At 39.9% G+C, this 72,089-nt stretch overlaps 2 protein-coding genes and 1 long non-coding RNA gene across 3 annotated transcripts; 2 read left to right on the forward strand and 1 right to left on the reverse strand.

Annotated features, from left to right (window-relative positions):
* On the reverse strand, window positions 33,251–34,345 carry LOC109224298 (uncharacterized mitochondrial protein AtMg00810-like). Its single transcript, XM_019388886.1, has 2 exons — window positions 33,592–34,345; window positions 33,251–33,510 (listed from the first exon to the last, which is right to left on the reverse strand). Exons 1-2 carry the CDS (start codon window positions 34,343–34,345, stop codon window positions 33,251–33,253), a joined length of 1,014 nt encoding a protein of 337 aa, XP_019244431.1.
* Window positions 38,745–42,554, forward strand: LOC109223590 (purple acid phosphatase 2-like). The gene is made up of 8 exons (XM_019387963.1): window positions 38,745–39,193; window positions 39,505–39,705; window positions 39,852–39,963; window positions 40,381–40,610; window positions 41,127–41,265; window positions 41,628–41,848; window positions 41,931–42,052; window positions 42,258–42,554. Exons 1-8 carry the CDS (start codon window positions 38,957–38,959, stop codon window positions 42,454–42,456), a joined length of 1,461 nt encoding a protein of 486 aa, XP_019243508.1. The 5' UTR covers window positions 38,745–38,956; the 3' UTR covers window positions 42,457–42,554.
* LOC109223591 lies at window positions 54,798–56,853 on the forward strand. Its single transcript, XR_002067602.1, has 3 exons — window positions 54,798–55,040; window positions 55,863–55,921; window positions 56,449–56,853. It is a non-coding gene; the product is annotated as an uncharacterized LOC109223591 (long non-coding RNA).

A 72,089-nucleotide genomic window follows, 5' to 3' on the forward strand; every position in this document is an offset into this window, starting at 1 on the left:
GCTTCTTGTTGATCTTCTTGGTGTATGCTCCTGTTGGTGTGGGAGCTTATTTCGACCTGTTGAGCGTTGCGCGAGACCACGTCCACGGGAGTTGATTCTGGTGCATTCTCAGGGTTTTGTGGTGGCACACCAACACTTGGGACACCAATACCATTTTCTCTATGGTCTCCAAGATTGACTTTTTCACGTGCATTTACTGAGTTAGACATTTTGACCTGAAATCAAAGATCGTAGACAAGAAACAGTGCGAAAGATAACTTGCGTTACGTAGTTAAACCAGCAAGAAAATAATCACTATTATTTTTAGCCCCATGGTGGGCGCCAAACTGTTTACCTTGAAAATGGTAATTACAATTAAATTTGATTCTGTGGTTCTAAAAATACGTGATCTATTTTTATGCTAGTTGTTAAGAAATGGATGCTAAGTAAAAGATTAGAAATCAAGATTGTAGCTTAGAGACGATATGATAACCGAACCAAAGAGTTGGAGATCGGGGCCTTGATCTGTCGTTTATAAGGCCTCGGGGTCGAGTTGGACGACCGGCTTAGAGCGATCGAAGGAGGGTTAACACTTTACGAGAGCTATGATGATGGCTCTTTATGATAAATGATAAGCAATAAATGAAGAACAACAAATAGAACACAATGAATATAAGCAATGAATGGAAGTAATGACTTCAAGGGAATATGTTAAGTTAGAGAGCAGAGAGAATGTTCTTTGTATTCAATATTGAGTATCAGATGTCTATAAAATGACAAGGATTCCCCTTTATATATGAGGGGGAACATAGTACAAATGTATTAATTACAAACATATGGGGCGGATATAGCCACTTAATGCCCTTATACGGGTCAGAGCTAGCCTTCTAGACTTTGTCTGCTCTAGTCGTACGCCCAGAGAACTTCCCACTTTCCTACCATAACCATCGACTTGCAGTGCTTCGAGGTTGGACACCGATGGCCCCTCGGGGTAAATCTCGACCGTAGTCTCGAGCCTTTGGAAAGCTTGCTTACGAGGCGTTATAGTGGCCGAAAATTAGACCCTCCGATTTTACCGCATATAATTTCCAGGTACCAGATAATACGTATGCAACAAAGTCCACAACAGAAGAGCTTGAGCAAGTCGCATTGTTTGAAAAGTTCTTGGAGAAGAAATTCCACTTGAGGACAGGACTACACCCCAAGCTCGGGTCTGGATTTATTGAATTTCTTAAGTTTAATACCGATTGTTTTGCGTTGTTGCATACGGATACGACAGGTATCCCGACGGAAGTGACCGTATACAAGCTAAGCCTGGATCCCAGCATTCCTCCGGTAAGACAAAAGAAACATCCTATTACTGTGGCCAGAGATAAATTCATCAACGAGGAGGTAACTCGTTTACTTGATATCGGTTTGATCCGAGAGGTAAAGTATCCAGACTGTCGGGCTAACGTAGTAGTAGTTCCCACTACCTTACATCGATCAAATGATTGATGCAACGGTCAGGCACGAGTTAATGAGTTTCCTTAATGCTTACTCTGGGTACAACCAAATTAAGATGAACCCAGAGGATTAGGAAAAGACTTCGTTCATAACGAATTTTGGCGCATATTCGTATAATGTGATGCCCTTCGGGCTAAAGAACACCGGATCCCTTTATCAGCGACGTGTAAACAAGATGCTTGAGAAACAGATAGCGAAAACCATGGAAGTTTATATAGACGATATGCTTGTTAAGCCTTTGAACGTAGGTGACCATCTTAATCACTTGCAAGAAACTTTTGACATCCTAAGAAAGCATAATATGAAGCTTAATCCCGACAAGTGCGTCTGGGGTCGGCTCCGGCAAATTCCTAGGATTTTTGGTCTCACAAAGGGGGATTGAGGTAAACCCTGATAAATTCAAAGCCATCGAAGACATCCCGAATCAGGTGTCAAGCGTAAAAGAGGTTCAACAGCTCAGAGGGATATTGGTCGCTTTGAGCAGGTTCATTTCTCGGTCATCAAATAAAGACCACCGTTTCTTCGCACTACTCAAAAAGAAGAACAACTTTGAATGGACTCTAGAATGCTAGCAGGCTTTAAGGGATTTGAAAAGATACTTGTCAAGCCCTCCGTTACTATCAAAGCCGGAGGAGGGTGAAAAATTATTAATCTACATAGCAGTCTCGGAGATAGCGGTGAGTGCCGTTTTAGTCCGCGAGGACGAAGGCACGCAATCTCCCATTTATTATGTTAGTAGAATTTTAACAGGAGCAGAAACTTGCTACCAACATTTGGAGAAGCTGGCCTTAGCTCTCGCAGTCGCCGCTCGAAAGCTGAGGCCTTACTTCCAATGTCACCTGATAGTTGTGGTGACCACCTTTTCCTTGCGGAATATCCTTCATAAACCCGAACTCTCGGGTAGGTTGGCCAAATAGGCCGTCGAAATGAGTGAATTTGACATAGAATACAAACCTGGGACTGCGATCAAGTCACGAGTTTTTGCCGACTTTGTGGCCGATTTCAGTCCGGGATTACTGCCTCTGGCAACCAAAGTAGCAGTGATGGTGGCAGAATCGACATCAGGAGTGTGGATCCTATTTACGGATGGAGCTTCAAACGTAAAGGGGTCCAGGCTCGGCATAGGATTGATCACGCCTTCGGGAGAAACCCTAAGGTAGGCCATAAGGACGATCCCTTTAACTAACATTGAAGCACAGTATGAAGCTTTGATTGCAGGACTCGAACTCGCCCAGGGAATAGATTCCAAGGTCATTGAAATCATATGTGACACCCAGCTGGTGGTAAATCAGGTCTACGGGATCTTCGAAACCAAAGAGGAGCGCATGCAACAATACGTAGTGAAGGTTCAAGATGTGCTTGCTCAGTTCCGGGAGTGATCAATTATGCAAATACTGAGGGAATAAAATGCATAAGTGGATGCATTAGCTAACCTCGGTTCATCACTGGAAATCAAGGGATCGAATTCCGGGACGGTAGTACAACTCATGCACTCGGTCCTGGACATAAATAGCTACTATGAGGTGAATACGACTAATTTGGTCTGGGACTAGAGGAATGAGATCATTGATTATCTCGAACACGGAAATTTTTCTGAAGACTCCAAGGCATCCCGGGCACTGCGCGCCAAAGCAGCACAATATAGCTTTAAAGGAGGCCAATTGTACAGGAAATCTTTCCGAGGCCCGATGCTTGGGAGCTTCCGAAGCTAACTATGATATGCGATAAGTCCACGAAGGGCAATGTGGGAATCATTCGGGCGCCGACTCCTTGGTAATAAAATTGGTAAGGGCATGATACTATTATTGCTAAAGAACATCACTTGTAGTGAAAGTATGTGCTGCACTCTTTTTCCCTTCATGCAGTTTTTGTCCCAATCGAGTTTTTCTGGCAAGGTTTTTAACGAGGCAGCAGTGGAAAGCATACTACAAAGAAGGTTTCAATAGCAGCAATAAGACCTTTCAATAGCAAGGCACACAAATGAAGAACCGCTCTGGAGCGGTTAGATAATCTTTGGCTCGGTAGTGAAATTCCCACCGAGAAGTTAATGTTTGCTATCTAGCAAAGGTTACCCGACCGTTCACCAGTGCAAACCATTAAAGGATTGTTAGATTGTATTTGGCTAGATAGCATAAATTCCTACGGGGAAGTGAAGTTTGTTACCGAACTGAAGATTATCTAGAAATTCATTAGTGGAGTCCTCGAAGGTGCAAAACTTCCAGTATTCAAATTCACATTCTTCGCATTCGAATACTAGGGGGAATGATATGAGGATATGGCAAAAATGACTGCCATATCGACCGGAATACGAAAACTAGAAATATAGTTGTATTATCGAGACCGGGGACTGCGCAGCCAGCCCCATAGAAACAAGTTGTACAAGTTAGCCACAAGAAATGATAATTTCTTTTTAGCATAACGAATGCTTATGTACTTTTTGAAAATTGAAGGAATAAAGTAAAGTCCTTTTATTTCTATCTTGTTTCTTGTCTGAATGATGGATCGATTTTGTCATTTGAAAGTTAAACAAGTACTTCGAATGCTAGTGTCGTAATGAATAAGAGACGTCTTCTTCAAGAGCACCGTAAACATAAGAGGGTCCTCTCTTATTGATAGATTATATGGATCCACCAACTTCTATAGAGAACCAAGTTCTCTATCAAGTTCGACAGTACACACATACAAAGCAGAAATTAAATGACAGGAGGAATTTTACGTGAAAAATTCCCAGCTCAACGGGATAAAAAACCACGACAAATCCTTGTAAGATTTCAACTTCACTACTGAGCAACTTTCAGATTATAACCTATGCAACTTAGGAATTAAACTCTTAATCCCTCACTAACTTGTAACGCACCTATTACAAGCCACTTTGCAATAACTCTATTACAAAGACTTTAAAACTTGACTAACTATAGCCAAGACTTAAACACGCAGGTTTAAGGTTTACAAGGGTTTCCTAAAGAATGCTTCTTAATTACAAAGTCACGACTCAACTAAGGACACACAATGATGTGGGAACCGGTCCGTAGTTGCTTTGTTCTTTGTTCTTGAAACTGGCTAGCTAAATAGTCACGTGAGCGAGCTTGAGAGAGATCTCTAAATGTTCAAGTGATTTTGTTTTACCTCTCTTGAATGCATATATACATGTGTGACATCACTTACAATGATGCAAGCAAGGTAGGTAAAAAGTCTTCCCTGGAAAGTTGACTGCAGCATTGTTCCTGCATTGTAGCGGTGCAGGCAGCATTGTTCCTGACCTGGTCCCTCAGCTGTTCCTTCCACTTCTGAAGAGTTGAATCGTATTCCATGCTGAATCCCAATCTGGGACCTTGTGATCTTGAGGTCTTGTAAATGTGTAACATGTTCCTTACTGGTTATGGATAGTAAGTTTGTTAGATCATCAAAATATGAAGTAAAGTACTTATGACCAGAGTACTTGTAACCTATCGATTTCCCGCTTTTTGATGATGACAAACTTATAATTGAAAATCCTAGAAGGACCCTCAAAGGAACCAGATTGTGAACCAGAAAGACCTTAAGTTCCCTCTGAAGCTCTGCATTCCCTCTTAGTCAGTACCTGAACTTTTGTGAGTTCCCCCTGAGTGAGTTACCCCTGAATCTGTATTTTGTTTTCAGATTATTATTCATTCATACATTCGTACTCTGTATTATTCAATTAAATCTTCCCCCTTTTGGCATAATAAAAAGCACAGAACAGGTTAGCAGCATAAAGAAGTCTAGCATAGCTAACTCATGTCACTTATGTGTTCACAACATGATAAAAGACAGAACCAAAAGAGCAGCAGCATAGATAGCAAAAAGGAAATCACTTCCATTAACCAGAATTGGGCTTTTACAGGCGGGGAGCAGAATCATTGTTTTCATCCACAGTCTAGAACAAACAAGAAACAAGTACCAGAAATAACAAAACATCACCAAAAACAACTTAAGAAGATAGACACTAGAAACTGGACACTAAGGAGACATTCTTTAAGGGACACTGGAGGAAGGGGTCTTGGAAGAGGAAGCAAGAGTTTGGAGGACAATATCCATACGAGCATTCGCGGACATTTGCTCATTGTGCAGTCTTTCTTTTAGGTCATCCACCTGTTTCCTTAGTTCAGCATTTTCCTTTGCTAGCGTGCAACCTCTGCACTGTGAGAACCACTAGAACCAGGTACCTCTTGCAAGTGACTTAGCTGACTCTCAAGAATCGCGTTCCTAGCCTTCAACTTTTGGATCTCCTCTGTGGCACTATTCTGAGCAATTATCAGTTGAGAGATTGTGGAAGTGCTTCCAACTCCTCCGACTTTGTCAATACACTCATACCCCTCCAGAGTAGTTTTTGAAAATGATTGATTTTTGGTGCCCACTTTGGCCTGTCCCAGAGGTACTTTGAAAAACTCAAAGACCTTTGTGAGAAGGAACCCAAAAGGCAGTCCAGGATTCCCATCTTTAAGGTTCTCTACCTTTTGCATATGCTCAATCATTATGGCAGGCAAATTGATGGAGGAGAAATTATCCAAGGTTTCCATAAGGAATATGTCAGCTTTGGATGCAACAGATCTTCTTTCAGCGCGGGGAAGCAATACTTTGTTAACCATATCAAAGAGCAGCTAATAAACTGGAAGGAGTGCCTTCTTATGCACCTGTTACCCATGTTGTACTGCCTTGTCCTTCACAAAGGCATTTCTAAAGTTTGATGTGCAGGCACCCTGAATAGATGACACTCCTTCGGTAGGAACACCAAGAATTAACCTCAATAAGGTAGAGTCCATCACTATGCCCACCCCATTTACCAACACACAGATTTGATCATCATTTACTGTGAAGAGGCTGGTGTAGAAACTCTGCACCTCGTCCTCATACACTATAGGAGCCTCACTTGTAAATAAATATGTCCACTATTGAGAATCACATATATCCACTAATTGTCTCATCCTAGCACTCTCTAGAATGTCAGAGGCAAATGTGCGGCCCCACAGCACTTTCTGATTCCCCAACTTCCTTTTCTCAGACATCAGAGTTCCACTCACTTTTCCTTTCTTGACGGAACCAGGTTCCTCATCATCATCATCCATTTTTCTTTTCACTGACTTGCCAATAAACTTTTCCTTCTCCACTGACTTGTTCTCTCTATGTTCACCAGATTTCTCCACTTCTTCCTCATCAGACTTGTCACCATGCTCCTTCACTGTCTTCACACTAGAATTTTTTACCAACTTTTTACTGGAACCAAGAACAACACTCTTGGAAGAATTCTTAGCACCCTTAGAGGTGTGCCTTTCGGATTGAGAGAGAGAGTGCTTCTTCCTTGAAGACTTGAGGGTGAGGGAACTAGGTTCCTCTTTTGTTTCCTCATTCACATCCACTACAGGAACATCCTTTGCTTGAAAAACTTTTCCATCTTTGACCAACCTTCTCCTTCTCCGACTCCTTTTACTCTTTTTGAGGGCAAACTCTAGAGCCTCCTTTTGCTGCAACCATGTAGTAGGTCGCTTAGGAGGTGGCTGTGAAGTTACCACTGGCTTAATCCTAGCCCTAATAAAACTAGCATAAACCAAATCATCTGCGTCTTCTTCACTGTCAAGATTCATCTCAGGCACCACCATATTCAAAGGCTTAGCATCAAAGTGGGGAGAGAGAGCAAGATCAATGCTGACCTGGGGAGATGACTCCTGACCTGGATCCTCCATGGAGGGATCAACTTCATCATTTGGGACCCCAGTAGCATCATCTTGTGCCGGTTGTTCAAATGGCATAATTGCTCCCTCTTCTTTTGTCTCTTTCCTCTGAGGCTTAGACCCTCCTACACATTCCTCTATGATGACCCTTCTGACGCAATGGAAAATGTATTCTCTATTCCCTGCTTTTCTTGTGGTTCCATGGCGATTTCAACAGACGAAGGAGTGATACCTACAGAGTCATAACTTGTCATGATGGTCTCAGTCTCTTCATGACTAATCACCAGATCTTCACTCAAGTGCTCAGCCATGGATAGAGTTGAAGGTTCCTGAACGAGGTTCCCTTGTTTACCCTGTTGACTCTGTTTGACTGGTGAGACTGGAGGAGGACAGACATTCTCAGACTTGCTCAGATGAAGAGTGGACTTGGAGTGGGTAGGAGAGGGAGTGGAGTGTGGAGGAGACTCTTCTTTAGGGTTTGGACTAGTGACTGTGTTGGGAGAGAGGTTCACCACTGAACTACTGACTGGTGAGGACTCAATCACAGTGTTGTTAGGCACACTGAAGGTTGCTTGATTTTCAGACATGATGAGATTATTCTCTAAGGACTGTGGATTTGAGAAGAGAGAAGACAAATAGGGAATTTTGAGTTTGGAAGAGAAAGGGTTGTGATCTTGATTTAATTATGATGAGGGACCCATTCTGAAACGGCGACACCCTTTTGCTTGGGAGATGTATCGTTTAGAAAAGGAGTGACGTTGGTGCTGTGACGTCTTGGCTAAAGAGACACGACTTTAAAGAGACTCTTACGCTGATGATGATGTGGCATTGTCTTTTGTCCATTTTAAATTGTGTATGAAAGAACAAAGAAGATACTAACCTGCGTTAGAAATCTAGGTTCCTGATAAGTCTGGCAAGTGAGTTTTATACCCTTATTCATCATGCACTACAGCATGTACTTCTGTAGTCATTATTCATGTCTACCTGTAACAGTATAGAGGTGAGTTATTCTTAGCCAGAAAACACTTTAGCTAGATTTTACCTGACTATGACTTTCATAATCAATAATAAGGAACCAGGTTCTCAGTTGGGTTTTATCATACCCCAGTGCAAGGCGATCTTTCTCAAAATGCTTTCTTCGCAGGGCTTTTGGTGAAGATGTTTGCAAATTGACCTTCAGCAGTTACTGTATTTTGCCCTATTGAGTTGGACTCAAGTTCTTCCAATTTGTTGCTTGGTACACAAAACTTTGTTGCTTGGTCCACAATAGAATGCTGATTATGCATATTCTGGTTCAGCTGTTGAGAGTGCCACTGAATTCTGCTTCCTTGAGCCTCATGAGACAAGACAGGAACTCAGAGACTGTCCCAATTCAGGCGAGCTTTTCCTATCCATTACGTGGAGGACAGTAGAGAACCAGGCTATGTGTTCTTCTAGGATATCTCAAAATTGTTACACCACACTTCAGATGAGAATCCTTTGGATTTGACTGAGTTTGCACAGAACCCAACTCTGACCACGATGTCTATTTTACTTGTAGTGAGATACATGAGTGATTTAGTGATGTCTCTATGCAAAAACCCTCTTTCTAACAGCTTGTTTTTCAGCTTCTGTTGTTGTAGACGCGGGACCCGGTTCCTTGCTGGAATCAATAGGCGTTCTCTACCTTGATCAGTATTTCTGTTCTCTTTTGAGACGATTATGTCAGGAGGATTCCTCCATCTCTTCTCCCATCAGTTTTCAAGGCAGACCCTTCCCATGTTGAGAACATAAACGTTATACCCAGATATCCTCAGTTGAGTAGCAGCTTTGGTCAAGATTTTTGCAAACCCTTCATCAATTAATATTGACCGTGCCCAATTTTCAAGAGTCCTTTTCTTCTTTCCAACAACTCCTTCTGAGGTGGTGTTCTTTGAGCTAAGTGGTTGAGTAGTTCTTCTTTGAATATAGCATTTATCCACTTATGGCATTATCCAAACCTGTTCCATGATTTAATCTGATGCAAGCCACGTTTGTTTCTATCGGTACTTGGATCTTCTTGACAAAAGCCACAGTTTCTTGAAAGATCTCATCCTTGGTTCTGAAGTGTTGTCTGCCCCTTTTGGGCTTGAATGACGATCTGACATGCTTTTCTTTTACACAGGCATTGCATACTTCATGTTACTTGTTACTTAACTTGATCAGACCACGAAACAGGTTCTTCAGATCTAGTTTGTTTAGAGATAGACAACGTGCAATGCTCCAATCTTTTGTCCCATGGTTCAGCATTGTCTTCAACAGCTTCCAACCAACTTATATCTCCACTCTGAAGAAGCTCAATCACCGTATCATAAGTACTCTTGTGTCTTTAGGCTGCAACATCACCTCACCAGTCACAGGATTTGATATTGTGCATATCCTGGACAAGCATTCCACCTTATTTCCTTTGACACAAATCTTCCAACTCCTAGAGCGTAACCCTTTTTAGCCATTTTCAAAAGGGTACACTCTCTCCTTGTAGGATTTTTTTAGTGAAGGAAAGTTGGTTATATTTCCAGTCATGTCCTTTGAGTAGCCGTTGTTCATATGTCATTATTGGCTGCTTCCCTTCACTCCTCCCTGCACACAAAAATCAAGGGTTAGATTTAGGAACCCAAATAAGTTTCGGTCCCTTGTTAAGAGAAAACGGATGAATGAGTGCTCTCTTAGTCCAAACAGGCAAAATGCGTTTCCTATTTGACAGACCGGGTCCTCTTGCAGTAGTTGCTCTCTTAGCAAAGACTTTATTTCTTTTATGAAACTGAACCCTGCCATGCAATTTTCCTTGAGGTGCCCATTATTGGCACAATGGGTACATAACTAATTGTCAGGTACAGTAACATACTTGCTATGAGGGTTATAAGGAATCTTTTCCCTTTAAAACCCAATCCCCTGCCTGTTTCCCCCAGAGTTGGTGTACATGGCAGTGATAGTATCCTAGGAACAGGTCCACTTAAGCGATTTCTCAAGATCACTCTTTACTTTCCCTAGTTCTTCCTGAAGCTGTTTATTTTTCTCAAGTTTAGCACACGGACTAGTCTTTACCAAGTTTAACTCATTTTCAAGCTTAGTGTGTGCTTCACTTGAAACTTCCTTTCCCTTTTCAGAGTTTCCGAGCCTATTTACTGTTTCAAATTCCTCAATTGTTTCTTTCAAGTCCACTACCACCACTACTAGGTCATCTCTTTCTTGCTCAATGATAGCAACACTCTCAGTCAAGGTTTCCTTTTTTTTACTTGCACACTCAATGGATTCCTTTTAGTCCACCACAACCACCATTAAATCATCTCGTTCATGTTCTATACTAGAAATATTCTCTTCTAAGTCATTCTTTTCTCTTTTCAGGTTCTCTATTGTTTCTTTCAAATCAACTACAACGACTACTAAGTCATCTCTGGTTCGTTCAGCTTCCCTTAGTTCCATTGTTAATGAATCTTTATGATTGATAAGACTGTGGTAAGCATCAATTAGCACATTTTCTAATGACATGAGCTTTTTAGGAGAGTAAGATTTCATATTTCTCTGAACATCCAGAAAGTTTACCTCATCGCCGTCGTCACCTTCATCGTCATCAGATTGTGCCACTAGAGCAAAGATTGAATCATACTCAGTTGTTTCATTTTCCACTGCCATCATTGAAATACCACCATAGTCGTCTTCTTCTTCAGATTCGCTGGAGGAGTCTCCCCATGCAGCAAAAGCTTGCTTTACAACGTTGGTGGCATTATTCTTCCTCTTGAAGCGTTTGTCAGGAACCTGGTTCCTCTTAGCTGCTTTGTCAAAGTTGTTATTATACTGATCTTGCTTTAGGAGGGGGCGATCCTGGATGAAGTATACTGGCTTGCCACATTTATGGCAGAGGTCATAATTTCTGGGCTTGCTAGAGCTTCCCCTTTTTGAAATGCCTCAATTCCTGCGAACCATCTTCTGGAACCTTTTTGTCAAGTAAGCCATGTCCCCGTTTTCACCACTTGAGTCATTGTTGTCCGTCTTGAGGACCAGGTTCTTCTCCCTCTTGGGCTCTCTTCTTTCATTGTCCTTCTTCTTCTTCTTCATTTCATAGGTTTTCAAGTTCCCAACAAGTTCATCCATGGTCAGTGTTTGCAAGTCCTTAGCCTTTGTAATACCGTTAACTTTGCCTTCCCAAGAACTGGGCAGTACACTAAGGATTTTTCTGAGAAGCTTGTTTCTTGGAATACTTTCACCAAGAGAGTGAAGCTCATTGATGATGGAGGTAAATCGAGTATGCATATCTTGGATGGATTCATCATCTTTCATTCTGAAGAGCTCATATTCTGTTGTGAGCATATCAATCTTGGATTGCTTCACCTGAGTTGTTCCCTCGTGAGCTGGCTGAAGAGCCTTCCAGATCTCTTTTGTTGATTAACAAGTTGATATCATGTTATATTCATCAGGGCCAATACCACACACAAGAGTCTTTGCTCGAGAATTCTTTTCTATGGCCTTTCTATCAGCGTCATTAAATTCTTTACTCGTCTTGGGAATGGCTACAGCTGGATCGCTAAGGTTCTTTGTAGGGACAAAGGGTCTGTCACATATTACATCCCATAACTCAGAGTCTTCATCCATGATGAAGTCATGCATCCTAGTTTTCCACCACCCATAGTATTGACCGTTGAACCTTGGAGGTCTGTACGTAGACTGGCCTTCTTTGATGTTTGGAGGAGCAGTCATGAGGATCCTTTCTAGGTGTTAACCTGATAGAAAGAACCCGCTTCGATACCAATTGATAGAATATATGGGTCCACCAACTTCTATAGAGAACCAGGTTCTCTATCAGGTTCGACAGTTCACACACACAAAGTGGAAATTAAATGACAGGAGGAATTTTACGTGGAAAAGTCCCAGCTTAACGGGATTAAAAACCACGACCTAGCCTTGTAGGATTTCAACTTCACTACTGAGCAACTTTTAGATTACAACCTATGCAACCTAGGAATTAAACTCTTAATTCCTCACTAACTTGTAACACACCTATTACAAGCCACATTGCAATAACTCTATTACAAAGACTTTGAATCTTGACTAACTCTAGCCAAGACTTAAATACGCAGGTTTAAGGTTTACAAGGGTTTCCTAAAGAATGCTTCTTAACAAGCTAGATAGGAATTACAATTTGAAGAACTATTACAAAGTCACAACTCAACTAAGGACACACAATAACTCGATGTGGGAACTGGTTTGTAGTTCCTTTGTTCTTTGTTCTTGAGGCACTTGAAACTCGCTAGCTGAATAGTCTCGTGAGTGAGCTTGAGAGAGATCTCTAAATGTTTAAGTGATTTTGTTTTACCTCCCTTGAATGCAAAAATACATGTGTGACATCACTTACAATGATGCAAGCAAGGTAGGTAAAAAGTCTTCCCTGGAAAGTTGACTGCGACACTGTTCTTGCACTGTAGCATGTGCAGGAAGCAACTTTCCAGCTGGAAAGTTTACTTCGTACAGTTCCTCGGGAACTGGTCCCTAAGCTGTTCCTTCCACTTCTGAAGAGTTGAATCGTATTCCACGTGCTGAATCCCAACCTGGGACCTTATGATCTTGAGGTCTTGTAAATGTGTAACAGGTTCCTTATCTGGTTCTGGATAGTAAGTTTGTTAGATCATCAAAACATAAAGTAAAGTACTTATGACCAGAGTACTTGTAACCTATCAGAGTGCCCCTCGTCGACCCCAACGGAGTTCCAGTTGCGGACCCGATCAATGCTAGCTCGCACGTGGCCATCAACGCAAACTTGCCTACCAATCTTGAGAACAGTATCCGCAGGAAAGTCCGGTCGGTTGCACAAATATGCACGGCGGCGAAGATGATAGGATCAACTTGTGGGTAATCTTCAAAATGTTACAGACTCAATAGATAGCGATAGCCCAACTCCACAACCAGAGCTGCGCACCGAGCACGATTGAGCCCGAGCCATCCCGGGAAGTCGTCCATAGAAATGAACCGATTCCAGAGAGGTCGAATGAAAATGAGTCGCGGACCAACCCCGAGATCATGAGATGCTCGAAGAACTAACAAAACGGATAGAATCGGGAGAGAAGAAAATCAAAGCCAATGACAAGAAGGTGGAAACCTACAATTCCAAGGTCGATCAAATCCCAGGAGCACCACTGGTATTAAAGGGCCTGGACTCCAAGAAGTTTGTACAAAAACCTTTTCCTCCAAGTGCCTCTCCAAAGATGATTCCTAAGAAGTTCCGCATGCTCGAGATTCCTAAGTACAACGGAATGACCGATCCAAATGAGTATGTGACCTCCTACACATTTTCCATCAAAGGGAATGATTTGGAGGACGATGAGATCGAGTCTGTCCTGGTGAAAAAGTTCGGGGAAACTCTGTCCAAGGGGGCCATGATATGGTACCACAACCTACCTCCTAATTCTATTGACTCGTTTGCTATGCTTGCAGATTCCTTCGTCAAAGCACACGCCGGGGCTATCAAGGTCAAGACCAAAAAGTCAGACCTTTTCAAAGTGAAACAGAGGGAAAATGAGATGCTCAGGGAATTCGTGTCCCGGTTTCAAATGGAGCGAATGGACTTGCCTCCGATCGCGGACGATTGGGCCAAGCCTTTACCCAAGGACTCAATGTTCGAAGCTCGTTGGCTTCACAACAGTTGAAACAAAATATGGTAGAATATCCGGCTGTCACTTGGACCGACGTGCATAACTGTTATCAATCAAAAATCATGGTCGAGGACGATCAACTTGGGGCTCCTTCTGGGTGCGTTTATCCCGTCAGAGACGCCGATAGAGCAAGAGACATCAATCGTGAACCAAGATAAAGCAGGGATTGTTATCAACCATACAATGGGGACCTAAGAGGTAACGGGTCCGGGGGAAACCCCATAAGAAGTGAAAAAAGAGGTGATCAAGGTTAGAACAACCAGGAACTCGTGAGCAAAAACTGTTTTGACAGGCCCATCGAACCCAAGGAAGCGCCAAGGCTTTCAGAGTACAACTTTAATGTTGATGTTGCCGCCATCGTATCTGCCATCGGGCACATCAAAGACACCAAATGGCCTTGACCTCGACAGTCCGATCCAGCCCAAAGGGATCCTAATCTAATGTGCAAATATCATGGCACTGACGACCACAGAACGGAGGATTGCCGACAGTTGAGAGAGGAAGTAGCATGGTTATTTAACGACGGGCATCTCCGAGAATTCCTGAGAAAACGAGCCAAGAATCATTTCAGGATCACATTATTAACATGATCATCAGTGGGGTCGATATTCCCCAGGGGCCGATGATAAAGTGTACCAAAGTATCCATCACAAGGGAAAATGGACTAGGGGTTATTTGCCCGATGGAACCTTGTCCTTCCATGATGAAGACGTAGAAGGGATCATGAAGCCCCACAAGGAGGCATTGGTAATATTTGTACTCATAAATAAATCTTGAGTTAAGCGTGTGCTAATTGATCCAGGTAGCTGGGCCAACATCATCAGATCGAGGGTCGTGGAACAACTCGGTCTACAAGATCAAATCGTGCATGCAGTCCGAGTTTTAAACGGATTCAACATGGAATGTGAAACCACCAAAGGGGAGATAACATTATCGGTGAACACCGCCGGGACCATCTAGGAAGCAAAGTTTTATGTAATCAAAGGCGATATGAGTGACAACGCTCTATTCGGGAAGCCATGGATCCATAACATGAGGGCAGTACCCTCAAATCACCACCAAGTGTTAAAATTCCCAACGCCAGAAGGGATTAAAACAATCTACGGATAACAACCAGCCGCAAAGAAAATGTTCGCGGTCGAAGAGGTGATCCCGATATCCGCACTTACAACGACAAAAAGTTCGGGTTCAATCGCCAAGGAAGAAACCAAATAGCAATTACCAACACCAGCCTCGACCTAACTGGAGAAGCAGGGGATCGATGATGACTACGGGGTCCATAGGTCCTTCATAATCCCCGATAATTCCGACCCCACTGAGTCAACACTCGAGGAGCTGGAGCAAGTCGTACTGATCGAGCATTTGCCCGATCATATGGTATACCCGGGCACGAGGCTAAGTCCCGAGCTCAGGAAAAAACTCATTCAATTCTTTATAGCTAACATGGATTATTTTGCTTGGTCCCACCTTAATATGACAGGGACCCCTCTGGAAATAACCACTCACAAGCTGAGCTTGGACTTGAAGTTTCATCTAGTCAAGCAGAAAAGGAGACGTCAGTCCGAAGTCAAACATGCATTCATCAAAGACGGGGTATCTAAACTCCTTAAAATAGGGTCGATTCAGGGGGTAAAATACCCAGATTGGTTAGCTAACGTAATGGTAGTCTTTAAAAAAAAGGAATAAATTAAGAATGTGCGTAGACTACAAGGATTTGAATAAGGCATGGCCACTTTGCCCAACATCGATCGCATGATCAATGCGATGGCCGGCAACGAGATCCTCAGTTATCTCGACGCCTATTCCGGGTACATCTAAATTTGGATGGACCCGGGGGACCAGGAAAATGCCCTTCGGACTAAAAATGCCAGCACCACTTACCAATGCCTAGTAAATCGGATGTTCGAAGAACAAATAGGAAAATCAATGGAGTTTTACATTGACGACATGTTAGTTAAGTCCTTGCGAGTAGTGGATCATTTAAAGGCATTTGCAGGAAACCTTCAGCATATTGAAGAAGTACAACATGAAGCTGAATCTGGAGAAATGCGCGTTCGGAGTCGGGTCCGGGAAATTTCTCGGATTCATAGTATCCAACAGGGGGATCGAGATTATCCCCGATAAGATCAAGGCCATTGAAGACATCACTATTGTGGACAACACCAAAGCCGTTCAAAGGTTAACCGGTCGCATAACCGCCTTGGGTCGATTCATCTCGAGATCTTCCAAAAAGAGCCATTGGTTCTTCTTACTGTTGAAAAAGAAGACTAACTTCTCGTGGACTTCGGAATGCCTACAAGCCTTGGAGGAAATCAAACGGTACCTCTCGAGCCTACCTTTACTTCACACTCCGAAGGTAGACGAACAACTGTACCTATACTTGGTAGTATCCGAGGTGGCGGTAAGTGGAGTCTTGGTTCGGGAAGAAGAAGGTACGCAATTTCCTATCTATTTTGTTAGTAGAACTCTAGGCGAGGCCGAAACTAGGTATCCTCACCTAGAAAAATTGGCGCTCTCTTTGCTAAGCGCCTCTAGGAAGCTAAAACCATACTTTTAATGCCACCCCATATGTGTTGTAACTACTTGTCCATTGAGGAACATAATGCATAAACCCGAACTCTCGGGACGGCTGGCCAAATGGGCCATGGAAATCAGCGGGTACGACATCAAATTTTGACCCCGGACCGCCATCAAATCTCAAATTTTGTTAGACTTCATAGCCGACTTTACGCCGGCTTTAATACCCGAGGTCGAAAGAGAAATGTTGCTAAACTCGGGGACTTCCTCGGGAATCTAGACCCTCTTTACGGATGGTGCCTCGAACGCGAAGGGGTCCGGACTTGGCATCATATTGAAGCCACCATTGGGTAGTGTAGTTAGACAATCTATTAGGACTGTAAAGTTGACTAACAACGAGGCTGAGTATGATGCCATGATTGCAAGTCTTGAACTGGCCAAAAGCTTGGGGGCAGAGTTGATCGTAGCTAAGTGCGACTCCCTCCTTGTAGTGAACCAAGTTTATGGGACATTCGAGGTTAGAGAGGAACGAATGCAAAGATACCTGGATAAACTACATGTAACGTTACATTGGTTCAAGGAGTGGACTCTACAACATGTACCTTGGTAAAAAAACAGCGAAGCCGACGCTCTTACTAACTTGGGATCATCGGTCGATGATGATGAGTTCAACTCGGGGATGGTCGTACAACTCATGAGATTGATAGTGCTGGAAGGCCACGCCGAGATAAACTCAACAAGCCTAATTTGGGACTGGAGATATATATATATATATATATATATATATATATATATATAGAGTATCTGAAGATCAAAAAATTACCCTCGGATCCCAAGGAATCGAGAACTCTGCGCATGAAGGCAGCCTAGTTTTGCTTGTCCAAGGACGGTACCCTGTTCCGAAGAATGTTCGATGGCCTACTCGCAATATGTCTAGGACCTGGAGACACCAAGTATGTTCTGAGGGAAGTCCATGAAGGCACTTGCGGAAATCATTCAGGCACCGAGTCGTTAGTTCGGAAAATAATCAGAGTCGGCTACTGCTGGGTCGACATGGAAAAGGATGTGAGGGAATTCGTACGAAAATGCGACGGATGTCAGAGGCATGCTCTGATGATTCACCAGCCAGGGGAGCTGCTACATTCGGTCTTATCCCCCTAGCCGTTCATGATATGGGGGATGGACATGGTCGGCCCCCTTCCATGGGCACCCGGTAAGGCTCAATTTATATTGTTTATGACTGACTATTTTTCTAAATGGGTGAAATCCCAGGCGTTCGAGAAAGTCAGGGACCACATAATATGCCGGTTCGGGATGCCAACCGAGATTGTGTGCGACAATTGAAAGTAGTTTATCGGTAGGAAAGAAAGCAAGTTTTTCGAAGACCATAAGATCAAAACGATCCTCTCAACACCTTATCACCTTAGTCGGAACGGGCAAGCGGAGTCCACGAACAAAACCATACTCCAAAACCTCAGGAAGAGATTGACTGGCGCCAAAGGTAAGTGGAAAGAAATCTTGCCTGAAGTCCTTTTGGCGTACTGTACGACCTCAAAGTTTAGTACCGGGCCACCCTGTTCTCACTGGTTCACGTCAGTCGAAGCTCTAATACCAGTCGAAGTGGGAGAACCGAGTCATAGGTTCTGATATGCAACCGAAGAGTCAAACAACGAGGCCATGAATACGATCCTGGAACTATTAGATTAAAGGCGCAAAGGCGCCCTCGTCCAGTTGGTTGCCGAAAAATAACAGATCGAGAGGTATTACAATCGAAGAACCAACCTTCGACACTTCAACATCGGGGACTTGGTATTAAAGAAAGTTACACTAAACACCCAGAACCTGAACAAAGGGAAGCTGGGGCCGAACTGGCAAGGTCTGTATCAAATTATCGAGATCACCGGAAAAGGGTTCTACAAATTCGGAGAAATAAACGGCGAGCAACTACCGAACAACTGCAATATAACTCACTTGAAACGAAATTACTGCTAAGGTACAGCCCCATTCATTTCTTTTGTTTACATTTTGGACTAGCACTTGCAGGCAACCGACAAGGAATGATATAATTTTTCGGCCTGAAAGCACGCGTTGCACTCTTTTTCCCTTGAACTAGTTTTGTCCAAAATGGGTTTTCCCGCAAGGTTTTTAACGAGGCAACAATGGATCATGCTAACTTGGAATCCAAGACCGGTTATGAACCGGTGTCAAAGATCACATCGACAGTATCCGCGGCTTCACTATGATCGACCTCGAACACTGGGGGCATTACCCTCGAATAATGATGTTAGCAAGGGATGAAACTTTGGGCTTGAATAGTCTAGGCTCGGTCGATAGGATTCACTATAAGGGCCAAACGGTCAAACGAACCGTGCCCATGTAGACCACCCGAGCCCTGACACAAAGCTTGTACACATGTGTAACCTTGTATATTACGCACAGAAATGAAAGGAAGTTTCAACCTTGTGGATAAATATTTTGTCCCTTAAAATTTTTTCTTTTCGCTTACATTTGGTCCCCCAAAAGAATCGATCCCAAGGGCCACCTTATTTGGGGACTACCATCCAAGGTAGGTTCAGACGATCCGGGGTAACGAGACCCTGGGGCACAAAGCCTACTAGGAACTGCCCAAACATTAAAGGCTATGGCCATCCCTATTCGGGGATGTTATCTTGGGTAAGCTCGGATGACTCGGGGTAACAACCCCATTGGACAACTCCCGAACAAAAAAGATACGGCTGTCCTAGAACGACCCAGAGACGTCCGAGATCCGTAACCAAAATATTAGGCCTTCTTTAAGATTTTTAAACCGGTTCAAAAGTCTACCCTTGGCAAATTGTAATCCAAAATATTCTAAGGATTTTGGGATAGCTTACGGTCATACCGAGCCCCCCCCCCCCCACCGAGTTTCAAGCAAAATAATATCGAGAACTAGGCCTATTCGAACCTCCGAACAAGACCTAGTTGTTACGTTCTAAGGAATTCGATATCTTTGCAATCGTAAAAGGAAAAAAGCTTGAAATTTGTTAAAGGGAAAAAGCCTTGTATATATATATATATCAAAAGATTTTTACAAGGGCAAAGCGGCCTCGAAAAGTTTTTACAAAGGCCAAACGGCCTCGACAAAAAAGAAAATAATACAAAAATGCAGAAAAGCAAAAGAGAAAAAAAATCCGCGAGGCATCTAACTAGCCTGGTCCTCACCGGAGCCCGCCTCATTATCGGGACGATGAGGGTGTTCTCTATCCCTGGATCCCCCGGGACCCTCGGAGTCTTCTTCTTTGTCCTCGGGGTAAGCCAACTTCTTGGCCTCGGCCTCGGCCTCGGCCTCGAGCCCCTTAGAGCTTGCGATCTCGGCCGACAAATCGAAACCCCGAGCATGAAACTCCTCGAGGGCCTCCCTTCGGGACTGCCGTCTCTCACACTCAACAATGTCTTTCAAGCGATCCTGGGCCGCCTCGGCATCGGCTCTATACTGGGCCACCATCTCGTCGGCATCGGCCTTGGTTATTCAGCCACTGACTTGGCCACTTTAAGCTCCTTGGCGAAGGTCTCCCGATCGACAACAACCGAGCCCAGCTAAGATTGGAGGTCCTCGGCTTTTTGACACTGTTCCTCAGCCTTCTCCCTCATCATTCGAAGTTTAGCCTCCACTGAGACCAATTGCACCTGAGCAGTTTCTTTTTCCGAGGCCAAGCGGTCCATTTTTCCTTTCTACTCTTTGGTCTCGACCTTGATAACGTCCAACTCGGCCCGAAGCTGGTCGATCCGATCGATCTTCTGTTGGACCTGCAGGTTCTGACTGTTAGTCATCGTGTCTAGCTCGTTATCACTAACTTCAAAGATTTTTACCTGTTCCACTAGGTCAGCATGTTCTTTCTGAGTCGCGTCCAACTTGGCTTGAAGGCTCTTAGCCTCTTCTTCACGTTGCTCACCGAGAAGTTTGTACATGTCTCTCTTCTCGGTGAGCTCTCTTGCTTCGGCCTCGAGTTGGCTCAGCTCTTCTCGATACTGGAGGAAGGTCTCATGGTGAAGCACCGAGGCCTGCAAATATGAGAAGAAAGGTTACGATCACCAATAACTAGGGTTGAAAAATGAAAAGGTACAGTGACACCTTACCCGGTTCAGCGCCTGTTGTGCTTCGTTGAACATGCATGGGGAATCCACTTTGTTCATTTTTGCCTAGTCGTCTTCGGTTACCAGGCACTGGAGGTAACTAGCTACCCCAACAGGTGCAGAAAGAACCCGGGCATCCTCCAGATTGGTGATAATGATAGACCGCATCCGATCAGGATCGGCACTCGAGGCAGGGAACCGGTTGACCAGTCTTGGGCTCGAATTAGATCCACCTACCCCCGAGGGCAGACTTTTCCTCGGTACTTCTAAGTCACCCAATCCGGTGACATCCTCCGTGGCAGTGGAGTCCATGCCATCAAAAAATCTTTGGAGGGGATCATCCACTCCATGAACACCCTTATTTGACTGCTCCTTCGTTGTTTGAGCTTCACCAAACACCGAGTCTATGAACGAAGGTGATCCTGTTATGTCAATACACCGGGTGGGGCAAAACCGGCGTCTTGAGTGCTCTCGACCCTCACCGCTACATCGGCCTCTTCAATTTGGGAGGGATTGGCCTATGTTGTTCCACCCTCGGTTGGCAGTCGTTCCTGAAGGACCGATGGCTCTTGGGCCACTAAAGTTTCGTCCTCCTCAGAGTCGTCCCTGAGCCGGTGAAGTAAGTCTGAGTCAAGTACTCGGGAGCTAGAGGTTTCTTTTGGCTTACGGACCAGCCTCCTCCTAGGTTTCTTTTTCTCCGAGATCAGGGAGCTCGGAGCCCTCCTCCTCTTATTCTCTCCGGCCTGCCCCGGAGCAGGAGACTCAACGGCCAAGTCCTCGTCACCAACCAGAGGCCTAAGCTCAACATTCTTAGGCAAACCTGAGAAAGAAAGAAAAGGGAATAAGAAGTAAAAGGAGAGGCCTAACACAACCTGATCTGAAAAGTGATCTTACCATAGGAACGGACCTCACAACGACCCTTCGAGAGTTCGTGCTATGAACACTCGGAGTAGGGCATCTGAGAAACGATACACTAGACCCACTCCTTGAGTCGAGGAACATCATTTGGAACCCGAGCAATGGCTGCACCACCGAGAACACCAATAAGAAAAAGAGAAGTAAACATAAAATCAACATTCGAAGGAAAGTTCCACTTATGTCTTGTATTCCACTTCTCGGGGAATGGCATGCATTCTGCCGGAATCAGGTCCGAAGTCCTCACTGGGACAAAACGGCCTTGCCAGCCTCGATCCCGGTCCTTATCAATACTAGAGAGTAGGGCTTTGATGGCTCGGCGCACAAGCTTTATCAGCCCCCCTCGGAATAGTCGGGGACTATATAGATGAAGTAGGTGATCCACAGTGAACCGGCAGCCGTCAAATTTGCTCACGAAGAACCGAAGGAGGATCACGATCCTCCATATTGTGGGATGGATCTGACCGAGGCATACCTCGTACCTCTTGCAAAAGTCTATGATGACCGGGTCCACCAATCCTAATATGAAGGGATAAGTGTAAACACTCAGGTATCCCTCGACATAGGTGGTAATGGCCTCCTCGGGGTCGGGGACCACTACGGTTTTATTGGCCCAGTTGCAATCTATTCGAACCGTAGGGAGGATCTCTTCGGTAATCAAAAAGGTATATCTCGAGAAGTCTTCGCACCGACCAGGTACGAAAGAAGGTTTTTAAACATTGAAATTGTTATTTGCTAAGCATCCCCGGGGACGAACATTTTCAAGGGAGGTTCGGCCATCGGTTCATCAACTGTGACGATTGGAGCAGTCGCCTCGGCCTCAGTGGCCGGCAGCGAAGTAGAAGGATTTTCTTTCTGGGGAACGGTTTTGGAGGTCTTTTCCATTCCTTTAGAAAGTAAAAACGGAGGGAGATCTGGAAAAGATGAAGAAATAAAGGAAATTGAAGAATTAGACTTGTTGGCTTAGGAAGAAGGCGGGTGAAATTTTTTGCAAAGGACCTTGAGTAACAGGGGTAAAAAGCACTCAAAATTGTTGAAATTCTAAGGGTACGAGGATATGAGGTTTGATGTAAAGTAAAAATGAACAAAGGAAAGGCATTTATAGTAGTTAGGCGGTGTTTCGCATCCAGGGACAACCAACCGGCGGCTGACAAGCATTAAATGCCATTATGACGTGATTGACGAGACGTTTCGGGTCTTTTGTCGTTTCTGCCGTGATATGTCAAGTTAGGAATCGGAAGCTCATGTCATTTGTCGTTATTTACCCTCCGAAAAATGAGGGGACTATCTGTATACGTGTAAAATCGAGCTCATGATGCACCTCGACTTCCGACAAGATAAGCCAGGCTCGAGATGTGATGGCAAGGGACAAAAATCAAGCCGAAAGTCCCATCGAGCCAGAGCCCGGGGACACGACGCCTGCCCTCGGGAATATCGAGGTCATAGTTCCAGAATCGGTCCTAGCCTCGAACAACTTCGAAGGACATTGTCGACAATCAAGCATAACCAACGGAAGGCCGAAATATCCGTGACCGGCCGGATATCACGGCGGGGATCTCGGCATGTATCGATAGGGAACCGACAATCAATTAATCAGAAGACTTTTTTACCTTTTACAGAGTTGTACCTAATGTAGAACTCCCCTACTACATAAAAGGGGTCTGATATCTTTAAAAAAAATTGTAACACGCGTTCCAAGGCAATATATTATCATTTTCTCTATTATTTAGCTTTTTCCACTTGTTCATCAGCGTTGATTATCGCGAGCCCAGATCGAGGGTGAACAATTTCACTAAGGTTGAAGCTGTCTTATTCGCGTGGTTTGAATTCATTTTATCTGTACTTGTTCAATCTAATCCAATTTATAGCTTTCTGTCAAATTAATCCGCGTATCCTTAAAATCACTTATAAATTCAATTGTTATCCGATTTAGAGGGTAAATAATTATATTGCTTGAAAAGTTGAATTAAAAGTCTTATTAAAGCAATAACTTCAAAAAGACTAAACACAACAACAAATCATGAGCCTCTCAAAACAAAAATCTGAATACAAAACTTGCGGGGCACTTGGGGAATAATGAAAATGTCTGCTAAAATCACGTAACATGAAAAAATTGTAGCTACCGTCAGAAAGAATCAACAGAGCTCACCAACTAGATCTACGAGTGCCTAACTCTAGCCACATGCCTTGTCACTCGCAGTTTTTAGACCTGCCACATGAACTAGGCAGGCCCAAATGGGTAAAGTACCGCCGACAAGGTACCCAACAAGTCTCCTTGGCAATTCCCTAAGCGGAGGAATAAAATTTTCTGGCTACTTAAAATAATAAAAGGTGGTAAAAAAATAATTTAATCTAATAAGGTAGTAAATCTTGAAATGTAATAAAGGATGTAAAGCATATTAATAAATCCTAAAATCAAATCATGCAATTTAATCACATTTCTGACATTCTGAGTTAACTGAATAAGCATGCAGGGCTTGTTAATTTTTGTAGCGCATTCTCGGACTTATAACTAGTAAGTCAACAATTATAGTATTTAGTAAATATTTACGGGCATTCACAATCATATATGCTTAGTCTCATTTCTTGAGCAAACTAACGATTCTCTTATATGCATTTTTTTGTCAAGTTCTCAATTCAAGAGAGTATACCTCAACTTACCTCAAACAATTATTTAGATTCCCCTTCAACAATTCTGTGTTACTCAACTGCTCGGATTTATAGGAAATGAAGCCGAAGCATTAAATGGGCAAGAGTTACATAAAAATCATTGCAAGAGTGAAATCAGTAAAGCATGTGAAAGATCAAACCATTCAATTTAGTTGTAAATATTTCATTTGATATCACAAAACGTTAATCACAACAATCATCATCATAAGCACCAACTATAATATCCGGTGGTGTAACAACCTGACCGGTGTTTACCCGTATAACGGTACAATTGAATTTATATGTGGTTTCTAGACAAATGAGTTAACCCGATCCTGAAATAACAACAACAACAACCCAGTATAATCCTATTAGTGGGGTCTGGGAGGGTAGCGTGTACGCAGACCTTACCCCTAATAGAGAGGCTGTTTCCGATAGACCCTCGGCTCCCTCCCTCCAAGAACTCCTCACCTTGCTCTTGGGGTGACTCGAACTCACAACCTCTTGGTTGACCTCTTGGTTGGAAGTGGAGGGTGCTCACCACTAGAGCAACCCGCTCTTGTCAGATCCTGAAATAATAGAAGAATTGAAATAATATGCAATACTTAGCCTTGAGAAGAAAATGAAACAACAGAAATAGTAGTTCCGGGAGCAGGACTTCCGGGTACAACAGTAATGGAATACAAAAAATAAAAGATAAATTTATATAAAGCTTTGAACAGATTATAGCATAAGTTTGCTAGAAAATTCGTCTCCAAAATAATGATAATAGAGCTCACTGTTTATAGCTGCACATAGGGAACAAGGTCTTAGGATCATGCCTTTTTTTAATGTCAATTATGAGGCCATTGAAGAATGTGTAACGGCGGGTATGAATGACAAATTTTTTATAATGGGCAGTGTATTAAATGCTGTAGAATATTCTCCGTTAAATGCTACCAGGTGGTAGGCGTTTATTTTATCTTTATGAGCACCATTATTTCGGGTAACAAACGGAATAGTTGTCTTCGGTTTTAGCTATCCTCTGCCTTTGGCTCCAAGTGTCACTCCCTTATGCAATCCTTATGGAATCATTTAACATAGAGTATTTTACCCTATACAGATAGTGCCCCTGCTTTCCGGTGACATAACTTTGTATCATCGGGAAGTTGGTAGAAACTTTCTTTTTGGCAGGAATTTCACTGACCCGCTCTGGAAAGCTTCTGGTGGTTGATTAGTCGTAAGTCTCTCCGCATTTAATGCCCCGAACACGCGTCATCCTACTATTCAGCATAATTTTTGCCAGCTATCGAGGTAATTATGGACACGAGCTTAGCCGCCTAAACCTTTACTTATACGCATCAACTTCCTTAATTTACACTTCATAACACTCTGAATTTTCTAAGACTTTCTTTACTCAACTCGTCCTTTGACTTCAACCTTTTTTTTTAACTTCATTATTTGAGAGAAAAAACTATTCCTCTGATAAGAAATGGCCTCCTCTTCAAGAAAACCTAGTTCTTCAAAGAACAAAGGCAAAGCTGATGATGCCGCTTCCCCTATGGTGAGTACCATCATCCCAAAGAACCTGATTACCACCAAAGATTTTGAGGAGAAGTTTTCTTCTGCTAACCCTCGTACATAGGCCGTTGGCAGATACCTTTCTTCCATCCGTCCTTCCAGTATTCCTGCTGTGACGGAAGATTGTCATTGCCTAGATTTAGACACTATCTCTCCTGATCTGGCGGAGCGAGTAACCCTACCCAAGGAGGGTTTTACATACTTTTATATGTATCCCTTGACTTTGGGAGCGTTTTCTCAAAGTGGTGAGCTTGACTCCGTCATTGCGGAGTTCTGCCTCCGCTATCAGGTATGCTTGGCTCAAGTAAGTCCTTCCGTATGGAGGACAATTGCTTGTATTTGGCATTTTTGCCAAGAAACGGGAGAGGAGCTATCCCTAGCTCACATGATGAACCTCTATTCAACCAAAATATTTCGTGGGGGAATGATAAACTTCAGCAAACGCGGCCACCATGCTCTATTATCTAGCATGGATGATGACAACGACTATCGGTAGATGGAACAATTTGTTGCAGTCGCCACCAACGATATCATTCCGGCAACGGCTCCGGAATCATGGAACCGCACTCGTAAGCTCCTTGTTTAATATTTCCATTAGAAATTTTCTCATATCCTTATAGAACCTCCTTCTTTCGCCTGTTTCAGCAACTCGATGGGTTCCACCGAGGGTTGAAGGCTTGGACAAGTGGGTCCAGAAAATCTTGGACGTCACTACGCCCGAAACCCGCACGTGGAAAGAATTGTCCCTTAAATATGGGTGGAAAGCCAAAAATCATGGTAACTCATATGCATCTCATCTTTGTTTTTTGTGTGAGGAAAATGATTAATCCTTTCTTTTTTTTTTCAAATTCACGTCTACCCCAGGGCTCGGTTGTCGTCCTCGAGGAGGACATTTTGGCTAATTCTACTGATGTGGTGAGGCTGCTTCTGGAGGCGCTTACTCGAACAAGTGTCTCTGGGCGTGCTTCGGGTGCAAGTATTTTTTCTCGGAGTCCCCGGCCGGAAAACAAGCAACCAAAAAGAAGGCGGTCCTCCATGATCGGGGAAAGAATAAGAGAAAGAATGCCGCCCCGAGTCATCTCCGGAAGTCGTGGTTATGAGCCCTACACCTGGCCGGCCATAGATACCATGATGATTGACGATGATGGAGAAGCAAGTGATGAGGGGGCTTCCCTACATAGAAGACAACGATCCTCATCAAAACTCAACAGAATGCTCTACCTGTTGGGTTAGATACACCAACCGAGGATGATGTCTCGGTGCTCTGGGGGGAGTTTGAGATGGTAGAAAATGCCAACTCCCATTGCCTGATCCTAGTCGCTACGCCTGGTACCGTGAGGCTGAGTACCGGTCCCCTGCTGTCTTTGGTTGATGAGCAACCAACACTGCACTTCACAGCTGCTTCTCACCCTTCAACGCCATCAGCTTCATCACCTTCTTCACCCACTCTTCTACCAGCAACTGCTACATCATCTCCAGCGGCCGCATCTATCCGAGAAGAGAATGTTCCTCTTCCCTAGTCCCAGTTCATGAGAATTTGGGGCAAAATATGCTGCCCCCTCAGAAGATCCGCAGAGGAGGAGGAGCGTTACTCTTTCGGTCTCCACCGGATACAATCTGCTCTCCCGGCCGGTGGAACTTGCCAACTATCTAAAGCCTTTGGCTTCAGAAAAATATTGGGAAAAGATACAGGCTCTCTCGGGAGAGTGATTGTTGAATAATGCTATGCACAACGCCGCAACGGTACATTTTTCATTTCCTTTGTCACTACTTCTATCTTTGATTTAGTATTATTTTTGAATTTGCCTTACTTGTTTCGCATGCCAATCTCCTTGCTTCTTAGGGTCTCCAAGGTTGATTCGTGAAAAAGAGGAACTTACCTCCGAGCAGGATCAACTTTTGGCCGAGCTGGACCAAAATACTGCTCGCCTCTCAGAACTGGAAGCCAAAGCTGCTGAGGTTGTTGTGTTGGAGGCTCGTTTGCAGCAAAGTGAGCAAGAAGTGGAGATCCTTAGCCAAGAAATTGCCCCGCTGAGGGTTCAATTTGAAGAGGCTAGGACCAAATAAGCTAAAGTCCATAGTGTCGTTCTTGCTGCATTCAATCGCTAGGCTGCCTCCGGTGAAAGATTGACTAATTTGGAGGCAGCCTTGAACTCTAAAACTGAAGAGCTTGCTGCTGCCTGGGTGAAATATGCCCTATTAGAGGAGAAGTATAAGAGGGCCATCGAGCATAATAGACTTTTCAGCTCTAATGTCCGTGATCTCAATGTTAGCCTTCAGTCCGTTAGATCCGCGCGGGAGAATCTTTCTACTGAGGTTGGCCAACTTAAAGAAGAACTTCAGCGCTGAGTGGTTTCCCTCATTGTTGAGAAAACACATTCTATGTATATCATGAGGAGAGAAACCTTGGAAAAGGCCAAAGTGAGTGTCATTGATTTTGACGCCGAAATTGCTAAGGCCCTTGAGTTGGAGTTAGCAGCAAAAAAGGGTCTTTCGGCCAGGCCTGATGCTACCGATTCTTCTGGTTCCAGTTCAGAGTTCTCATTAGCTGGAGAGGAACCGGAAGGTGACAATGTTGAGGGCCAAAATGATGAAGGCGAAGATATCAATTTGGCGGCGGATCTACCCACTTCCCCTAAGGGTGCAGATGCTTCTCTTCCTCCGGGTTCCAGAGATGCAGTAATTTAGCTTTTCATTTCTTTTCCCAAACTTTTGTACCTGTGCCGTTTTGGCACTTTTATTGTGAATAAAAATATCTTTTTCTCAAGTATTGCATGAGTCTTTTTATGTTCTTTTGTTTGAACATTTATGCAAGTTTTAATTTTTGCTTTCCTTCTTGCTTAAGTGTTTTGTGCAAGTTTATTTGTTGCACCATTTTTTGTTTAAGTATCTGCACAAGTTTGTTTATTGTGTCTTTTTTCGTTAAAGTATCTGCGCAAGTTTGTTTTTTGCGTCTTTTTTCATTTAAGTACCTACAAAAGTTTGTTTTTTGTGTCTTTTTGTGCAAGGTTTCGGGTGCATTTCTCCCTGAAAGCATTTGGATTCTAGGTATAAGTTCTTCCAAAATCAGCTCTTTAACGTAAGGGTTTTCACCTCGTTACCGGGTGCTATATTGTTGATCTCGCCATCGTATCCGGGTTCAACATCCACGTTCAGAGGGGCAGACTGGGAGTTCGACATTTTAAACTTTTAACTTGAAATCAAAAGCACTCCAAAGAACAAGTGTAAAATAGGGTGTGTTATAAAAGTTTGTATCAAACAGCCACATTATCCTTAGCCCCACGATGGGCGCCAAACTGTTTACCCTCCAAATCGGATAATAATTGAATTTGTAAGTGGTTTTAAGGATACGCGGATTAATTTGACACAAAGCTATAAATTGGATTAGATTAAACAAGTAAAGATAAAATGAATTCAAACCACGCAAATAAGCCAGCTTCGCCTTAGTGAAATTGTTCACCCTCGATTCGGGCTCGCTATAGTCAACACCGATGAACAAGTGGAAAAAGCTAAATAACAGAGAAAATGATATATTGCTTTGGAACGCGTGTTACAATTCTTCTTATGAGTAATCAGACCCCTTTTATATAGTAAGGGAGTTCTTCATTAGATATAACTCTGTAAAAGGTAAAAATCTTCTGATTAACTGATTGCCGGTTCCCAATGGATACATGCCTAGATCCCCGCCGTGATATCCGGCCGGTCATGCATATTGGCCTTCCGTTGGTTATGCTTGATTGTCGACAATGTCCTTCGAAGTTGTTCGAGGCTAGGACCGATTCTGGAACTATGACCTCGATATTCCCAAGCGTCGTGTCCCCGGGCTCTAGCTCGATGAGACTTTCGGCTTGATTTTTGTCCCTTGCCATCACATCTCGAGCCTGGCTTATCTTGTCGGAAGTCGAGGTGCATTATTAGCTCGGTTTTACCCGTATACAATAATATAAATACTTTATTTGTTTTATTGACATGTTAAATTTAATGGTATCTTTCGGCCAGCTAGAAATGATTCATTCAACAGAGTAAGATATGTTAGGTGTTAATCACGTCTCACCCCAGTTTGAAAGCATGACATATAACACCTATATTCAAATTTAAATTTCAAATTTGCACATCTCTTCTTTTTCTATAGAATATTTTTCTTCCGTAGTTACTCGTCTTCTTCTCACGCTTTTGGTAGATATACTATTCCTCGATTGAGACAACAATCTTTAATATCTTTCTTGATTCCGTAATTTCTCCTATAATCAAATCTTTATAATTTTGCCATACAATATCTTTTTTGTTTTATTCATATGCATCCATGTCTTCAATCCAATCAAAATGGTCTCTATTGAATAAACCTGTCCAAAAAATAATTTACACAAGCTAAATGTAATTTGCTTAAAGTCTGAATATCTCATCAAATTAATATGAGATTTAACTAAGTAAATATTTTATCATCAAAATTAATAGTTGAAACTTTACTACCAACATGAGCTCCCTCACAAAAAGCTAAAGGAAAAATCCACGAGAAATAAGAAGAAGATAATCTTGGTCGTTGCCCATGGGAATGGGACCGAACGAGCACTAACATTGGTCCTTTATTCTTTCTGGTTGTGGTGCATGGCACGATTTACGAATTAATCTGGTCCTGTCACAGTGCATTTGCATTGAAGAACTGACATTTGACTTTTCCAAAAATTATATGGTCAAATGATTTCCGCAATTATGGAAATGCCGTAAGCAGAATCCAGACGGCCCACGCATCTCTATACCTTTTTCTTGTTTGATTCGTAGCCACTTGAGAGTTTTCTCAATTCTAAAAGGCTTTGGTATAACAGAATTTAAAATCAACAGATGTAAAATTTTACTTATTTCTTCTTTAAAAAAAGATGGCAAAATATCATTGTACTCAGAATTTTTGTTAAGAGAATTAAACCTTGAACCTAACTTAACTATAATAATGCTAGTTCGAAGGTAATTATCTAAAATCATATAAGGAGATAACAATCCATTTTCTCAATTAACGTGGAACACTCTAACACTGCCGCATTCTCAAGTCTGAACATTGATTTCCTTGTGCTTTACTTGATTGTCAAGAAGAGTCGAGCATTAATAACATAATATGGGAGGCTCAACATTAAAAAGCAGGGATGAGTCTAACCATATATAAATCAGGTTATGGAAAGGACTTTTGACCTAATTCTAACAGTAAAAATTATTTATGAGACGAAGATTATCAAGATCAAATAATGAGATACAAGTCCATTTTATTAACCAATGTGACGTAAGACTTCTTTGTATCTGACGCACGGCTAACAAGTTGGAGTTTGCAGCTCCTCCATGCCGATGAATAATTGAGTAGCAGCCTATCTTCTTTGGCACTTTGCATCTTTTTTTGTTTAACCTCAACCTTATCCAGCCACTAATCTTTCTTTTTTTCCCCCCTTTTTTTTCCCTCCTTTTTTGCCCTTTTCCAATTCATACAATTTGGTGCTATTGGCTAGGGTAGAGGTGGCAAAATGGTTAAAGGGAAACAGTTATCCACCCATATTATCCATTAGAAAATTGGTTGGATAATGAACCATTTAAAAACGGGTCAAATATGGATAATGACCATATTATCCCCTTAGAAAATGGTTACCAATGGATAACTAATGTGTTTAACTTTTACATTTGTAAAGCCTTATATTGGAGTTCCTCGAGTTTGGAAGACTAGGAATTCTCTCACAAGTGATCATATTTAAGAAGCCATGGATAATATGAATATCCATATTATCCGCCGGATAAACTCGTTTTTATCCGTCTCAAATACGGGTCAGGTCGGATAATTTATCCGTTTTTTGTAATTACCCGTTTTGACCCGCTCATATCCGACCCGCCCGTTTGCCACCTCTAGCTAGGGGTGTTCATGAAAATCCGAAAAATCAAACCAAATCGAAAACCGAACCAAACAAATTAAAAATCAATATTTTTTTGGTTTAGTTGGATTTGGTTTTGAATGTTAAAACCGATCAAATTTGGTTTGATTTTGGTTTTAATAAAAAAATAATCGAAGAAAACTGGATTAAAGCGACTATAGAAGTAGATATTTAAGATTTATTATTACACCAATATATATGTATATTTTTATATAAAATTTTATGGTACATGTAAATCATTTGAAATTTAAGTCTAATTCTTTGCTATTATAATAATTTAGTTCTTTGCTTTTATATTCTAGTTTGATTTGCAGTTTTCTTTTGCTAAATACAAGAACCTATTTCATGTTAAAAATAATCTATTTTTACTTGAGTCCTCAAGTTATTCATCACTATTTGATTCAATTATCATCAATATATCTTAGTAAATGATAGATTGATGTGATATTGTTACACTGATAATGTAGTCGCCGGAATATGATAATGTATGTCTCATATTTAAGAAAAACCCGATAAATAATCAAAAACCGAAAAATCGACAAAAACCGTCATAAATGGAATAGATAAAAAACAGATTTAATTGGTTTGGTTCGATTCCAATATTTAAAAAATCGATTTACTTGGTTTGGTTTTTGTTTAGAAAGAAACCGATCCAAAACGAATCATGAACACCCCTAATTGGCTAAAGTTGAAGTTTGAGTTTTTCAATTATTCGAGAATAAGCATAGTAATATGATGCATATAGTAGTAATAAATTAGTAACTATACATGAAAGTTCCTACAATATTGTACGCAGGGTATATGATGCATTTTCAAAAGTTTGTACCTCTTATCCAAATATAACCTTTTCAGATTCAATTCTTTCGACACTAAAACCAAACATGCACAACAAAATTTAAGAAACTAAACTTAAAAATGATTTCTTTCGAAATGGAATCGAACTGGCCAATAAATATTTGAGCTGACTATTTCAACTGTGTGTTCCTCAAAAGAGATCTGAGAGTGAATTCATTTAATAAAAGAAATAATCAGAGGTCCGCATTTTATTTCTCTAAACTTAAAACAAAAATCACGTACTCTTTCTACTTTATTTGTCACATTTTTCTTTTTAATTTGTTCAAAAAAGAATAATATCTATATTTTTCTTTCTAGAAAATATTTAGTTTTAGTATCTCATGAATTTTACTTTCGACGACATGACTTGTTGAGACCTTCACTATCATTCCTTTAAAATGATAAGACATATAAAACTCTCACCAACACTTATTTAACAGGATACTTTCAAAACTTTGAATATATCTGATTCACATATCATAAATTTTTCTTTAATTACTTAAACTCCACGGTCACATAAACTACAATGGAAGAAGCTGTTAGATTGAAGAATCAGCAGTTATGGTGGAAAAGAAATTAAGAAAATCCTAGCTAGGGTGAGAGAGAAGAGAGAACATGAGTCGGTTCAATTAAGGAACTCGACCCTTCTATTTTCATTATTATTTTTAATGTACATAATGACTGAGTATTTATATTTACACTACTAAAATGTGTAAAATGAAAAGAAATGAAAGAATGGAGAAATACAAAATACAAGTGGGCCAAGTGGGCCATTTCCAGTGTCTCAGTGTTGTTGGGCCATTTCTTTTCCTTTAGATGAGCAGCCCATATCAGTGTTAAACACCCCCCCCCCCCAAGCTGGAGGGTGGAAACACACCAAGCTTGCCAAGAATGCTGTGATGAAGTTGTCCAGATAGAGCCTTGGTCATAATATCAGCCAACTGGTTAGTACTAGAAACAAAATGTAAAGAGATAAGCCAGAATTCAAACACTCACGAACATAGTGGCAATCAATCTCAATATGCTTCGTACGCTCATGAAAAACTGAATTTTTGGCAATGTGAAGGGCAGCCTGACTATCACAATGAACTGGGACAGGAGAACCAACATGTAGACCAAGATCCCCAAGTAGTATGACAAGCCAAGAAACTTCAGCAGTAACCTTCCTTAAAGCCCTGTATTCAGCTTCAGCAGACGACAAAGAAATGGTGGGTTGTTTCTTGCTTTTTCAAGAGATAGGACTCCCACCAAGAGTCACATAAAAACCAGTCACTGATTTGCGAGAGATAGCCCAAGATGCCCAATCAGAGTCAGAGTAAGCAATAAGAGATAAATCAGGAGAATTGGAGAGGAGCACACCCTGAGAAGGAGCAGCCAACAGATATCTAAGAACATGTAAACCAGCCATCATGTGGGGAACATGAGGCTTCTGAAGAAATTGGCTTAAATGTTGTACAGAAAAGGAGATGTCAGGCCTAATGTGCTGCAGGAAGTTGAGTTTGCCAATTAGCCTTCTATACAAGCTAGGATCAGGCAGTGGATCACCCATGTCCATGGTCAGCTTGACAGGAGGGTCTAAAGGAGTCAAAACAGCAGAAAAATGATTGCATTTGAACTCAGCTAGAAGGTCAGAAGTATATTTGTGTTGACTCATGACATAACCCTGAGGAGTCTTGGAAATCTCCAAGCCTAAGAAATAGTGGACTGAACCCAAGTCCTTAATCTTGAATTGATCATCCAAAAAGGACGTCAGAGATTGCATTTCAGCAAGGTCATCACCAGCCAATAGTATATCATCAACATAGACAGCCATAACCACTAGAGAACCAGAGGAGAATTTGGTGAAGAGAGAGTAGTCATTGAGACTAGAGATGTAGCCCCTTGAGAGTAAGGCTTCAGACAATTTTGAAAACCATTGTCTGGAAGCCTGCCTAAGGCCATATAGAGATTTCTTGAGTTTGCAGACTAGAGGAGCTGAAGAAGAGGCAGAGCAGACATCAAGACCAGGGGGAATTTTCATATATACTTCTTCATGAAGATCACCATGGAGGAAAGCATTATTAATATCCAGCTGGTACACAGTCCAACCTTTCTAGATGGCAAGAGTCAGAAGACATTTGATGGTAGTGAGCTTAATAACAGGGGAGAAAGTCTCAGTAAAATCTATGCCCTCCCTCTGTGTATCACCTTTAATAACCAACCTAGCTTTGTATCTTTCAATAGACCCATCCGCCCTCTGTTTAATCTTGTAAACCCATTTGCAGGGAATAGCCTTTTTATTTTGGGGGAGAGGGACAATGTCCCAAGTCTGATTAGCCTCAAGAGCATGGAATTCCTTTAACATGGCCTCTTGCCAAGCAGGATTACCTGCAGCCTGCTGGTAGAACTGAGGTTCATGCAAGTGAGCTTCACTGGAAGAGATTTTATGTTGTGTAGGAACAGGGTTGGAATGGACAGAGGAGCAAACATAATCCTTAAGATAAGAGGGTTGTATGACAGTTCTGGAGGACTTCCTTAAGGGAGGAGGATCAGGAATAATGGTGGTGGAAGGAGGAGAACTGGGGGTAAGATCAGGAATAATGGTGGTGGAAGGAGAAGAACTGGGAGGAGGAGCAGGAGGTTTAGTAGAGGGAGTAACTACAGAAGGAGGAGCTGGGTCATCCACAAAAGTGGTAGGTAACATATGAAAGTGAGAAGAAGAAGGAGGGGAAGAAGAATAGGGAAAATTGTGTTCATGGAAGACCACATCCCTAGAGTGAAAAATAGAACAGTTAGACAAATTGAGCAATTTGTAACCCTTCTTACCACAAGGATAGCCTAGGAAAATACAGGCAATGGCTCTAGATTGAAATTTATCCCTGCCTACCTTAGGAGAGGTAGCAAAGCAGAGACACCCAAAAGATCTCAAATGGTCATAGGAAGGAGGATGGCCATGCAACTTTTCAAAAGGGGAAAGCTTAAGAAGAAGTGGTGAAGGCATCCTGTTGATAAGGTATGTGGCAGTGAGAACACATTCCCCCCAAAATTTCAGGGGCAGTTTGGATTGAAAAAGTAGGGCTCTTGAGACTTCTAAAAGATGTTTATGTTTCCTCTCCACAACACCATTTTGTTGTGGAGTATAGGGAATGGAAGTTTGATGGAGAATGCCCTGAGAAGCAAAGAAACTAATGGCTTCAGAACTGCTCCTAAGTTCAAAAGCATTATCTGATCTAAAAGTGTGTATTGAAGAGTTGAAGTGAACCTTTACCATGGAAGTGAAAGCCTTAAGGATTGACAAAGCATTACTTTTGGAAGAAAGAAGGTGAGTCCAAGTGACTCTAGTAAAATCATCAACTAAGGTGAGAAAATACCTAAAACCATTGTATGTTTTAGTGTTATATGGTCCCCAGATGTCAATGTGAACAAGTTGGAAAAGTTTGGTAGAATGAATGGTACTGTCATGGAAAGGAAGTCTTTGTTGTCTCCATTGGACAAATTGAACATATAAAAGGTTGTTTGGCAGAGACTTTATCAGATAGAAAAGAAATAGACTGCATCTTATGAAAAGGCATGTAACCCAATCTTTGATGCCAAAGTGCATCCATCTTATTGACAAGTGAAGTCTGATTACAACTAGGTAAAACATCAAGATGTAAAGGTGCAGGAACAGACTTATTACATGGAATTGAACCTATATTAAAAACAGATTCATTGCAAGTAGTAGTAACAACAGAAGGCACAGAAGAACTTGTGTTGGGAAATAAATCTCCATCAGGATGAAGATAGTAGAGCCTGCCAGCAGCTTTACCAATTACCAGTGGCCTCTTCAGAGAAGGGCCCTGTAGAGAACAATGGAATTTGGTAAGTACTGCTATACAATCAAGCTGAGTAAGGAGTTGATGAATAGAAATTAAATTGAAATGAGAAGATGGAACTAGAAGGACAATAAGTAAAATTATATCATGTCTTAGATGCAAAGAGCCAGTTGATATAACTTTAACCTTGTATCCATTAGGTAAGGTGACAAGGAATGGTTTAGGTAAGGTGACAACATTATAAAGCAGATGTTTGTGTGGAGTCATGTGATTAGTGGCCCCTGAATCCAAGATCCAAGGGTTTGGATTTGATTATGAAGAAGCACACACATGAGAATCTACAGATTCTACAACATAAGCAGTAAACAAACCTGCAAAGTGAGCAAGAATCCTCATCTGATTGGATAGATGATGTAGCAGCAGGGGAGATCTGAACTTGCTGGAATAAAGTGAGGAGATGCTGATACTGCTCCTTAGTAAAACCATGAGTTGAAGTAAAATTACCAGGAGTCTGATTTGACCCAGAAGGTGATTGAGAATAGAGAACATCTCCTTGGACACAAGAAGCAGACTTCTTACCCTTAGTAAACTTGAAGTCAGGGGAAAACCATGCAGCCTGTAGCATTTTTCCACTGTGTGTCCAGGTTTCTTGCAGTATTTGCATGATACTGTGGAGATATTCTTCTTGGGTTCAAAATTGACTCTTTGGGTAAAGTTCTTATTGTTGTTATACTGAGCAGGAGTGACAGAAAAGGAAGCAGAGACCCCAGAAAAGTTGGAAACATTGGAAAGAGATTCCTTTTGACTCTCATCCTGTTGGAGGAGTGAGTAAGCCTTGCTTATGGGAGGTAGAGGATTCATCACCATGATAGCACTCTTAACAGTGGAATAAGACTCATTCAGACCATTTAGGAATTGGAATAACTGTTGATCTTCTATGAATTTTGGAAGTGCCCCGCAGGAACACACTGGACCAACATAAGAGGAGTTCAGTTCATCCCATAGGCTCCTAAGCTTGGTGAAATAAGTAGCAATGTCTGATGAACCTTGGCTTGTGATACTAATTTCCCTTTGTATTTGAAGGTACTTTGATCCATTTGATTGACCAAACCTCTCATTAATGTCTTTCCAAACTTCTCTTGAAGTTTTAAGATACATGACACTGGTAGCAATTTCTCTAGATACAGAGTTAGTTATCCATGCTTTCACCATATCATTGCACCTTTCCCAATATGGATAATAGGGAGAATCAGGTGTTGGTTGAGAGACCCTACCATCTAGGAGACCTAATTTGTTCGTTGCAGATAAGGAGGTAAGCATACTGCTTCTCCATAGAACAAAACCACAACCATTGAAAAGTACAAACACTAGTTGACTACCAGGACTATCAGACGGACGTACATATAAAGGATGAGACAGATCAATTGTAAAGGGAGTAAAACCTTCAGAGGTTGTACTACTAGGTGAACCTATGTTTTCCATGATACTACCCATGCAGTAAAAAAATCAACTTCAGCAAGATGAGGCGAATTGCTAACAATTGAATTAACACAATTTCTATAGGGATATGCTGCAACAGTATCGGAACTGTACAAATTCGAAGTTGAATAAGAAAGATATTACCAGCCTTCTTCACAGACTCGAAGAAGAAGAGTCTTCTCTGAAGATGGAAACCTAGAAATTGAATTTGAAGAAATCACTGAAGTAGACCTCGAAAATAGACAACTTCTACTAGATACCAGTCGTTTGAAAGCGAAAATGGAGAAGTCCCCAAGTTTTGATGGAAAAATCCTCGATTTGGTAGTAATCTTTGATCAACCAGAAACGCACATGAAATCCTCCAAGACTTTAGGCAAGGGTAACATCGGATTGAAGCTAATGAAGCAAGGAATCATGATTCCCGCTCTGATACCATGTTAGATTGAAGAATCAGCAGTTATCGTGGAAAAGAAATTAAGAAAACCCTAGCTAGGGTGAGAGAGAAGAGAGAACATGAGTCGGTTCAATTAAGGAACTCGACCCTTCTATTTTCATTATTATTTTTAATGTACATAATGACTAAGTATTTATATTTACACTACTAAAATGTGTAAAATGAAAAGAAATGAAAGAATGAAGAAATACAAAATACAAGTGGGCCAAGTGGGCCATTTCTAGTGTCTCAGTGTTGTTGGGCCATTTCCTTTCCTTTAGATGAGCAGCCCATATCAGTGTTAACAGAAGCAAATAAACTTATTTGTCCTAAGAGAATAAAAAAACTTTTATTTCAAGCCAATTGATTGTTTGAAATGGAAAAGATCTCATTTGGCCATAAATAATATTTCAGTATTTGCAATTGCGGATACTAGTTTGGTCATTATATTTACAAAATATGAATAAAATTTTTAAAATAATAACAAACCTAATTTATTTCCACAAGTAGGGTCTGAACCCTACAAGGTAGAGAGACTGATTCCCTTGGTTCAAAAATAAATTAAAAATTTTAAAAATTATTTTAAGTGAATTAATAGTTTTCACCCCATTTTCAAACTTTTTTCTTAACTGCGTAGGGGCACATTCATTAATTAAAAAGATGCAATTTTTCCCGTGACTTATTAGCAAGTCTTGTGATTCTAGTCTTTCCTCGTCTGTTTCTTGATTTCCCACTCGTACTCGAGTTAAAGGAAAGATAAAAACGCCAAGCGAAAACGTAGAATACTGAAACCGCTTGACACATTCACATACTAAAGAAAGTAGAATATTCCCCGTAATTTTAGTAGCTTATACCCCCATAATCTGGTATATCAACACTTCCCAAAATCCCATATATATAGGTGAGGGAGGGATGCCATAAGAAGATGGTACTGTCACTAGTGTTAAACAGAGAGTTCAAGCTGAGGTCGAAAATGGGTGTGTCAAGAACAAGTTTTCTTGGGTGTTGTATTCTTGCAGTTTTTGGTTTGATTATCAATGCATCCATTTTATGCAGAGGTGGAATTACAAGCAGTTTTGTTAGGAAACTTGAGAAGACCATTGATATGCCTATGGACAGTGATGTCTTCAGTGTGCCTCCTGGCTATAATGCACCTCAACAGGTTATTTCAATCTCTTTGCGTTTTTCATGTCTAGTTTTCACTCACTGCTTTTGATGAATACTTTCTCTGCTTTTGATGTAGAGGCGGATCTATGATTTTACAATAAGTGAATATAATTGCATCCACTCATCATTATATTCAATGGCTATGAACTTGGTGCGAGTGTGTGTGTGTGTGTTTTTTTTTAGTCGAAGGCAGGTTTTCGCACTCATTGCCGGCAAGGACAAGCTGCAATACCATTTTGTTTCTTATTAATGGAATGTAGTTATACCTATTGAATATTGATTTTGTTGCGATTTTCTTGGGATAAGGTTCACATAACACAAGGAGATCATGTTGGTAAGGCAATGATTGTCTCATGGGTGACAATGGATGAACCTGGTTCAAGTACAGTTTTATACTGGAGTAACAACAGCAAGCAAAAGAATAAGGCCAAGGGAACTCTTACTACCTACACATTCTACAATTATACTTCTGGTTACATCCACCACTGCATAATTAAGCATTTGAAGGTGAATCAAACCTTCTTTCTTTCTTCAAATCTTTGGGAATAATTGTGGTTTCTACATTTAGTTATTCTCCATTGGCGCATCGTGCATTGTTATATAGTATACATCATATCTACCTTTTGTAACGGTATAAACACAACATTTTGCAGTTCAATACCAAATATTACTATGAGGTGGGGATCGGTCATAATCCAAGAACCTTTTGGTTTGTGACTCCTCCACAAGTTGGCCCTGATGTTCCTTATACTTTTGGACTTATAGGTAACCATTTCAACCAAACTATTGCTGTACGATTTAATTCTTTTTGAGCTAATTATGTTGGCACTGCGATTTCGGCTTCTTTTATTCCTTCAGTGGAGATTTTGAGGTTCACTGTGCTTTCTCAAGGGTACTAAAATGAGGGAGAAGCATATAATATGATGTATACTCGGTATCTAGGATTGAATGATAGTACTAAATTAACTTTAGTTCGTCGTTAACCACAATAAATGAACTTTGTTACATGAGTATTACTCACAAACTATGCTTCAAAATCCAAAATCTGAACCTGGTTTAGTATCAATTTCATTGTGCATTGATAGTTCATGGAAAAATGATAAGGACAAAAAAGAGGTTCGTCGATATTGTTGCTACCACTTCTGTAGTTTTTTCCCAATCTAAGCTGCATTTATCTTACAGGGGATCTTGGTCAGAGTTTTGATTCAAATAGGACGCTCACACATTATGAATTAAATCCAATCAAGGGGCAGACAGTGTTGTTTGTTGGCGACTTATCTTATGCAGATAACTATCCTAATCATGACAACACAAGATGGGATACATGGGGAAGGTTTGTAGAGAGAAGTGTTGCTTATCAACCATGGATCTGGACAACAGGGAATCATGAGATAGATTTTGCTCCTGAAATTGTAAGTCATGCAAATTCAGTTTTCCTTAACTTGAACTTGACTTGCTTTTGTCATTCTCCAGCCTTTGGTTTTCAGCTGAGTAATAATATGTTACTGACAAGAAACTGCTTATATGAGCATATTGAGAAAATTTAATGCATTTCTGGACCTTCGGCATGTTGTAGTTTAAAAGGAAATACACAACAATTGTTAGTACCATGCATTCTACATTCTTCACAAAATCACTAGGTTGTCTTAACCAGAGTTAGCTCTTCTACTTCTAGTTTGAGTAGATTCGCGCCAAGTCACACCAGCTTCATCTTGCACGCTCAACAACGATAAAATATCTAGGACTGATGACAGGAATAAAAAAGCAGCTTTGGTTTCAAGAACTGAATATGGTGAAGTAGTTAATAAAATGAAATGAACTGAAAATATGGTGTTGTTCTGCCACTGTTTTAAACCGTACTCTTGGACGTTTTACCTTTATGATTTTACAAGGAAATTCTAACAAACATGTTGGTGATTTTTCTGCAGGGGGAAACAAAACCATTTAAGCCCTATACTCATCGATATCGTGTCCCTTATAAATCATCAAACAGTACAGCTCCCTTTTGGTATTCAATCAAGAGAGCATCAGCATACATCATAGTTTTGTCCTCATATTCAGCTTATGGTAAGAGTATTGACATTTCACAGGTTATTGTCATACATACTTATGAGAAGTGCAATGTCTATTTACTTTATCTATTTAAGATTCTATTGCTGATTCTGGTGTTGCATTTAGGACATAAATTATGTCCTTCAGTGATGAGTCTCTTGGTCCCTTTTCCTTCTATAGTACAGACTACAGAACTACAGACGTCGTTATAATTGGCCAGAAAATATATTTAAGGTCTTGTGCCTTATGATTCCAGGAAGTAGGTCTTTTATAAGTTCCTTTCCTTTTAATAGCAGAAGCAATTAGATATTCTAAAGTGTGGATCATGGATTTTCCAATTCTTTTATATGAAGTTTTCGTCGTCTTATCAATTATAGGCATGTACACTCCACAATATCAATGGCTTTATGAAGAGCTACTGAAAGTTAATAGGAGCGAGACACCATGGCTGATTGTTCTATTGCATTCGCCGTGGTATAACAGCTACAACTATCACTATATGGAAGGGGAGACCATGAGAGTAATGTATGAGCCATGGTTTGTGCAGTACAAAGTTGATGTTGTTTTTGCAGGTCATGTTCATGCTTATGAGCGATCGGTATGTCATGCACCAATATTATGCAGCTAAAATCATAGTGATATCTGTCAATACAAAACGTTTACTTTGTTTTGTTTTTCAGGAACGTGTATCCAATGTGGCTTACAACATTGTCAATGGAAAATGCACTCCAATTCACGATCAGTCTGCCCCTATATACATAACAATTGGTGATGGTGGAAATATTGAAGGCCTCGCCAATAGGTATGATTGATCCAACTCGATTCCCCTCGTTCTTTAATGTAATCTTGAACATTGAGATATTCATATAAAGCATAAACTAGATACGCGGTACACTGAACACCAATTGACAACTGAAAAAAGAAATTACAAAAACTATGAGTAAACGGTTTTCATCTGTTCTAGTTGCATTAGTGACAGGTTACTGATTTTTTAACACATTTTTCAGCATGACAGAGCCACAGCCAGAGTACTCTGCATTTCGAGAGGCTAGTTTTGGTCATGCTACTCTTGATATCAAGAATAGAACTCATGCTTATTATAGTTGGCATCGTAATCAAGAAGGATATGCTGTGGAAGCTGATAAGTTGTGGCTTTATAATCGTTTTTGGCATCCAGTTGATGATTCTACAACACCCAAATCATGATCTTCCTGTAAAGGACTAGTTTTTTATTTTTATTTTTTTTTCTGCCTCGTGTAATTCGATTTCCGGATTTGTAATCAATAAAGTTTCTTAATTACCGATGTCATGCAATCACCTAGAGGTGACAAAATGGTTAAAAGAAAACAGTTATCCACCCATATTATCCATTAAAAATGGGTTGGATAATGAACTTTTTAAAAACGGGTCGAATATGGATAAGAACCATATTATCCACTTAGAAAATGGATAACCAATGGATAAGTAATGAGTTTAACTTTTACGTTTGTGAAGCTTCAAATTGGGGGTTCTTCAAGTTTGGGTGATTAGGAATTCTCCCAAAAGTGATCATATTCAAGAAGGGATGGATAATATGGATATCCATATTATCTGCCGGTTAACCCGTTTTTTATCCGTATTAAATATGGGTCGAGTCGGATAATTTATCCGTTTTTTTAATTACCCGTTTTCGACCCGCTCATATCCGACCCGACCCGCCCGTTTGCCACCCCTACAATCACCCATTGAAATCAGCTCCAAGTTAGTTATGTTTTTTTTATAGTCTAGTCAACTCCTTGGTATTCCTCCATTCAAAAAGGAATGACGCTGGTATTTTTTTTTTGGTCAACCGACGAAATTGCTTTATATTAAAAACTTGTTACATTACAAGGAGCATTGACAGAATTTTTCCCCGGGTTACAAAAAGAGCATGTGGGGAAATGGTGTTGCCGGTGTTGATCAGGTTCTACAGAAGTACATTCATTAGATGGATCATCTAGACAAAAAATAAGAGGAGCAGGCTGAGCCGCAATAGATGTTTTTCTTAAGTAGATAGTGCCTTGTTGGTCTGCATTAATGCTTTTTCCAAAAACGTTGGCGGCTCCTGTAGCACTTGCAAGGTTGTTCCTCGGTTTATAGATGCTCCATATTTTACTAAGCTATCCGCTACACTGTTCTGCTCCCTGTATGTATGCATAATGTGCGGGCTACCCAGCTGGCGTAGCAAGTATCTGCAACCAGAGAGTAGTAATGAGTGCTGCATGTTATTATTTTTTAGCATAAAAATTACCTCAGCGGAGCCGATATTGATTTCCAGTGGTAAGAGTTTCTGTTGCCATGCTAGATGTAAGCCTTGGAGTAAGACGCAGAGTTCCATTGAAGTAAGGTCTCCTGTAGGTCTGCTTCCAGTGAATCCTAATATCCAGTCACCCGTGGAGTTTTTGAATACTCCTCCTATCCCATAGCTAGGAGGATGTGTATTGAAAGAACCATCTGTATTAAGTTTGAAAGTGCCGGTAGTAGGTGGTTCCCATTTGATGTAGAGACTCCTTATTTGTGTATGTGGTTGTTGTTTTTTGGATTATATAGTAATATTCGTTAGCATTAGTGACAATTTGTTGAAAAGAGTTTTGTATATTAACATGTTGGAAAATGTATTTGTTGCGGCAGTTCCATATGTTCTAGAGGGTGAAAAGTATGAGTATGTGGGAGGGTGTGTGTGTTGGTGGTGGAATATTTGAGTGGATGAGCATGTAAATGTCCTGGATGGGAGAGGTGATATTATCTGCATGAGTGTTGAAGTTGGGCATAATTCCTAGAGTGTGCCATATGGCTGTGGCATGTGTGCATTTAAATAATATGTGAGCAATGGTTTCGTTGTGTTGGTGGCAAAGAGGACAGAGTGGTGATGAGGTGATTTTGAGTCTATGTAGATAGGGAGTTGTTGGTAGACGATTATGTCAAATTAACCATAAGAAGTATTGAATTTTTGGTGGTAATGTTAAAGCCCATATCCAGTTAAAGTTGCCAGTTGCATGGTTTTGATTTAAAATTTTGTAAAGGGACTTAACAGTGAATTTGCCATGTGGAGTGAGTCCCCATATAATTTTATCATAGGCGTGTGGATTACGAAGAGGTTCTACATATACGTTTTTCAACTGTTTTTCTATATTGGGTGGTAATTCAAAAGGAAGGCCATGGATGTTAATTTGTTGTTGTGTTAAGTAACTTGAGAGTGTAGAGTTTCGGTCAGTATGTTGTAACGGGCCTTCTATTTGTGTTCTCAATATGAGATTTGGCCCTAGCCAAGGTTCCGTCCAGAATGTAATGTGTTGGCCATTTTCCACATGACATACTATTCCTCGTTGGCAAAAATTTCAGCCTAAGGTCACTGCTTTCCAAATATTTGAAAAGAGTTGGTGCTTGATTTGTAAGAAATATTTATTAATGAGGATAGATGCCGATAAGGACTTTGGAGATGAAAATAGTCTCCATGCTAGTGCACCTAGTAAAACATTATTTTTTTGAGCTAAATTGTGGATCCCCAATCCCCCATTCTCCTTAGATTGTTGGATTGTAGTCCATTTGATGAGGTGAAGTTTCTTTTTATGCTGAGTTGTTCATGAGTCAAGTAATTTTTTTTCTTTGTCTATAATATATTCAAATTTTGAAGATGAATTTAACGAAGTATAAAATTATGATTTATAATACTTTCATGTAATCTCTAAATCTTTAATCTAGTCTTAAAAAAACATTAATTAATTGATATTCACACAAAAATCAACTTGTTACAAGGAACCTAGTACATTCAAAATATCCTCAGGATCGTTTATGTATTAAGATATACACCAAAAATAAAAAAGAAAAATACAATCCATTTTGTTCTTTTGTAGAGTACTCTTTGCATCTTCAAAACACCTTGAGTTCCTCTCCTTCCATACTGTCCACCAAATGCTTGGTGGGACAATTTTCTACCTGTCTTTGTTTCGGTTATAGTTTCCCCCTTTATTCCAACATGTCACAACTTCGGAAGTACTACTGTCACGCAGTGGCGGAGTCACATTGAACCAAGGGGCATCAAGCGACACCCCTTCGCTAGAAAATTACACTATTTTGCTAGATAATTTTTTTTATTTTATGTATATTTACTATACGTTGACTTCTCTTGACTTTTCTATGTATCTAATTGTTTATATTTTGACACCCCTTGATGAAAATTTTAGATGCGCCACTACTGTCATGATCCCAGTTTCCTGCCTTAGGATGTCTTGATGGCACCTAGTCTGTAAGACTAGTTAAGCCTAACGTGTAATAATAATAACTTAATAGAAATAATCAAACAGAAATACTAAAACAAGACTGATAAACTCGTATAAAATTCCAAAATAGAATCTCAACCACAACTCTCCCAAAACCGGCGGAATTGAGTCAAAAGCTCTATAGAGTAGTCTAGAATGTCTACTACAACACTGCCTGAAAGAAAAACAACAAAATGAAATGATATGAAAGGTGACTCCAAGGTCTGCGGACACTGAGCAGTTATACCTTTAAGTCTCTGGATAGCAGCTATAATCAAACACTAACATCTAGCACTAGCAGACGTACCTGGATCTGCACAAAGACGATGTGCAGAAGCATAGTATGAGTACACTACAACGGTACTCTATAAGTATAGAGCCTAACCAGATACAGTAGTGACGAAGCTAGATCAAGACACCTACTAGAACATAAATAAAAGAAGAAAAATATAATAACGAGAAGCAATGAAAAATGGAGAAATAAGTGATAACGAAGCAGGTTAATAACGTGGGCTAATGACAGAATTGTAAGCACAGAGTTAGCAAGAAGGAAGAAAATAGAGAGAACCACAATAGTCAAATATGGACAAAACTGATAAGATAAGGAAGAATAAAAGCAACAAGAACTATTCCACCAATAACTCTTTTCAACATGAGATGCACAACAAGAATTACTACCGAGGTACCGCCTCATATACTATAAGAATCACAATCCAGGTACCGCCTCGTATTCACATTTCTTAATTTCAATCACAATCTTTTCTTAAACCGCCGCATGAGCCTTACATTTAGATAGTTTTGAAAATATTTTTTTCGAAATAGCTACACGCACTTCAACCCACCTTATGACGCCGCGTGGCTTACTTTCTAAGATATATTAATGAAATATAGTTGAAAATGAATTCTATCACTTACCCAATATTTGTAAATGAACATCTCCTCTCTAAATCGCCTCGTACCGAATCTAGAGTTCTAAAATGAGAGAATATGTTGAAAAATCCCGACCCCCAACCCTTTTGATCAGTTGCAGTTATCGCAATAGCGACATGCATTCGCAATTACGAACCTCGCAATTGCAAAAAAATCCCAGCAAATGCGGCCACTGACAGCCTAAGACATTTGTAAAGCTTGTACTCATCGCAAATGTAACTGTTTTGTCGCAAATACGAACTACCCAGCCGCCTGTCACTATTCGCAATTGAGACCCAGGTATCACAATTGCGACACCTGAGCCCCCTGCTAAGGTTGCAATTGCGACCGTGGTGTTCGCAAATGCGGCACTTGAGGCATCAGCATACCGGATCCTATTTTTCAGTCCAAAACATTCCGAAACATGTTCGAAACTCTCCCTCAGGACTCTAAACCAAACATCCACACAAATCTAAAAATATCATACGAACTCGCTCGCGTGATCATTACACAAAAATAACATCTAGAACTAGGAATTGGACACCTAAACGCATGAATTTTAAAATAAATTTTAAGACCTTCTAGAATTGCGACTAAGCATCTGGATCCTATCAATTCAACTCTAAATGATACCAAATTTTGCAGACAAGTTCTAAATAGCATAATGGACCTATTCCAAGTCCTAAAATCATATTCCGAACCCGATAGCTAGAAGTCAACCTACGGTAAAACTTCTAAACCTCAAATTGCTAATTTTTGGCAAAATAACATAAATCAACCTACGGACTTCCGAATTCGATTCCGGTCATACACCCAAGTCCAAAATCACGGTATGAAGTTATTGAAGCCATCGAAATACCGTTCCGATGTCATTTTCACAAAAGTCAACCATTGGTTAACATAAACAATTTAGGATTTTAAGCCAAGAATCAAAGGGTCCAAATCAACTCGAAATCTTCCCGGAACGAAACTAATCAACCCCGTAAGTCATAAAACATAAACACACATGTGTGAAGCATAAAATGGAGAAACAGAGCACAATTACTCAAAACAACCGGTCAGGTCGTTACATTCTCTTCCTCTTAAAATAAATGTTCGTCCTCGAATGTGCATAAAGACATACCTGAAGTGATGAGGAGAACGACTCCGCATGTTGTTCTCGTTATCCTAGGCCGCCTCCTCGGCCGGATGACCTCTCCATTGAACTTTTACCGAAGCAATATTTCTTTGTCTCACCTTCAGAACCTGTCTATCCAAGATAGCCATTGGCTCCTTACTATGAGTCAAATCCTTGTTCAATTGGACTGAACTGAAGTCTAAAACATGAGATGGATCACCATAATACTTCCGGAGCATCGAAACATGGAACACCAGATGAACTGCAGATAAGCTAGGCATTAATGCAAGCTTGTATCACACCTCACCATTCCTCTCAAGGATCTCAAAGGTCCGATATACCTAGGTCTTAACTTGCCCTTCTTTCCGAATCTCATGACACCCTTCATGGGTGAAACCCGAAGCAAAACCCGCTCTCCAACTCTAAATCCTACATCACGAACCTTCTCATCAGCATAACTCTTCTGTCTAGACTTGGCTGTACGAAGTTGATCCTGAATCAACTTGATTTTCTCCAAGGCATCTCGAACCAAATTTGTGCTTAACAACCTAGCCTCTCTCTGCTCAAACAACCCAACTGGAGAGAGATACCGTCTCCTATATAGGGCTTCATAAGGAGTTATCTTAATACTCGATTAATAGCTGTTGTAATAGAAAAACTCCGCAAGCGGTCAGAACTGATCCCAAGAGCCCCCGAAATCCATAACATAGGCACGAAACATATTCTCCAATATATGAATGGTGCGCTCGAACTACCCGTCCATCTGGGGGTGGAATCCCATACTCAACTCAACTCATGTACCTAGCTCAAGCTGCATGGTTCTCCAAAAGTGCAATGTAAACTGCGTGCCCTAGTCAGACATAATGGATACCGGCATGCCATGAAGTCGGACAATCTCGTAGATATAGATCTGAGCTAGATGCTATGAAGAATATATGTCACCACCGGAATAAAATGAACCGACTTGGTCAATCTATCCACAATCACCCATACAACGTCAAATTTCTTCTGAGTTAGTGGGAGCCCAACAACGAAGTCCATTGTAACACGCCCTCATTTCCACTAGGGAATCTCAAGTATCTGAAGCAAACCACCTAGCCTCTGATGCTCATACTTCACTTGCTGACAATTTAGGCACCGAGCTATATACTCCACTATGTCTTTCTTCAATCTCCTCCACCAATAGTACTGCCTCAAAACCTGATCCATCTTAGCGGCACCCGGATGAATGGAGCACCGCGAACTGTGGGACTCCTGAAGGATCAAATCACGCAACCCATCTACATTGGGCACACATAACCGCCCCTGCATCCGCAATACACTATCATCTCCGATAGAAACCTCCTTGGTATTGCTGTGTTGCACCGTTTCCTTAAGGACAAGCAAATGGGGGTCGTCATACTGACGCTCTCTGATGCGATCATATAAAGAAGACCGAGAAACCACGCAAGCAAGAACCCAGCTGGACTCCGAAACATCCAATCTAACAAACTGATTGGCCAAGGCCTGAACATATAGAACTAGTGGCCTCTCCGCTGCCGGAAGATATGCTAAGCTACCCAAGCTCTCCGCCTTTCGACTCAAGGCATCTGCCACCACATTGGCCTTCCCTGGATGATATATAATAGTGATATCATAGTATTTAAGCAACTCTAACCACCTCCACTGCCGCAAATTAGGATCTTTCTGCTTGAACAGATGCTGTAGACTCCGATGGTTGGTATAGACCTCATAAGGGACACCGTACAAATAGTGTCGCCAAATATTCAATTAATTAACAATAGCTGCCAAATTCAAGTCGTGGACTGGATAATTCTTCTCATAGACATTCAACTGCCGAGACGCGTAGGCAATCACCCTACCGTCTTGCATCAACACCGCGCCAAGCCCAACACGTGACGCATCACATTACATAATGTAAGGCCTTGAACCCGTAGGCAACACCAGCACAGGGGCTATAGCCAAACAAGTCTTGAGCTTTCGAAAGCTCGCCTCATACTCCTCGGACCATCTGAACGGAGCATCCTTCTAGGTCAATTTTGTAACGACCCGACTTGTCGTTTTACTTTCTAGATCCTCGTTCCCCTAATTAAGACTCCCCGTATATGCTTTTACTATTTTATCACTTGCAGGGATGGTTGATTTATGTTTATGGACTTGGTTGTGCAGTAGGACCGGGTCCCGGGTGGCTCGGATGTGTTTCGGACTGCTTAGAGCCAAGTCATATATTTCAGAATTTCTGTTTTGGTTTCATTCTTCACGAACGCGGAGAAGGAATCGCGTTCGCGGAGAAGGAATTTGGGGGACTGGGCATTTACACATGTTTGAAGTAATAAAAGGGGTAACGCGGCGCAATTACACAAACAAACCGATCGGGTCGTTAATCCACTTTATGACACCGCGTGGCTTCAAGTAATTCCCTTACTAGAAACACGCACATAAATCCCACCTTATGCCGCCGCATGTACATTAACCCCTATCCTTATATCGCCACATGTACATCAATATCATAACACGATAACAACTTGCACCACAAGTTCCCATATGTCACAACTTGCCAGAATCAACAATATCAATATTTTTACAACAATAACCTATGGCTCAACCACAATGTGTACAGGAATATCAACAATAACAATGAATGTGAATTTATCAACAAGGAATATATCTCAATAATTAACAACTTCGCCTCAATGTGATAACGACTTTCACAACTTCAACACCAATAACTCAACAAGAAGATAATTCGCGAAATAACGACTTCAAATAAAAGCAACCCAACAATTAAGGATGTTACAATGCAATACAGAAAGCAATAACTTCAACTAAGGCATAAGAGCAAAGTGTTAAGTAAGATGTAGAATATGTGTTAACAAAGTCAAATAAGGCATGTAAAGATAGACTAACACAAGTAAGAATACATTGATAATGAGAATTAAAAATATGATATGACAATTCAATTAAAGGCATGGAAAGAGCCTAGATAATCTAAATCGAACAAATACCACATATAACCCGTGTACCCACTCGTCACCTTGCGTACACGAATTTCACATAACATAATTAGCACAATCAATCTCAATTCCCAAGGGATAGTTCTCCCACTCTACGTTAGGCTAGATACTTACCTCAACTAGGTCAACTCAACCCTCAAAAATAGTTTTTCCCCTAAAATTTGCCTCCGCACGACTCAAATCTAACCAAAGTTGACTTAATATTATTAAACGATGCAAGGAAAATAATTACAAGAGATAAAGCTATGATCTTTATATTTTTCTAAAAAAGTCAACAAAAGTTCCGGGCCTGCCAAGTCAAATCCGGATCCAATGGTAGATTCCGACTACCCATAACCCCATGAGTTTATATATGTGATTAGTTTCAAAATTCGAGTCCAAATCGACTCTTAAAACTCAAATTCTCATTTTTAAAAACTTGGCAAAATTTTCCAAAATTTTCCTCTTTGACTCACATGATTTTGATGTTAAATCTAAGATATGTTAATGAAATATAGTTGGAAATGGATTAGAATCACTTACCTAATATTTGTGGATGAAAATCCTCACTCCAAATCGCCTCCAACCGAGTATAGGGTTCTAAAATGAGAGAATATGTTGAAGAATCCCGACTCCTAGCCCTTTTGATCAGTTGCAATTGTCGCAATTGCGACATGGGTTCGCAATTGCGAACCCTCACAAATGTGAAGAAATCCTCGCAAATGCGGCTACTGATAGCCTAAGAGGAGGTCGCAAATGCGACATTGGCTTCGCATTTGCAAAGCCCGTCCTCATCGCAAATACTACTGTTTTGTCGCAAATGCGAACTACTCAGCCTCCTGTCACTATTGGCAATTGCAACCCAGGTATCGCAATTGCAACACCTGAGGTCCCCTTGCTAAGGTCGCAATCGCCAGAGGCATCATCATACCAGATCATGTTTTTCAGCCCAAAACATTGTGAAACATGTCCGAAACTCATCTGAGCCCTCGGGGCTCTAAAATAAATATTTACACAAGTCTAAAAACATCATACGAACTCGCTCGCACGATCAAAACACAAAAATAACATCTAGAACTACGAATTAGACACCAAAACATATGAATTTCAAAGTAAATTTCAAGAACTTCTAGAATTGCAACTAAGCGTCCCGAATCCTATCAGTTCAACTCCAAATGATACCAAATTTTGCAGACAAGTTCTAAATATCATAACAGACCTATTCCAATTCCCAAAATCAGTTACGAACCCGATTGCTAAAAGTCAACCTACGGTCAAACTTCTAAACCTCAAATTGTCAATTTTCAGCAAAACAACATAAATCAACCTATGGACTTCCAAATTTGGTTCCGGGCATACACCCAAGTCCAAAATCATAATGCGAAGCTATCGGAGCCATCAAAATACTATTCCAGGATCGTTTTCACAAAAGTCAACCATTGGTCAACATAAACAACTTAGGCTTCTAAGCCAAGAATCGAAGGGTCCAAATCAACCCGAAATCTTTCCGAAACGAAACTAATCAACCCCGTAAGTCATAAAACCATAAACATACATGTGTAAAGTATCAAAAGGGAAAACATGACGTAATTACTCAAAACAACTGATTGGATCGTTACAACTACCAAGCATTATCCATCCAATACCTCTGAGATTGATGAGCAAATCTCATAACTGGCTAGTAATTCTTTAATGTAAAACGAGATGGTTGATTGTCTCTACATCCTGTCCACGTAAGTAGCATTTTGAGCAAATTGGTAATCCCCTTTTTCTGAGGTTATCCTGACTCAAAACAGCTCTAAATACCATATATATAAAACATGCTACGTTATATGGTACCTTTGACTTTCCAAATGTGTTTACATGGCCAGTGTGTAATCTGAGATCCTTCCTGGTTCAAATCTTTATATGCTGAATTAATTGTGCAAAATTCCACTGGAATAATTTTGCCATCTCATTGTATCTATACCCTCTTGCAGTCGCTTGGTTTGATCCAGTGTTTTGAAAAACTATGTAATCCTCGGCACCTCCCAGTCATGTACTCCCTCCGTTATAATTTATGTGAACCTGTTTGACTGGGCACGGAGTTTAAGAAAAGATGTAGACTTTTGAAATTTGTGGTCCAAAACAAGTCAAAAAGGGGCCCAGAGTATTTGTGTGGTTATAAAAGCTTCTCATTAAGGGTAGAATTGTAAGTTTAAGCTAAATTGTTACCAAATTCAGAAAGGGGTCATTCTTTTTTGAACGGACCAAAAAGAAAATAGGTTCACATAAACTGGAACAGAGGGAGTAATAGTCTTCTAAAAGTTGGATTCCACCCCAGAGTAGACGCCTCAAAGAAAAGAGAATTTCTAGTTCAAAGGCCACCTTATATAATCTAAAGTCTAGCAACATATATAGAGCCTACTCAATAGCAAATTGTGTATTGAAACGAAAAATTATTTACTTGCCTTCGATATTTATATCAAATTAAATAATTTAATCATACCGTCATATCTAGATCGATTTCGATAAAAATGATGATCATTTTATGTTTAAGCCAACAAGACAAACATCACTTTCATCACATTCTATAGTATGATTGACTCAGGATCCCAACTCTGCATCTGCATCCTTTTCTAAGTCAAAGGTGTTTAGTCAATAATTGTAAACTTGTAATCACTGCTGCAGTTATGTCCAGTGGCGGATGCACGTTGAGAGTTATGGGTGCTTAAGCATCCATTAACTTTGAACATATTAATAAATTTATATAGGCAACTGTACAAATATTTAGATAAATATTGAGCGAGCACCTACAAGTAAATTCATTTTCCTCTTCTTTTGAAGTTTTTATCGGCGAGCACCCATAACTTTAAAATCCTGGATCCGCCACTGGTTATGTCTCTCTGATTCAAAAAGAATGTCTTAGTTTAACTTGACATAAATTTTAATAAATAAGAGATAACTTTGGAGATATATATGTGGTTTAAAATAAGCCATAACATTTGTGTGTCTATAAAACTTTTGAAACTTATGATATGAAGCTTGTCATATCACTTGTGTGGCTATAAATGCTTCTTATTAAGGAAATATTGAAATGTACCAATCTTTTCGAAATGGACTAACAAGAAAATAGTGTCAATATTTTTGAAATTTGAGAAGAATATATTTTCTTATTTTCTAGGAGTAGCTTGCTCTTCTTCTGTTTTTATTATTTATTAAAATGACCTTCGTTGATCATTGTGCAAAAAGTTAGAATTTAAGTTTGATATCCCAAATTAAAGTCGCTCGCTCTTGTGTACAGCAGCCCAACCGATAGAAAGATGAGCAAATTATTATAATGTGTCCCTTTAAATGAGTGATTTGCAGGAAATTATCAAATATATACAAGCACTAGTATCATTTGAATATTAAAAGAAGGAGAGTAGTGTGCTTCTCTTTATCCTCCACCATCGCCACTTCCCTTTAAAAGTGGCATTTGGTGGGTAGTATTTGTCTTCTTGGATAATTGAAAGCACTACTCACCTCTGAATGCTAATTAATTCTTTACCTAATTCATCTTTTAAAAGACCAATACAATCATGACCTTGTTAATCGAGCTTTATAACCTCTTTTTTAGCTTATTAACTTCTTGTTGAGCTCTGAAGTTTTTTGTTGGAGATTTAAAGATCTAATTTCAAGGATGGTCACACAGGTTTTATGCGACAAAGTCATGAAACTATTTTCTGTAACAAAGTATTCACTCAACTTTACCTAAGTATCACAGGGAGTCACTAAACTAATTTTTGTAGGAAAAATTCAAACAACTTTGACAGAATCTCACAGTCATATATAAAAACAATTCTTTTGTAAATAAAAAGCCATTCAGATTTGTCTAAGTAATAAATCATGTCCATTATGTTAATTCCCTGTTTCTTCTTAATTTCTTTTTAGCGTACCCCTGATGTTAAACTGATCAGTATCTATACGAGTATGTGCGTGGAGATGTAGAAAATATGACGTTGAGGAAGAATATTTGGATGTGATGTTGAGGGGCAATTTGCAAGGAGATGTCGAAAATATGAAGATAAGCTTTCGTGCTAAAAACAAAGGGCGCATAGTGAAACTTATTGTTAGGGATCATTTTTGTTAATTAAGTAGTATAGTATATTAATCCACTATGACTAACTCTTTAGACTTGGTGTCCCAACAAAAGAAAAGTGGCGTCTCTCATCTTTTCATGATATAATTATATAAAACCATAAAGCATAAGGATTGAATTCTTTAGAGTAAAATATTAGTAATCATTTATCTCTAAGCTTGCCACTCTACTTTAAAGCAAATACACATAATTTGAATGTTATCTGGTGCAATAGAGAGAGATTTAACTAGGAGGGAAGGTATCATTGCTTCTATGATCATTTCGAAGAAAGAGAAAGAAAGAAAAAGAACAAATGGATGGTCTCATGCTACTCAAGAAAATTGGTCTCTTCTTCCTTCTCATTTCTACTTCTTTCTTGTCCACTTCATGTGCAGGTAGGTTTATTGAGTTAAACGCATCCAACATATATTGGACTCTTGATTCTTCTTGTAGTTGTACAGTAACATTTTTGGTTGTCCCCTCTCTTTCTCTTTCTATATATATATTCGGTCGAACAACGTCTATTCTTATCGAGAAAAATTAGTTCCAGAAAATAAAATACTCTCTCTGTTCCAACATATCAACTTAATTATTTTGTTTCCATCGAGACCTTCGTGCTACTAGATGGAGAATAACTCTTTCCAAAGAAATAACATACTCCCGTTGTTCCATTTCGTGTGACGCATTTACTATTTGCAGAGAGTGTTTTTTTTTCAACGACTCTTGGTGCAACAACAAGCAAATATGTTTTAAATATTTTAAAGCGCAAGCTATTGTGACTTTATACCTTTTATGTAGTTTCTAAAGATGTAAATTTTATTTCAATTTTTTTTTTTTTTTTAAATTCTATGTGTTAATTCACACCGGCTCTTGTACTTTGAACGTATGTACATAAAGTGGAACGGAAAAAGCCAATGAAACAGCACTGCATGCAGTCGTATAAATAGTCAACTTTGGTTGTGTAAATCATAGTTTTAAGAATATTGGTCTTGTATTTAGGTCTATATATACCATCTCAAGTAGAAGGAACTAGCTTAATTCTTTGGAATTGTCAGATTATTTTCTTTAGTCAAGTTAAATTAATTATTCTTTGGTATTTAGGTCATTTTCACAAGCTGTCTGACAATCAGCCTTTTTTCTTTTTACATAATCTAAAGCAGGCAAAGTTAATCTATTGCGCTTTTTATACAAGTTTTTCGTTTTGAATTATGATGCAGGTCGACAGTCAAGACTTGTAAGCAACTTTGAGAAAAAAGAGCTGGGTGGAACTCATAAGGTTTGCTTTTGCTGTTGGTTTACTTATTTTGGATTGTCAATTGATGAGTAAATCTAAGGAGTAATAATAAGCAAGAAATGAAGTTTAATCTCTTTCAGTCCTTCATGATTTAACATAAATTGATTATTCATTGACAGTATATAGCCACGGAAAAGAGAATCGCAGGTTACCATCCATAATAATTGGAATAAATTGCTCCCTCGGTCCCATTTTATGTTGAAAAACTTTTGAAAGATCTAAAATAAACTATATACATTTATATGGTTATAAATTATTTCATTAAGGAAAAAAAAAATGAGAATCTCAAAGATCAATTATTTTTAAATATAGAAAGGTGTCGTCTTTTTTTTAGAGAGACTAAAAAGAAAAGTGTACCGCATAAATTGAAACAGAAGGAGTAATAACATGGAAAACTAAGGCATGTTACCTGTTATAATTGATCGAAATAGCGTAATCTTTGTTTATACTATCATTATATATATATAAGTGAAATACAATTGTGATATACGTATACCAATTCATGACAGGAAGTGTCAGTAGGAGAACAATTACACCATGAGGAGATGAATGAAATCCATGAAAGGCTTCTTAAGGCAAACACAAAGGATTATGGGAGATATGATCCAGCACCTGCCCTTTCTAAGCCTCGTTTCAAGCTCATACCCAACTGATCTATGTGATTTCGAGACGATTATATGTATGGGGAATCTATATATTTCACCAAGTCTCCAGACCATTTTAGGGTTTGTTTACCGCTATTCTATACGAGTTAAATTATGAACCCTAGTGCTATATATGTTTTAATATATGTTTGCAGCTGTAATATACTATCCTTTTATGTTTATATCTTCTCTATGAACTGGATGTTCGTACGTCTGTAGTATTTTCTGTATGATTATATGAAAAAAATAAAACTTTTGTATGTTCTTGCTTTCTGCGCCAAAAAATTAGTTTCATGAATACTCAGTATTCCATTTAGCCAGTGTTTTCGCATAATAGTAAGTTATAGCAATCGTCAATATCTTGTGGCGAAATTTCTGGTAATTCATATTCGCCTGGCGATTCGTCATGATTTATGATAAGGCAATTTCTTCCCATTTGGATTTGCCAAATGAACAATTTGGCCATAAAGCCTAACAATCCGCAGGTTTTGCTCCACAATTTGAAATTCTGACCATTCGTCAGGACTTTGAAACCTAATACTTAGCCGCAAATCAGTTTTGTAATTTTTTTTTTCAAACTAGGTCAAAATTTAAATGGTAGTGATATAATTTACATAGAATAAAATCTTTTTAACACTTATTCAAATTTTCTACAATTACTTTCACAAAATTATATATAATATAATTTATTTTATAATTTACAACTTTTCATATCCCTAGTATATCTCTCTTGAGATTCTCTCACCTAAAACGTATACTAATATATCTCTCTTAATATTCTCTCTTACCTAAAAGTATCTATTTTATAAATTCTTTTTTCCAACTTCCCCATTAATGTATTGTATATTGTATATTTTGTATAAAAAATATATGTTATATAATTAAAATATACTCCCTCTGTTTCAATTTATGTGAACCTAATTGATTAAGCATGAAGTTTAAGAAAAAATTGATGTTTTTGAACTTGTGGAGTAAAATAATGCACATATATTTTTTGTGGCTATAAATCATTGCATAAAGGTAAATTGTTTCCAAATATAGAAAGAAGTCATTTTTTTTTTGCATGGACTAAAAAGGAAATAGATTCACATAAATTGAAACATATGGAGCATAATATATATATATATATATATATATATNTATATATATATATAGTCGTGATGGCACCTAACCCAACCCACTAGGTAAGCCAACTAATAACTATCAAATTCCAATAATGTTGACAAGTCGATTAAACAAAATAAATTATCTGGATCTATTACTTTTCTTCAAGGACTAGTAGTACAAATCAAGAGCTTCTAAGAATAGAGATTACAAAGCTGATATGAAGTAAATACATCTTCTGTTTGAAAAGTACATAAACAGAGTTTTATAATCTACAACTACCATGAACAAGAGGCAGCTACAACCGGAACGCAAGTACATCTTCTTATCCAGCAACCATCGACCACAGCAACATCGGCATCCAGAATCTGCACGCATTGTGCAGGAAGTGTAGTATGAGTACAACCGACCCCATGTACTCAATTAGTAACAAACCTAACTTTAGGTTGAAAGTAGTGACGAGCTTGAACAAAGGTCGAGTCCAACATCAAAAGCCAACATCAGTTCATAACAACATTAGACAATTAGATAAAGAAGTAACTCAGAGATAAAATGCTCAGTTTTTTCATAGTTTTTCCAAACATGATATCTAGTCAGTGCCAGGGAAAACAAGGGAGTCACAACTCACAGGGTGCACGCCCACACGCCCGTAACCTAACATGTGCGTTACCTCAATACTAATCACACAACACATAATTTGGCGTTTCATACCCTCAACACTAAGTTTAGAAGAGTTACTTATCTTGAACAAGCCGATTCCACTACCGAGCAAGCCAAACGATGCTCCAAAAATGCCATCACCCACGTTCCGACCTCCGAACGGCTCTAAACTAACCAAAAAGACAAATCAAATACATCAAACAATCTAAAGGAACAAATCCCAATCGAAAAAGGTCGAATCTTTAATCAAAAGCCCAAAATCGGCAAAAAGGCCCAACCCGGGCCCGTACCTTGCAACCCGACAAAACTTATAAAATCCGACAAACCATTCAATTACGAGTCCAATCATACTAGTTTTACAAATCCGACTCTAAATCGGTGTTCAAAACTCCAAAATTTACTTTATAAATTTTTAGACAAAACCCCCAAATTTCACTTTGAAATCATCAATCAAATGCCAAAAACGAAGATGGATTCATGAAGTATAACAAAAATTGAGTATAGAAAACTTACCCCATATGGTGAAAATCGCCTCCAAAAATTGTCCAAATCCGAGCTCCCCAACTCAAAATATGACCAAATGAACAAACCTTCCATATTAATAATTTTGTCCAGCTGTTCTGCCTCGTTTTGCATGCCGAACGATTCCAAAACTTACTTTTGATGCCTCCAATGGATTTCTTGTAAAATTTCAGTCAAGATAGACTTTTGAATCACTCCGTTTGACCTTATAATGAAGGAGATATGTTGGTTTCAATATTTGAAAATAGTGCAGATTTTTAAATACGAAGTAGTGGCAATTTCACAATTAATCTGAAAAAAATCTGGTAACCCAATTCTTAGTAAAATGGCCATAAAATCCTCATACGATGTCCAAATTCGACGATTATTTTTGCTATACCTCCGTAATTAAAATACGGATCTAATGCTTCAATCAAAACAGAATTTGAGCTCATTTGCTTAATGTGGTACCATTTAGGCTTGAAGAAGCGACGTCGAAACATAAGAAAAACGAGCGCAACACAGCCCAAACCTATCCGAAACTCACCCGAGCCCCTCGACACCCCGTACGAACATACCAACAAGTCCCATAATATAATACGGACCTATTCGAGGCCTCAAATCACGTATAACAACATTGAAACAACGAAACGCACCTCAAATCAAACTTAATGAACTTTCGAACTTTCGACTTCCAAAACTCGCGCCGAAACATATCAATCAACTCGGAATGAACTCAAATTTTGCACATAAGTCCTAATACATCATATGGAGCTACTCGTGCCCCCAAACTACCAAGCGAAGTGCAAATGCTTTAAATGGCCGGTCGGGTCGTTACATTCTCCCCCACTTAAACATACGTTCGTCCTCAAATGTGCCAAGAGTTGTTCCTAGGCCGTCAAACTGCCGTGTAAACTTAACATGCACATACCCGCGGGTGATCCCACGTCACCCTATACCATATAGGCCTGACAACACAACATAACTGAAGATCATTACTTCAACCTTAGTCCGTAAACCACAAAATCCAATTTCTTACATCCGGAATTTACTACAAGACCCGAACTTCGCATCTACACACTGTACAAGTCTAAACAAGTTGTATCAAGACATAACCACAACCCAAGATGTAATCACCCGACATACCACACGACTCGCATACTCGTAGCAAGATTTTTGATCACAGTAGCTGCTCAAAATAACCCAATACCGGTAATAAACCTCATGTCAAACAAAACCTCGTTCTAAAGCCTTCGTGTACTGCAGATGATGAAGAAACACGCAGAAACTCATAACCATTCATCAGATCAACAAGTCATGGAGCTCCCCCTCTTTCGACAAGAACTATAGCCAATTTCTAAGCCGATCAGCGACATTATCCTTACAAATATACCGCAATCAAATCCGATAGCACCCATTCTAGGTCTGACGACCTCATTTTATCAAATACAACCTACTCTACTGACATGGCTCACCAATACTAACCGGAGCCGTAAACCCTGCAATCTTTGCACCAATACGCAACAATTCAATCATGCTCAAACATAGAAAATGACTCCAATGAGGGAATCATCCCGCAAGCTTAACAAGTACCACCACAACACAATGCTAAGAACCCATCACACACCGTAGAACCAAAACACACGAATCTAACACAAATGATCATATCCCAACATAACTTCGTTGCAATGCGCGACCCCATCCAATCACTGATCCGTATGAAATACCTCGAGTCACGATGCTCAAAATCAATAACCACTCGCAATTTGACGTTTTGTACCAAAAGTGCACGACTATAACCACTGAAGAAAATAACTCAATTGCATAGTCCGGAATGAACATAACCGATGCGCAATCAATCATTCAACACCCAAATACCAATCTCGGTCAAATTCTGCTATAAAGCCCTAATAAAACTGCACCGTGTGTGTCTATAACAAACGAATCACAACTCCTCGTAGAATAGAATAGTAACTCACAAATCATTTCAGAACAAAAGTAAGCTCAACAACAACCGAATGGCACATCCCTCAAAAATAGCAGTATGGAGCCAACCAATCTGACCCGGTGTAGAACACACATCCTCATTGGGCCTACCAATAGACCCTAAACCAACTCTGGTCACCCAAAAATAGATACATAACAATCTGAAAGTCCACAATGACTGAACTATAAAGCATACTATCATTTGTCTAGCTTTGGCCACATCTTCACAGTCCACAACCACGAAACAATCTACTCCTGAGAACTCCCACACTCCAAATCCATAGAACACATGAATCGCCATATTTGATCCCAACTCCACCGCCCGAATGTCTACACATCTCTCATACACGATCATCCCACGAGGAATACTTCTATAATTCTTCTGTGCCACAAAGCGAAATTTGATTATCAATAGTCGATCAATTAGACGAGTACCACAATACCAATGAAGTATCCATAAATCAAAACATAGTGCCCCTTCTGAAACTTACACTCTCATAAAGCCATGTCTAATAGTAATATCATTTATCTAGTCATCAAAAACCGTCCCTGCTGCCTAAGAATTTTATGACCTTCTATTCAAAACTGAACTGACCTTGCTCATGCAAATCTCAATACCACACACCACACCGCACATACCATGCCATCATATGAAAAATACGAGAACATCATTTCATAATCCACTCCGAGTCACAAGCAACCGCATGCTCAATTAGCCAAGGACCTTCCATTTGATCCCACCTAGGAGAAAATTGCAATACGCATCATGCCCCACACATCAATAAAAAATATACACCTCGAACCATGGTAGAAACCCTTGAGAACTCTGAAGCCCATTTGCACATAATCAAGCTGACAAAACTGAACCTCTCTAACTCAACCAAGCCACGCAGGTCGTCAAAACCCAAGAGTATCGCCGCAAAACACTTGTAAAAACTCACTACATCATAAGAATCGAAAGAGCCAATCACATCCGTTACCATGCTGATCCAACTCGTTACCAAACTGTCATAATTCTCTGAGTTCCTTCTAGATTACCTTCAATTGATACTTTTCCTTGCTAGTACACTATTATCCTTAACCAAAACTTGCCCCACAAACTTCAGCATAGACCCACACCGCCCTAAGGTTTATAAGCCGCTGAATTCCCTCTTAAGCACCCCAAAAGTACCATAACCGAAACACCCACTCTGAAGAGACCTTCTGTGAATTTAAAGCTGTTCATCTTACCTTCCTGATACTGAATGTAGAATCCATAGGGATATAGAAATACTGCGAGTCTTGACACCATCCAATGTAACTCTCATCTTCTAGCCATATACAAATCCACAACATTCTCAATTGCTACGTATAAATCTTGATTTCATTAGAACCATTCTCGAGAGTCATCCACTCTACTCGAACCTCAATAGCACCGCCCAAACGGACCGAACGACCTGTGCCCCAGTTGTACCCCAACACCCTAAGAAGTAATTCACACCTCTAAGCAATCGAGCATATTTCTACTCCATGAACACTACATCCTTCACGAGTAACCACTCAATCATTCCATGATTTCCCATATACCCATAGAGTGTAATACAACCCATATCCGGAAATTCCCTTACTCGAGTCATCCTCGATCTCAACCTCTCAAGTCATAACTGATTCGCCAGTATACCTCAAACTGAACCCAATACAACACATAATCGTGCAATCAACCCGTCGATAACAGACTCCCCCACTTGGCATAAAGCCAAGGAATAAATCATCTGATAACTTACAATACCCATACTCTTTTGCTGCCAAAATCCGCACTGAAATTCAACTTAATCCTTCATAAACTCATGTTACACAACCCATCTAATATCTCAAATAATCTGCAAGTCTCGCATTCACCCTTGTAACAGTCAAGCCAACTCTCATATACGATCCAAACTCAAATTGCAACATATATAATTCACTAGCAAAGGAGGACTCTCAACAACACAATCTAGGGATCACACAACCTCAGGACATCCCGCAGGAGATAACCCACTTGCTTAGCCTCAAACTGGAATCTTTCTATACCCTTCCACAATCACAACTATTACACATCCACTTAATCTTCTTGAGTTTGAACTCATATCACGACATGAAAATCTACTCCCCTCCTCAACCAAACATCATGAAAAGGATCCTTCAACACACCCATAACTCTAGACTATACGTCAAATCAAGGTGGAAATCAAGCACCCAATAATTCTTTCTACACCTCAAGAAAACCTCTTCTCGTCACATTCAAATCGTATGAACATGTCTCGTAGTCACATCATACTCATCACGTAGTCTACAGCCACAAATTCCACTAATAGGGACACTACCGGACATATAAATCCAACGCACATACTAACACAATCAACATCTCTGTGCTCAAGCTACCGTCAAAACCCAGCCTCAAGTCCTCTAGACTAGCCCATCATCAGCGCACTGAAATCACATCTCGCACCACATCCATAGAATCACTAGTCGTCGATGCACAACTGATACCTAATGCTCATGTGGGCGTACGAATGCGTGGAAGGAATTCAAAGGATTATGCTTCAAGATGAATCAATGCCGCATGATAAGGAAAGAAAGATGGGAAGTATATCCTAAATGCACTGTAGCCTCTCGAGGATAGGTATGGACGTCATCATACCGATCCGCAAGAATCTACTAGACACTTGCTCATGACTTGTAGAACCTATGAACCTAGGGCTTTGATACCAATCTGTCACGATCCAAAATCCACTAGTCGTGATGGTACCTAACCCAACCCGCTAGGTAAACCAACTAATAACTATCGAATTCCAATAATGTTGACAAGTCAATTAAACAAAATAAATTATCTAGATCTATTACTTTTCCCCAGGGGCTGGTAGTACAAATCATGAGCTTCTAAGAATAGAGTTTACAAAGCTAATATGATGTAAATACATCTTCTGTTTGAAAAGCACATAAACAGAGTTTTATAATCTACGGCTACTATGAACAGGAGGCAGCTACAACCGGAATGCAAGTACATCTTCTTATCCAGCAACCATCAAACATAGTAACATCGGCATCTAAAATCTGCATGCAATGTGCAGGAAGTGTAGTATGAGTACAACCGACCCCATGTACTCAATAAGTAACAAACTTAACCTTAGATTGAAAGTAGTGACGAGCTTGAACAAAGGTCGGGTCCAACATCAATAGCCAACATAAGTTCATAACAACATAAGACAGTTAAATAAAGAAGTAACTCAGAGATAAAATGCTCAGTTTTTCATAGTTTTTCCAAAAATATTTCCGCCTTTCAAGTATATCAGTGAAACCCAACTCTTTTACCGAAATCGTCGAAAATACAAGTAAGTTTGAAAACTTTGAGTTTTCCCAAAAATCCTTTCAACAGTAAATATGATATTTTATTTTCTTTCCAGATAGCTTGTGTGAAATACCTCTCTATGCCCACATATCAATGTGTGTAAAATAAGTCATGAATGACGTGATACCGTACAACATAAGAAAAGCAACGACTGGAGTGGGAGAGTCAGAGTCGAAAAGAGGATTCCTCACTTCGAGGAAAATGCAACTCTATGCCTGTTTGTCATGTGCATGTAAAATAGGATGAGACTCAGTAATAAAACCACGTGCATACTCTAAGAGTATTAATTCACTCAGTCCCCCTAGTCACTCAGTCCTCACAGTCACTTAGTCCTCACAGTCACTCAATCCTCCCAATCACTCGGCACTCGGCCCTCGGCACTCGCACTCAGTAGGTACTACGCTCACTGGGGATGTGCATACTCCGGAGGGGCTCCGTCATCCCAACTATATCAAGCCAATCATGTCACAAATCAATAAAAATGCTGCGACGTGCAGCCCGATCCCATAAATATCCTCACAATCAGGCCCTCAGCCTCACTCAGGCATAAATCAATAAAACATGCTGCGGCGTGCAGCCCGATCCCATAAATATCCTCACAATCAAGCCCTGGGCCTCACTCAGTCATCAATCTCTCCAGTCTCTCGGGCTCTCAATGTCATGAAACTAGCCCGACAACAATGATACGATGTATCAATAAATAACAACTGAGACTGAGATATGATATGAATGCATGAATATGACTAAGTACGAAATATCAATGAAATCAGTGAGGTGACAGCAAGAAACGGCCACTATGGGTCCTAACAATATCAGCATAAAGCCTAAACATGATATCCAGCATGATTGACAGCTCAATTAATTAATCACATGGTGAAAACACAGATATCAACAAACTAGGGCCACTAAATAGTGTCAGGGAAAGAAACGGAGTCACAACTCACAGGGTGCACGCCCACACGCCCGTCACCTAGCATGTGCGTCACCTCAATACCAATCACACAACACATAATTTGGGGTTTCATACCCTCAGCACTAAGTTTAGAAAACTTACTTATCTTGAACAAGCCGATTCCACTATCGAGCAAGCCAAGCGATGCTCCAAAACTGCCATCACGCGCGTTCCGGCCTCCTAACAGCTCTAAACTAACCAAAAGACAAATCAAATGCATCAAACAATGCTAAAGGAACCAATCCCAATCGAAAAAGGTCGAATCTTTAATCAAAAGCCCAAAATCGGCCAAAAAGCCCAACCCGGGCCCGCACCTCAACAACCCAACAAAATTTATAAAATCCGACAACCCATTCAATTACGAGTCCAATCATACTAGTTTCACTCAAATCCGACTCCAAATCGGTGTTCAAAACTCCAAAATTCACTTTATGAAATTTTAGACAAAACCCCCAAATTTCACTTTGAAATCATCAATCAAATGCCAAAAACGAAGATGGATTCATGAAATATAACCAATCGAGTATAGAACACTTACCCCGATCCATATGGTGAAAATCGCCTCCAAAAATTGTCCAAATCCGATCTCCCCAACTCAAAATATGACCAAATGAACAAACATTCCATAAGTAATTTTGTCCAGCTGTTCTGCCTTGTTTTGCATGCCAAAGATCCCAAAACTTATTTTTGATGCCTCCAATGGATTCCTTGTGAAATTTCAGTCAAGATAGGATTTTGAATCACTCCATTTGACCTTATAATGAAGGAGATATGTTGGTTTCAATATTTCGAAATAGTGCAGATATTTAAATACGAAGCAGTGGCAATTTCGTAATTATTCTAAAAAAAATCTGGCGACCCAATTCTTAGTAAATTGGCCATAAAATCCTCATACGATGTCCAAATTCAACGATTCTTTTTGCTATGCCTCCTTAATTACAATACGAATCTAATTCTTCAATCAAAACAGAAATTGGAGCTCATTTGCTTAATATGGTACCATTTATGCTTGAAGAAATGACGTCGAAACGTAAGAAAAACGAGCCCAACACAGCCTAAACCTATCTGAAACTCACCCCGTACGAACATACCAAAAAGTCCCATAATATAATACGGACCTACTCGAGGCCTCAAATCACGTATAACAACATCGAAAGGACGAAATGCACCTCAAATCAAACTTAATGAACTTTCGAACTTTCGACTTCCAAAACTCGCGCCGAAACATATCAAATCAACTCGGAATGAACTCAAATTTTGTACACAATTCCTAATACATCATACATAGCTACTCATGTCCCCAAACTATCGAGCGAAGTGCAAATGCTCAAAATGACCGGTCGGGTTGTTACATATATAAAATCATCTTTAATATATATGTTAATTATACAATAATGCATTATAAAAGAACTTGGGGGAAGCAACTGGGTTTTATGTTGATGGAGAGATGAAGAAGAATCAGATTTGGTGGAAGTTGCAGAGATTTTTGGATGGTGTATAGCATAGGGGTTCTAATAGAAAGAAAAAAACTCTTGTAAAAAATCTAAAAACTATATGTATTTATCTTGATCTACACGCTCGGTACTCGTGACACCAAATCTTAGAGTGGTTTACATTATCTTATTGATTAGTTATCGGATATTTATTGCTTTTCTTTCCGTATTATCTTGTTATGTTGGCTTGCCTAGCAAGCACTGTTTGGCGCCATCACGACCCCGATTGGTCTGGATTTTTGATCGCGACAAGTTGAAAACAAAGAACTAGGTTGCCTAGGTCTCACGTGTCATGAGCAAGCTTAGTATACTCTTGAGGATCTGTACGGAGACGTCTGTACTTATCTTCTAGAGGCTATAAGGCTTTAGGAAATTTCACCTTCTTTCTTTCTCTGTCGTGCGACTTTATTCTATCATTGAGTTTGAATTATTCTATTCTTATTCTCTCACAGATGGTGAGGACACGTACGATATCCACAGCTGATCAGGAGCTGGAGCCCCAGGTTGCTGCCACTACCATTGTAGAGGTCGGGCCCAAGGTAGAGTTAGAGGTAGAGGCTTAACTCAGCCTAGAGCTCGTGCAGCACCACCTATTGCATAGCCTTAGATCAAGGAGGATGAGGAGATCCCTTTTTAGACCGTGGCAGTTGGACCGGCTAAGGTCCTAGAGGGGTTCATTGCCACCCCCGTACTTCAGGACGCCCTAGTCCACCTGGTTGGCCTTATGGAGAGTGTGGCCCAGGCCGGTGTGTTTTCTTTGGAATCGGCCGTCTCTTAGGCTAGGGGAGGAGCCCAGACTCCCGCTACTCACAATCAAGAGCAGATGGCTCATGGATATCAAACTCAAGCAGTTCCACCAGTTGGAGCAGTTCAGCTTGTTATTACAACATAGTCCGGGGAGGGACTTGAGTTGTCGTCCGAGAGGTTGAAAAGGTTGAACATGTTCACCAAGTTGTTTCCTGTTCGCTTTGGTGGTACATCTTTCGAGGACCCTCGGGATTGTTTGGATCGTTGCCATGAGGTATCATGCAACATGGATATAGTGGAGGCCAATGGAGTTGACTTCGAAGTGTTTCAGATGCATGGCTCTGCCAAGAGGTGTTAGCGGGAGTATATTCGGGGCAGAACAAGAGGTTCACCTCCTCTTACTTAGGCTCAGTTCTCACAGCTATTCTTGGAGAATTTCATTCCCTTCGCTCAGAGAGAGGATCTACGCAGTCAGTTTGAGCGCCTTCAGTAGGATAGCATGATCGTTACCCAGTATGAGACCAATTTGTGGATCTATCATGCTATGGATCTATCCTGATTCCTACTGAGAGGGAGAGAGTGCCGAGATTTATAGATGGTTTTACTTATGGTGTTGATGACTAATTTTACCCTCCTTTTTTAAATTAATTTACTTATACTTAATAATCTACAATAAATATCTTTTAGTGTTTTCTAGTGATAAATATCTATTTTTATAAATTAATTAAGTATCAGTTTTAAAATTAATCACATAGTATTAACATTAGGTAATTACAAATATACTTACTATTTTAAGGTTATTAAAATTTTTTATATATACATTACATAGGTTCTATAATTAATTTAATGAATTACTCTATAATTTTTAGTTAATTAGACTATTATGTTGGTATTTCGACTTAGTGTTACAATTTAGAAAATAAAGTATTTTTACAAATACTTAATTTAAACAATTAGTAGTATATATAGTGATTATAATTTTTACCATATTTATTGAAAATTGTTAAGTTTATTTAAATTAAACTCAAAAGAGATTAAAAACAAAAAAGGCTACCATTGCAATTCTCAAACAAATGTAAAATGGCTATTCTTCAAATTATTTTCAGCCCAATTGCTAAAGCCCAAACGGAAATACCAAGTCCAAACACCCCATCTCCATTCCAATGTGGCAATTCTTGCCTTCTCTTTTGCACCAATCACCGCATGCCACGTCACCTTGCTATGACACTCACACAAGAAACACAATGAATCTGAGCCGTCTGTTCCTCTGATCAACAGCTCACAATTGGTCTCCGTTTTCTCTTTAATTTAAGCACCTAGAGATCTAATCTCCACCATCTGATCAAAGTAATACAACTACCACCGATTTTTCCCACTTAAATCATATCTAAATTTCTAATTACTCAAATAATCGGAGCCGTTGATCAACCGTTCCAACGGCTCCCGTTCCACCTCTCGTCCATAACCAAGAGACCGACCTCCCGTTACCCCAAAACCTTAATCATTTCTTACCCTACTATGCCGCCCCGATTTCCCCTTTCTCTTTCTTTTCTCTCATCCCTTCAAACCCATCGGTCGTGAAAATCTTGCACGAATCAGTGCAAGGTCACAAGACCTTCACCAAATCATCCTTCCCTATTTCTCTATCGCCAAATCCTGCTGATTTTCCTCTTTTTACTCTTCAAATATGAGAGATTAGATGCGGCCAGTAAAGTCGAAACCCCATTTATTTTCGTTCTTTCAAATCAGACCTACCGATTCGTCTCCTTTGTCCCTAGGAGAAGAACCCAGTGATTTTAGTTTCCATTTTCGTTGATTAAATTCAAAACCCCCAATTTGAAACCCTAGACCTAAATGATGAAACTTTATTTCATCTGGTTTCTCCACTCGTTCTTCGAAATAAGAGCATTCATGAGCTCTTCATGATGATTATTCTTGACCAGAGATCAAATGCTATGAACTCGGGACCTCCAGCCTTTACCCGATGGTTTTCATCACTTGTAACGGCTGTCGTGCACTCAAGTAAAGGCTTCACTCATTTTTCCCTCTGTCTCTTAGATTTTCACTTGATTTTGCTATCATCGTCAATCTTTTGTCACTTTCCACCCACAATTTTGAATCCAATTGAAACCCTAGAGCCTTAATGGCACTATAAAAAGGGCCTTTAATGTTCTCATACACCACCACTTAACATTGAAAAATAACATCTAACATCATTTACTACAACCTAGAATCACCAATTAGAACAATCGTCCAAGAGCAATTCTTACATTCAATAACCTAGGCTTTCTTACTGATTTCCTTTTTTTTGAGTGCTTTTACTGCTTCGAGCTTGAAATCTTGGGTCTTAAGCAATTAAGAAGGATCCCTGTTTGGTCTGCTGCCCTCGAGAAGGTCAGTACATTCCTAACTTCTCTCTTTAATCATCTTATTTGAACATTATGAATATGCTAGTTGTTTTCTATGAACTATAGTTGTTTATGATGCTTATAACTAGTATGGAGATGTTTATTTTTGTTTATGATAATATGTTGTCTGCTTATGATCACTTGTCTTGCCTCTTGAGTCTTTAATTAATGACTGATCAAGTTATTTTGTGACTCCTGATGACATTCATTTCTGAGTTCAAACAGTCTGCATGTTTAAGCTGTAATGTGCCTTGAATGACTGCTCATACTTGCCTAAACTTCATAGTCATTCATTGATGATTCTGTTGTGATCTTTACCTTTACATATTGTTTCCCTATATTTTGTTTGTCTTGTGGTCTAGTTTATCAATTGATAATATTAACTGGGATGAACCCGAAAGTTCATAAGTTCATATCATTTAACTAAGGCATGAAAAATCTAAGTGTTTATATGCTTTCCTTCTCTATACTTGTATCTGCTAACTCTGAGGGCAGCTTTTGGACTATCACTATGACATTCTCATGTTCATATCTAGTTGTTAATTATTTCTGTATGATATAATCTTGTTAAGGTGAACTTTCATGAATTATAATAGATGTACTGTACATGTATTATGTTAAGATTGATTTATCTTCTTCTTCATAAAATAAGTCACAATCATGTTTGTTATAGTTGACTGGTAGTTGCTGCTAAGCTAAACTTAGTTGTCTCATGTCTAGATGTAACCTTTAGCTGCATATTTAAGTCAAAACCTATTTTAGGTGTAATTTTTCTTGTTTTTAATCTCTTATGTGACATTGCTGACTCTGTGAAGCTTATATCTAGTTATTATTAATTTATCTTCCATATAGGAGGACCTAATCATTCTAGTTATAGGTCAAGTGATAATTTTTAAAAGCTGAGTATAATTACTTCACATTTAGATGCTAATTTAGACTATCTGCCTTAGTTAAACTTATTTTGGTATAATACTCCCTTTTTCTACAATTCCCTCCCTTCACAACATGACTAACTTTATTCTATTATATGTATAGCTTCCGTCTCTGTATAATATTACAACCTCACTTGAGGTGTCTGTGTATAATTGACTGAATGTTGCATGTTCCCCTGTTTGGCTTCTTGATTCCATGCTCTTGTTTTGAAGATATACCTTGTCCTCTATTTTCTGCTATTCTGAAATTAAATCTGATTTTCAAATGAGAAGTTTTCTATTATTGCTGATTGAACATAATAGTTTATTTAAGGTTAATACTCATACGAATGTGATCCCGTTGAGCACTTTAGGGATTCCATGTTTAAATCTGTGAACTTGTAGTCATGTTGAGAGTTTGATAATGTTTCTAATATCTCTGATAACTTCTGTAAAAGTGGTTAGCTATAGTTGTTTTGTCTGATCCTTTACTGATGCCCTTCAAAAGTTCCAAGTGGTGCTACTAATTCATATATGTGCTAGTAACAAGCTAATCAATTCATAACTAGTCTGCCAGGGCAGGAATGTCTGTATTTTCTGTGCTGCTGCATATCTGAACTCTGAAGGTCTTTACCTTCCCTTTAAATGTGTTTTACCTAATGTTTAAGCCTTTAACAGAATGTTATGATGCTTCTACTTTTCTCCTATATGTGCTCAAAGTCTGACCTTTAGATTTACCTGATATGTGTATTGTTCATTTGGTATCAAATATACTCTGTGTGCCCTTATGTTATTATGTTAGAATAGAAAGTATAGTTTTGTGGTAAATGATACTATAGCATTTAGTTTACATTGAAGGGCCTCATTGGCACTTAAACTAAGGGAAAATAAGACTTTGGTGGTTAAGGGTATTTGGGAGTGGAGTTTGACTCTAGGCTGGGTTGCTCTCCGCGGCACAAGCATTGTCCTGGGGCCGGATGTCATGCCCCGATCTCGAGGAGCGCGACCGACGCTCAACCAAGATACCCCAATCGAGCAAGCCTGCTAGATGCCTTCTACCCAACCTTACCCTTGAATAAAGTGAAGGTGAATTCCCATTAATTAGACAATAAGAAGATCACGTGAACACCACAATTTTATTACCACTAGTAACTTCATTAATAATTCTCAAAATACGTTACACATTCATAATTTGAAGTGGAGCATGTGATACAATTATAACATTCTAGTTTGACTTTCCAAACACCAATATACAACCCACACTATGTCTACGGAGCCTCTAAGTACTATAGGAGAGTAGTATGGAAGTGCCGGCGACAAGGCCCCGACTATACCTCAAAACACTATGTACAATATCAAGTGTCATAAGGCCAAGTA

The sequence above is a fragment of the Nicotiana attenuata genome, chromosome 3 (assembly GCF_001879085.1).
Source record: "Nicotiana attenuata strain UT chromosome 3, NIATTr2, whole genome shotgun sequence".
NCBI lineage: Eukaryota > Viridiplantae > Streptophyta > Magnoliopsida > Solanales > Solanaceae > Nicotiana > Nicotiana attenuata.

Excerpts from the sequence above, each read along its gene's own strand:
- LOC109224298 (XM_019388886.1), bottom strand. The coding sequence starts at position 34,345 with ATGAAAATTCCCCCTGGTCTTGATGTCTGCTCTGCCTCTTCTTCAGCT. Across the intron at positions 33,511-33,591 it reads CTCTCGCAAATCAGTGACTG|CTGAATACAGGGCTTTAAGG; the intron begins GTTTTTATGTGA and ends CGTCTGCTGAAG.
- LOC109223590 (XM_019387963.1), top strand. The coding sequence starts at position 38,957 with ATGGTACTGTCACTAGTGTTAAACAGAGAGTTCAAGCTGAGGTCGAAA. Across the intron at positions 39,194-39,504 it reads GCTATAATGCACCTCAACAG|GTTCACATAACACAAGGAGA; the intron begins GTTATTTCAATC and ends TCTTGGGATAAG. Across the intron at positions 41,266-41,627 it reads GTCCTCATATTCAGCTTATG|GCATGTACACTCCACAATAT; the intron begins GTAAGAGTATTG and ends TATCAATTATAG.